This window comes from Eimeria necatrix, genomic scaffold, assembly GCF_000499385.1.
Source record: "Eimeria necatrix Houghton genomic scaffold, Enh_scaff114, whole genome shotgun sequence".
Taxonomy (NCBI): Eukaryota; Apicomplexa; class Conoidasida; order Eucoccidiorida; family Eimeriidae; genus Eimeria; species Eimeria necatrix.
In genome coordinates, this window is record NW_013651926.1 from 19,419 (window position 1) to 89,383 (window position 69,965).

General features: G+C 50.5%; 10 protein-coding genes across 10 annotated transcripts in view; 5 read left to right on the forward strand and 5 right to left on the reverse strand.

Moving 5' to 3' along the window:
• Window positions 1–4,809: 4,809 nt before the first annotated feature.
• On the reverse strand, window positions 4,810–6,339 carry ENH_00005170 (peroxisome biogenesis factor 7, putative; the record flags this gene model as incomplete). The annotated part of the gene is made up of 1 exon (XM_013578439.1): window positions 4,810–6,339. One exon carries the CDS (start codon window positions 6,337–6,339, stop codon window positions 4,810–4,812), a length of 1,530 nt encoding a protein of 509 aa, XP_013433893.1.
• A 3,662-nt stretch (window positions 6,340–10,001) lies between these two features.
• Window positions 10,002–12,970, forward strand: ENH_00005180 (hypothetical protein, conserved; the record flags this gene model as incomplete). The annotated part of the gene is made up of 2 exons (XM_013578440.1): window positions 10,002–12,191; window positions 12,515–12,970. 2 exons carry the CDS (start codon window positions 10,002–10,004, stop codon window positions 12,968–12,970), a joined length of 2,646 nt encoding a protein of 881 aa, XP_013433894.1.
• Window positions 12,971–13,414: 444 nt separating this feature from the next.
• On the forward strand, window positions 13,415–16,702 carry ENH_00005190 (hypothetical protein, conserved; the record flags this gene model as incomplete). The annotated part of the gene is made up of 6 exons (XM_013578441.1): window positions 13,415–14,029; window positions 14,283–14,552; window positions 14,692–14,840; window positions 15,125–15,190; window positions 15,557–16,251; window positions 16,371–16,702. 6 exons carry the CDS (start codon window positions 13,415–13,417, stop codon window positions 16,700–16,702), a joined length of 2,127 nt encoding a protein of 708 aa, XP_013433895.1.
• Window positions 16,703–17,564: 862 nt separating this feature from the next.
• Window positions 17,565–21,077, reverse strand: ENH_00005200 (hypothetical protein, conserved; the record flags this gene model as incomplete). The annotated part of the gene is made up of 1 exon (XM_013578442.1): window positions 17,565–21,077. The coding sequence occupies one exon, from the start codon at window positions 21,075–21,077 to the stop codon at window positions 17,565–17,567; it is 3,513 nt and encodes a 1,170-aa protein (XP_013433896.1).
• A 3,712-nt stretch (window positions 21,078–24,789) lies between these two features.
• ENH_00005210 (hypothetical protein, conserved) lies at window positions 24,790–25,616 on the forward strand (the record flags this gene model as incomplete). Its single annotated transcript, XM_013578443.1, has 2 exons — window positions 24,790–24,853; window positions 25,162–25,616. The coding sequence occupies 2 exons, from the start codon at window positions 24,790–24,792 to the stop codon at window positions 25,614–25,616; spliced, it is 519 nt and encodes a 172-aa protein (XP_013433897.1).
• Window positions 25,617–27,416: 1,800 nt separating this feature from the next.
• Window positions 27,417–30,713, forward strand: ENH_00005220 (hypothetical protein, conserved; the record flags this gene model as incomplete). The annotated part of the gene is made up of 1 exon (XM_013578444.1): window positions 27,417–30,713. The coding sequence occupies one exon, from the start codon at window positions 27,417–27,419 to the stop codon at window positions 30,711–30,713; it is 3,297 nt and encodes a 1,098-aa protein (XP_013433898.1).
• Window positions 30,714–31,644: 931 nt separating this feature from the next.
• Window positions 31,645–34,746, reverse strand: ENH_00005230 (vacuolar protein sorting 26, putative; the record flags this gene model as incomplete). Its single annotated transcript, XM_013578445.1, has 8 exons — window positions 31,645–31,823; window positions 32,082–32,150; window positions 32,421–32,577; window positions 32,916–32,994; window positions 33,329–33,524; window positions 34,112–34,208; window positions 34,421–34,534; window positions 34,744–34,746. The coding sequence occupies 8 exons, from the start codon at window positions 34,744–34,746 to the stop codon at window positions 31,645–31,647; spliced, it is 894 nt and encodes a 297-aa protein (XP_013433899.1).
• A 5,625-nt stretch (window positions 34,747–40,371) lies between these two features.
• Window positions 40,372–48,454, reverse strand: ENH_00005240 (hypothetical protein, conserved; the record flags this gene model as incomplete). The annotated part of the gene is made up of 6 exons (XM_013578446.1): window positions 40,372–41,555; window positions 41,730–41,960; window positions 42,882–44,676; window positions 44,863–45,854; window positions 46,486–46,728; window positions 47,149–48,454. The coding sequence occupies 6 exons, from the start codon at window positions 48,452–48,454 to the stop codon at window positions 40,372–40,374; spliced, it is 5,751 nt and encodes a 1,916-aa protein (XP_013433900.1).
• A 14,668-nt stretch (window positions 48,455–63,122) lies between these two features.
• On the reverse strand, window positions 63,123–64,907 carry ENH_00005250 (SAG family member; the record flags this gene model as incomplete). Its single annotated transcript, XM_013578447.1, has 5 exons — window positions 63,123–63,249; window positions 63,503–63,670; window positions 63,777–63,865; window positions 64,240–64,394; window positions 64,634–64,907. The coding sequence occupies 5 exons, from the start codon at window positions 64,905–64,907 to the stop codon at window positions 63,123–63,125; spliced, it is 813 nt and encodes a 270-aa protein (XP_013433901.1).
• Window positions 64,908–68,835: 3,928 nt separating this feature from the next.
• ENH_00005260 (tRNA 2' phosphotransferase, putative) overlaps window positions 68,836–69,965 on the forward strand; it is a gene marked incomplete at both ends in the record, with an annotated part of 3,636 nt that continues 2,506 nt past the window's right edge. The window contains one exon of the mRNA XM_013578448.1: window positions 68,836–69,965. This exon is cut by the window's right edge and continues 1,264 nt beyond it. Within this exon, the coding sequence (XP_013433902.1) occupies window positions 68,836–69,965 (1,130 nt within the window).

The following is a 69,965-nucleotide window of genomic DNA, read 5'->3' on the forward strand; positions in this document are numbered from 1 at the left end:
GGTGAAACTAGTCAAATCGTGCTGTTTGCTCTATGTGGGTATGCAGGATTCACTATTGTCAATCGCTTCTGGCAACGTTCCTGTAGCTGCTAACAATGCAGGGCCGTCTCTTTGGCTGTGTTGCAGCTTAACTCAGAGAAAGCGCAGCTAGCTCCCGACTCTACAACTCTTCTATTTTGCTTATTTATCACGCAATCATCGCCTGCAGCCTTTTTGGCCCGACCTGCTACTTCCTACTGGCAGCAAATACTCCCTGAACACACACGTGAAAATTCTGAAAGTTGCACTGCCTGGAAAACTCTCAACTACCGATACGAAAAGATATCCACGAGCTTCGGATGCTCGCAGCAGCACACTGGCGACAGGCACTCGGTGTGTCATTCTGGAACGAACATACATGCACACAAATGCGCAAGAAGAAATGCAGATGATTACACTACATAGTCTGAAATGAGGGGAATTTCCGCTTCTGTTGCTCGCAACACAGCTTCAATGAAATATGAGCTGTCGCGAGAGCGGCGAAGAACAAAAAAGAGATGCATAAATTTGCAGTTATCAACAGCTAAATCGCAGCGGCAGCAATTGTGGCCTTCGGGCGATGCAGCTGTTGTGGATCGGTAAAGTTTGACTGCAATTCGATCGATTTTAGATTCCCTTTCGAGGGAACGCATGTAACATCGCATATCTGCCAGGCGTGAACTGGATGTTGCAACTTCTGTTTGAGTGAAATCTACTTGTTTGCAACTTGATTGATGGCTCTCCAGCACCAAGTTAATGTTGTTCAGTAAGCATGGGAAATGCAGATGTTTTGATGTGTTATGAGGAAAACTGCAATGCTTCTTAACTGCTGTTAGCTGACACCAGTCAATGGACTGGGACTCAGTGTGCAAGTGACCTTTCAAGAGCAAAATTAGTGGAGGTCCGGATTGCTGAAGAACTGTATGCGCTACAGGACGCGGGTCTATTTTTTGAGACCCTACATAAAGGATCGTATGGTTAAATCTATACTTTATAACCTCTGCTTCAAGTGGAATGCAGAGGAAGATGCTTTGCCATAAATAGCACCAATGTGGCAAGCAGCCAGGGAAAACCTCTAACTTTTTGTTTCCCTCTTCCTGGGCTGAAGTTCGTTACCTGCATGCAACTCCTCAGTGCTGACAACCTGTGTATGAACTAAGTGAAAAAGACAGCGACTTAAAGGCACAGAAAGGCTGATTTGCTTCTCGCAAAAAGTAGGTTTGTACTAGCCAAGGATTTAAAGATATGCTGAAAGGCAGAGGAGAGCTTCCGAAACCAAAGGAGTGGCAATTTGCGCCTTTCATTTCGCTTTTATGCTGGTGAATGTTTTGTAAGCTTCTACTGTTAACATTTAGGAAGTGTATACTAGAGAGGCCCTAGGCTTACTTTGGCTAGCTGCAAATAGCTACAGATGGCTGTTATGAAGCTAGTTGTGTAGAGTTTACAATTAGGGTTCCTAGTCTAATGCTCGCGGAATACTGGCAAATCGCAAGCACATTGGGAAGACCGAAAAGGGAGAAAATATATGACTGCGAAGGCTGGTGTTGTTCTGTCAGTTAACTGGGTGGAGGCTTTTGCATATATGTGATGTATTTCGAGTAAGGCATTTATAACCGAACATAGACTCTTGGAAGTAGAAGAATCCACATATTAGTCCAATAACCGCACCAAGAGACACATGCAAACTCACTCGAGTTCTGTAAAAGCAAAGCGTAGCTTTTTATATTGAGATATTCTTCAAATTGACTGTACTGAAGTGAGTAACGGAAATCTACTAGGTTCAGCTATCCATGGTGATAAGATTCGAAAAGTACGAAAGGACTGCGGCATAAAAATATTATCTAATACAATATTATTGTCTACATTAACTAAATAGCGAAGATCTAGGGGAAGCGTTCGGCCTGAAAAGAAACATACCAGGCCAACTGGACTAACTTATGTTTATTATGTCTCAAGTGAGATCTCACGTACGATCAGATCCATATCCACCAAAATCAACATGGTGCTCTAACCTCAGAAAAGTGCTATTAATTTCAGTATCCAAAGAGGTTTTCTTGCTCGAGTTATTACTGCTCTATAAGAAGAGGAATAGACCTCCAATTTTGCTTGGAATAATTCTTAATAGAATTATTGCAGGAATACAGGAAACCATACTCTTAGGTATGGAAGATCTGATGCAATACTTTTTATAAAATATAGGGAGGACGGAATGGAAAACGTATTGATAGCATAACCATAGGTTATTACTGCAGAAAGAAATTATCTATACGAGGATGCTCTAGACCCCAAAATCTATGCACGCATCCTTACTTGCCTTGGGCATGTGATTCAAAGAATCTTTTCAAGGTAAAATTCATATAAACTGTCTAGCAGCCTAGTTACAAGGTACGGACTTGATGGTAATACGTTGCAAATTACAGTAGCATCTCGCCAAAACTTAATTGTCAAATATTTAATTTAGGTGGTATTATTGAAATACAAACTTTGGTGCCTAATGGAATTGCAGTCTTCATGGTAATAGCTACGAAGTATGCTCTAGTATCTGTTTCTCTTCTTCTGGGATGTAGATTCCAGCACTTCATCACCTAGTTATGTTACACAACTCTATTGCCCAGTATTACATCAACATCTATTCTGATTCTTCGGACATCCAGAAGTACACGTAATTATTTTACCTGCCTTTGATGTTGTTTCAAAAAACATTATTACAATAAATATCCTTTGTAACTTATAAGTACTGGGCAGGTGTTAGACCCCTTATACCATAATTAACCAGTTAGTTCTGGACGTTGAATCCATGGGCATGTCACGTTTCAAATATATTTTTTTAAACAAATAAAATAATGATGGAAAAAATTAATGAAACTTAAATTGAATACTCAATTTTAAATAAGTGAAGTCTGCAATAAAAAATAAGCTGTCTGACGACGCCCTGTCAAGCTTGCGCTCATTGCAGGAAGTATTCACAAACATGGATACTAGTGAAGCATAGAAAAATAATAACTAAAGCAGGAAAACCCCTTCGTTTGATTTCTTTTCACAATAAACAGAAGACAAAATATGATTTTAATCTAGGCATACTGACTTCTTTGACGAAAAAGAACCTTTCAAAGGAAGACGAAATTCTAAGGACATGCAGTAACCTTTGCGGTTGTTTCCATCTCAGCTTGCACTTTATCACCTAGCTATGCTAAAGACGCAACAGATACATGCTCACGCACGCATGCAGTGGCCTTAAGCAAAACCATTCAAAAGGCACTTTTTCACAATATCTCTTACCTCACCAGCAACCACAAAGAAAGAAAAAAATGTGGTAATCTGTTTCCATCATCGGCGAGCAGGCGGATACTTTGCACTTGCCGCCATATTAATTTTTGTTTCTCACCGTCCCAATTCATTCCCCTCTGCAGAACTCAATGCAGCGCCTTAAGAGCACCGTTTTAACGTAATCTAGAGCAATTTCCGCTATTGCTATCGGCTTTATTCGCATTGAATTTTTTTAGAATTAACTAGAATCAGTTAAGAACAGTTTGGCTGCCTACTCAAAATGCAACGGGAATCAAGGCCGCTCTGAACTCCGAAAACCTACACCATTTTCATTTTTTTGCTGTTCCTTTCCTCGCAACAAACTCAGTAATTATGGCGCCGAAGAATTTGCATAGGATTAAATAGTCGTGTAGTATTGCTTCCCCTTAAAGCTCTCACATACCAACAAGTCAATCAGACAGAGTACTAACATGAGCAAAAGCAAATTAAATTAATAACAAGGAAGACTGAACGAAAAAACTCAAATCTCCACAATACAGCAGGATACTGTTGGGCCCCCTTAACGTGTGGAAGCTCGGTATTAACTACTACTTTTATGTTTTGTGCCTAAGCTACTTACGAGCCGAGATATCTTGTAAGTTGTCTGCTGCTGATTCCATTATCATGGGGTTATCAGATTCCATTACAATATTCGTATTTCTTTAGAGCTCTCTATTTTCTCCCCAGTCCCTAGTGCTGCACTTTTTCTCATTCAGGTTGGCCCGCATTTTTTACAATGTGTCTGACAGCTTGTCCTTGAAGCTTCAAGCTGAAAACTTTGAGACCAGCATGCTGCATTTTTTCTTCCTGAATGTGTGATTTGCCTTGAACTAGGATTTGCTTCTTTTCTGATGTTCATATACTGAGGCACCTTCCAAAAAGTGGCTCATCTGCACCCGGATTGCAGCAGATTCAGCTTAAGCATGAGTTAAATGGGCTCCCTTCTAATCACACGCGTTCATCAGTCGGGCTAATTCCTTTGTAGATTGTACCTCTGCAATTTTAAGCCATGTTAAATGCCGCTTCTGCATGCAGTTGATGGCGCCTCCCTAAAAGGCTATTCGTCCCCATGGACGAAGCTCAGCCCCAATTATCCTAGACTATTCGTCAAAGAGACTTCTTTTTGCCTTTAAGGTTTACCAGCTGGCGATCTGCCTACTATTTCAACTCATATTTTCAGTGAGCCCGCGAGTTGCAGAGTCGCAGCGACGGGCCCAGCTCATGGCCCGCTAGGTAGGAGCACTTTGCGTCCGTCTGCTCTTGCCTGCATGTTTTCCCCCTCACAGCAACTTCCGCTTGGTCTAATAACTCGACTGTGTTGCGCATGCACCTAGACTGCCACTGCCGCGGTTTCCGCCTTCAGCGTGCAGCGTTTCGGGTGTCAGTGACTCAAGTAGCCAGCGCGCATGTCTGCCTTTCTTGGCTGAAGTGCGTATCTCGTGCAAAACTACAAAGACTCGGCTTTAAATGGCTTCTAGTGAAACTTCAAGTGGAACTTTTCATTTTGAGGAAGAGCGGCCGTTTCGGCACCGGCGGCGGCGCAGGGCCGGAGTCTGCGTTCCAGACACAGACACTGCGGTCCCAGCTGGTGGAAACAATAAGGCCGGACTTGAAGACTGACCAGTCGAGGCCTAAAATGAACTCCCGGTGGTGGTCGAAGCAAGAGAGCAGCCGCACCCAGCCGCTGCCGGGCACCAGCGGCGAAGGCAGCGCCGCGCTGCTGCTGCTGCTGCTGCTGCTGGTCTGTCCGTCGGCCTTGCAAGCTGGGGAAATTGAAATTGTGGTGCCCTCATCTGCGTCCCAAATCTTGACTTGCATGTCATATGAACAAGTGGCGAACCTTCGGGCTTCAAATGGGTGAGACGCCACGCGCCGTACGGCGAGCTGGTGCGCCTGGGTGCTGGACACCCGGCAAGCAGCAGCAGCAGCAGCAGCAGCAGCAGCAGCTGGCGGCCCCGACGACGCTGCAGCGCCTGCAGCCCCCGCGCTTTTCCGCAAGTCCCACAGGGCCACAGTGCCGTCTGCAGCCCCCGTGAGGATCTGCCAGGGCCGGTGCTTCATCCAGTCCACAGCCAGGGCTTCGCAGGGGTGTGCAGGAACACTCCAGGCGGCAGCTGTGGGGGCCCCCTGGGGGCCCCCCGCCCCCTGCGGGCTGCGCAAGTCGTGGACAGCCAGCCGGCAGTCTGCGCCCACGGAGGCCACCAGCGCAGCCTCCCCAGGGGAGGAGCAGCAGAAGCAGGAGCCTGCTGCTGCGCTGTGCTGCAGCACGCGGATGGCGGGGCTGCTGCTGTGCTGCATGTCCCACACCCGCAGCTGCCCGTCCAGCGCAGAAGAAATCAGCAGCCGCTTATCTACGCAGCTCCAACTCAGGCTGGTCACGTCGCGGGTGTGGCCCTTCAGATCCTGCACAGCCACGCCTCCAAAGGTTCCTGCTGCAGGCAGCGTGGGGGGCCCCTGCTGCTGCCCGGGGGGCCCCTGCTGCTGCCCGGGGGTCCCTTGCTGCTGCCCGGGGGGCCCCTGCTGCTGCCCCGGGGGCCCTTGCTGCTGCCCCAGCCGCCACACAGTAATGGCCCCGCCGCCGCCCCCCGCTGCCAGTGTCTGCGCACTCAACTCCGACCAGGCCACGTCGTTCACTGCCTCCTTGTGGTTCAAAATGGCAGCTCGCTGCGGCTGAAGCACATCTCTGGGGTTTGCGGGGATGTCTGCAGTGTGTCGGACTCCAGGGGGCAGCTCCGGGGCTTCTGGGAGAGACTGAGGCTGCTGCAGTACAAAGACTTCTACAGAGCCAGGGCCTGCCATGCCGAACAGCTGCGAAGAACCCACGGCCACAAGACCTTCGGAAAAGGGGGAAAAGCGACAGGCCTGGCCGCAGCGGTTCAGCCGCCCCATGAACACGGGATTCACTCTCCCTTTCATGTCGCGGCGAAAATTTGCTGCAGCTGGACCCATTTCTGCCTGCTGCCGCACCCCCGGCTGCAGCAACCCGACAGGATTCGCCGTCTGGCCCCTCTCCATACCGGCAAAAGGGCCAAACAACGCACTCAGGAGCACACACAGATGACCAAAAGAACCAATACGGACTTAAAATGCTAGTTAAGCCTCACAGACGCTGCACATTATGCGTAGTGAGCTGAACAGTCGCTGCAGCCTACAGATGACTGGAGCGCCGACTCTACTGGAAGTGCAGAGTCTAACTTGAGCTGAAGTCTCGCCCAAGTACGCTTTAAGTTCAAAACATATTGGACAAAAGAGCCCGGGACTCCAATTAAAAATGGGACTGAATATCTCTCCGCAACCTATCTCTGCCCTGTGCAGGCACTCCAGACAGCCCCAACCTGTGCCATTGCTACCTTGCCAGCCGTGAGCGCCAGACTAATCTGAACCCACAAAATTTAATTATGCATTGAATTCATGGTATTTACTACGTAATCTGCATTATGCGTAACTCTCGCTTCGTACGACTTCTTGTCAAAACACCCTTCGTATTGTGGTGGGCATGCCGACTGCTCTTCGATGGTTTCCACCTTCCAGAGCCTCCACCTGTCTCTCAGAGCTTACTCAGTAAGCGAAAGTGTTGCGTGTCGTGCTGGCTTCGGTGTCGAAGTTGTTTTCTTTAAATTGGTTACGCAGCCATAAGGAGCCTCAAAACGGGACTTCAGGTTTGTGCTAGGACTTTGAAGCGGCCCCGGTGAGGCAGTCGCAATGCCACTTTCGTGTCATCTCGACGTAGCGGATCTGTGTGGCTTTCTGCTCTAAATGATGATCTTTTTTGCGGAAAATCATTCATCGAAGGCTCAACTCTGTGTGCAAAAAGCAATACTTGGTACAGCGGCGCCAGGAAGGAAAAATGAAACTGTCTGAAGTCTGACTGTTCCCAAATCCCCATTGCTGCTCGAATCGGCAAAAAGCCCAGTGTATGGCTTTACGCAGCACAGATAAGAACTTGCAGTAGTGTATGGCAGGCTTTGTGGCCTAGAGCACCTCCGGGGGTTAGGACAAGCTGCTGACTAAATTAGTGGCGACAAGTGGCACACTGAGTGCTACGCCTGAGTGTAAGGAGTTCGCCGCAGCGACCCCATGAGCTCCACACTTGAGCGTCGGTAGTATTTCCATGAGCTGCGATCCCCTTACAAACGAAAATTTCCATTCCCTTGTTACTTTTTTGAGCTTGGGGGAGGGAACATCACTACTGCCCATAGTACGACAGCCAGTAGAACTTTATTGAGTGCCGCAGAAACTTTTGCATTTCAGAACTACTGGAAGCGGTATTCAACAAAGCAGCCCACAACCAGCGGCCAATCCTCCCCCAGTGGGCAGTTCTTGCTATCTTATATGAAGGCTTTGAAGGGTCCAGGGAATTACTCAATACAGCAGAAGAGGGTTTTGGGACAAAAAGAAGTAAATATCATCGGGATATTCGACAATCGAGTCAAATATCATCGGGATGCTGGATAATCGAGTCACTTCCAATAGTGCACCATTAGGAAACGGCAGGGGGAGGGATAAGAGTCTCAAGAGGCAGATGACGAGGCAAGGGACCTTTTTCGTCCCGCTGCTGTTCCAATCACCACACACCGCTGAGCACTTCTCAAAAACTTCCCGGGAATGTCTTCAGTGAAGCCCAAAAGAGTTTTCGTGTTAAGACCGGGAAGGAGCGGCTACAGTGATGTGCACGGCCATTGCCCAACTGCCGAACGCTTCACGAGTTTCGCATGAGGTGCAAATTCGTTTGTACAAGACATTGCCTTATTGAGTCGTTTATTTAAGCAGTATCCTAACGGCGACAGACCCCTAGCGCGATGCTCTATTTGGCAAACTAGGTGGACATGTTCAAAACTCCTCAAGTGCAGTAAATGACACACTACATGAATTGTGTGGCCTTATCACGCCTAAACAGAGGCAACAAAGGGGCTCTAATAGCCCCTTTTCTAAATGCCGGAAGTACCACTTTTCAGTGACTACAGTCTACTCAGACACGCCAAAGTCACGTACACTAATTTAATGGCAGAAGGCAGTAATGGCACTAGGCCAGCCAGCACCAGTAACAGGCGCCGAAGGCCTTTACTTCCTACTAGCGCGGTTTTGCAGACATGAGTGAAAACGTCTCAACTATTCAATCTGTAAGTAAGGACATCACACCAAGCTATACGGCTAAAGCGACTGATCTCGGCGGCTGGCTCGGGGGAGGCCTGAAACTGAGTCCGTAGACTTTCATGTACAAGAATGATCGTGAAGTTGAGGATACGCACGGACAGGATGAATAACTGGAAGCGCTGTGGGAAGAGAGAAAGCACGCTCTAGCTAGGGAGGTACAGCAGCCTGCAGATAAGAAAACACTCCTCGTTCCGGGCCCTTCCCGAAGTTAGGCGCTACCGAGCAAGCAATGAGAAGTCGCACACTTAAGTTATAGGTGATTTCTATAGGCTACAGGTGTGATCTATAGAGTAGAAGAAAGATCTATAGGCTACAAGAGAGATCTACGGGCGAAATGTGAGGTATATGGGCTACGTGGGGTGAACTATGTCCACAAGAGCCGAATGCTTCGGCTGGATGCCTGAAGAGAAAACTTGGAGAAGGAAGTGCATGCGTAGTTGTTTTGGCTAAGCCCGGAATTCACAGTGTGCAAGGGACAATGACAGCTGGAACCTTGGAAGGCAAACTAGCAGCGCAAAAGGATTAGTGCTCTTGCAGACCTAATTTAAGGATCTGCGGCTAAATGGAATCCGCTAAGAAGAGGCTGCATTGAGTGCAAATCAGCGCTATGGAAAGGTCTACGGGTAGTGCAGAGCAGCTGCACTAACCACTGCAAGTGCTTGGCCCTACGGGTATTTCGGTTCAAACAGATGCAATTTGATCAAATATAAACTCATCTGAGTGCTGTGTCAACTAATCAGAGGGCTATGCAAACCATCCAGTGCACATAGCCGATGCAGATAGAGTAAGCTCAAGCACTGCAGAGGGGTGCAGCAACTGAAGGACACAGTGAGAGCATCTACACTGCCTGACTTAGATCATGCCTTTTAGAACTGAAAAGAGAAAATACATTTAAATGAATGGGTTCCTGCTCTGCTGAAGCACTTGTAGAGGGGCTGCAGACCTGAGGAGTCACAGTGCCAGATGCTAGTGGCGAGATCACCGCTCGGTCCTGCTTTAGGTAGCCTTGATTTTGGAATTTGAACAGATATTTACGTAAGTTTCAACAAAAATAAATACAAGGGAACGTGATGTACACTCCTGCAAGAACGCGCCACAGATCTCAGACGCAGCCCAAGCCCGGCTGTCCTTGTGACAAAAGGGCGGCTGAAAGTCCGCAATCTCACGCGGAATGATAAATGCATCTCTTCTTAGTTTTAGTCAAATTCATTTATGTTGTTTATATGCTCATCAGTAGATCCTGATATATCTGCAAAAAGTGGTAACGGCCAAGCCGCCGAACTGTGAGAAGGTCCAGCCAAACGCAGCCGACAGCTTGCTGCTCTCTTCCGGTGCAGTAGAGATTTCAGCCTGTTTATTTGGGGCCCCTGACTCAGTTTCTTTATGAAAAAGCGTATAACTTGATGTTCCAAGGGTACGGGGGCCCCACCCGCAGCCTCCGCCATCAGCAGAGGAACAATCGATTCTCGCTGCGGCAGCAGAATAACCACTACGGGCCCCTATGAAGCCCTCGAGCCTGGAAAATGGCCCAAAGAGCTCATCTTTCGGGACACATTGAGGCCCACTTGGTGTCCCAGGGCTCCTCTGGCCTTGACGCCCTCGAAAGCGAAACTTTCGCAGCCGTCGGCAGCGGGCTCACGGGCGTCCTGGCAGCAGTGGGGCCTAGAGACCCAGACGAAAATCTACATGTATCATGGATTTCACGGAGAGAAGGAAGCAGCTACAGAAGTAGAAGCACTAATGCCGGCGGCAGCAGCAATACTAGCGGCAGCAGCCCTTGCGCCGTGCATCAAGTTCCTTCAAGGCACTGCAGGACTGCTGAAACGCTTATTCTCTTCGATCCTCCCGTTTTGAGCACACAAGAGAAGCAAAAACGCATTCACCAGGAACACACTCCTCAGCAGCAGGAACAAGCCATTGGGAATGGGGTGGGGTCAAACGCCTTGCTGAGGCTACCTACTGCAGCGGCATCAGCAGCAGCAACAGCAGCGGCAGCAAGAACAGAAACACGATTAGGAGAAACAGACACAGCAGCGGCAGCCGCAGTAGCAGCAACAACAGCAACTTCAGCAGCAACAGCAACAGCAGCAGCAACAGCAATTGATGCAGATGCAGCACCCAGATGGCCGAGCGACAGCTCAGGTTGCTTCCCAAGTCGCCGTTGCTGCGTTAACAGCATAACTCAAAGTCCTTCGAGCTGCAGTTCTTGGGTCAGCTCTTCACGAATCCCCACAGGTTATTCTGAGTGCTGTCATAGAGTGGCACCACCAGCTGCCACTCATAGCCCCTGCAGCACAAGCAGCACCAGCAGCACCAGCAGCAGCAGCAGCACCAGCAGCAGCACCAGAACCAGGAGCAAGTTGAAGTGTCGGAGGATCTCGCCTGCTTCCGCAGCTGCTGCTTCGGAACACAGCTGGCCGGTGATGGCGACTCAGCAGCAAACGCAGCCCCTTCGCCTCACAGCAGCATCAGCAGCGGAGGGCGCACAGCCTGCGGCTGCTATTTCGGAGCCGCGTAGTGACCACGAAGGGAGAACAGCATGTGCAGCAGCAGCAGCAGCAGCAGCGTCAACAGTGGCAGCTGCTGAGGGCGCACCACACAGCAGAGAAGCGAGCCCTTTGCGCTTTGTACGTACACCTGGATTGGCAGCAGATGGGCCATGCGAGAGACATGTAATCCCTTCAAGGCCGAGGACCCTTCCTGCTTCGTCCTTTGGGTCTGCAGCAGCAGCAGCAGCAACAGCAACGGCAGAAACAGCAGCACCCGCTGTTGCTGCTGTTGGCGGGAGGTCCCCAGCGACCCGCAGGGAACGCGGAATGGCTGGAGGCCAGTCTTTGATCTCAGTCAGCAGTTCAGCTTTTGACGGACTGTCTTCACTGTTGCAGCGAGCTAGCACCAAAGCCCCTCTGCTTCTCGAGACCAGCAAGACTGCAGCAGCTGCAGCAAGTGCAGCAGCTGCAGCATCAAGGAATGCGGTTGCTGTAGCAGCAGCGGCTGCTGCGGCGGCGTCCGCTGCTGTTGCAGAGACACTTGCAGTTGAGAGGTGCGCCGGAGAACAGCGAATAGGGCAGCGGAGGCGCAGCAATAGGAGCAGCAGCGCGAGCAGCGGTAGAAGCAGCAGCAGGTGCAGCGACAGCAGCACCAGCGATAGTGAGGCATATGATTGCACTGCGCTACGTGCAGCAGCTGGCGGGTTTGGTGGCACTTGTATTTCGTGTATCTCGTCTGTGTATCCATCATCCCAGGCAGCAGCAGCAACCGCAGCTGCAGCTGCTGCTTCGCTTCAGTTCGAGCCCGTTGCTGCCCACGGCGCTGTGCGGCCTATCTTCACTTCCTCTGTTGCTGCTGGGGCTCGAGCTCGCCTAGACTCTGTGGATGAGTCTGAGCCAGATGATCTGGGGCTGCAGCTTCCACCTTCTCCGAGGACTCTGCGGAGCATCGAGCTAGCGAAGCAGCCAGCGAATCCAGCACATCATGTAGATAGGGAGAGGCCAGGTGTTCCTGGAGGCGGCACGGTTTTTGTTTCTTCTCGAAGGGGCTCTCTCGGTGAAAGCATGCTGCAAGTCATGCAGCCGCAGCAGCAGAAGCAGCAGCAAACGCGGACGCTGGCTGAAATGCTGCCCGCCATTTCATCTCCATCTTACGCGTTTCTCGAAGCGCGAAACCTCGGAGATCTTCTCGCTCTCCCATCTCCCAGCCAAACAACTCTTAAGGTCTGTCAGCTCAACCACTCAGCACAAGGCTTCTTACGCTTCTGCTGGTGTAGATCTGCTCGCGCTGCTGCTACTGCTGCTGCACCCGCCTTTTGCGCGCCTTTAGTTGCACTGTCTGTTCACGCTTGCAGATTGTGGAACACAACTGCGTCGAAAACAAACGCAGCAGCCTCACGCCTTGTATTCCTAAAGCAGCACTAGCGACGGCAGGAGGAACATCGACACCACTTGCAACATGAGCAGCAGCAGCAGGAACGAGACTAGAAGCAAAAGCATGATCGTGCTCATCTTGTGACTTCCTGTGCACCTTGTGTGTTCCACAGGCGCATGTGTGGAGGTTTAGGGGTCTCCTGCCGCCGCGCTGGCTTGAGGAAGATCTGCTGCTGCATCAGAACCTCCTGCTCTTTTGCAGCAGCACAGAGCCGCTTGAGGTGTCTCTGTTGATACCCCTCGCATCCATCGCGTCGGCGTGGGCTGTGGATGGGAGAGGGAAGGTGTCTGCTGCGGCAGCAGCAAAAGGAAAAGCCCCCTACCGCATGAAGATTGTGGCGTCAGCAGCAGCAGCGGCAGCAGTAAACAGGCAGCAGGAGCAGGGGGCAGCGAGAAAACATAAGGCGGCAAAGACCATCCTGTTTGGCATGCAGAGCCCGACTGAGCGCGACGCCCTCCTTAAGCACATATTGTACCTAGCGGACAAATGGAGGCAAGATATTTCCCCCAGCTGCAGCTGCTACTGTGTTAACACATGCTTGCTGCAGCAGCACCAGTTGACTACGTAGCATCGTGTGCAGCTCCACTACAGACATAGTAGCAAGAGCATCAAATGCAGTTGCAAAAGCAAGGAATTCTGCTTATGTGGTGGCACAGACGACTTTGATTTCGCCCAGAGTTTCGCCTGCTTCGAGCTTTGTTCGTGCTTTTACGAATCCAAAGTAGTGAACAAAGGTAATATGACCTTGTTGTTGTTCAGGTCACGCCCTTCAGTTCCGGATTTTCTTTACCGTCCCCCTTGCCAGCAGCAGCTACTGCTGCTGCAAAAGCAGCTGCACGCAGCAACCCGCGGGCTGTTGCTAGCGCAGCTAGCAGCACTCGTGAAGGAGGCCTCGCGTCGCTGGGCTCGCGAATTCCTTGGGCGATTGCGGGCACTAGCAGCAGCAAGCGCTGCAGCAGCACAGCTCCGGGCCACGCAGGTATCGCGAGGAGTACTGCTCTTGCAGCAGTGGATGCGACTACGCAGCAGGCAAGAAGAGGCGTGGGCAGTGCAGGGTCTGAGGCTGCATGCACTCTTGCGACAGCAGCAGCAGCAGGCGGCGGCTTTCGTTGCCACCATGGCGTCAGGCCACCTCCAGCTAGCCACGCAGCGATTGCAAGTGGCGCATCAACAGCTTAAGTACGCCTTACAACGACCTGTGGAAAAACGGCTTCATGCAGCTTTTACAAAGCTTCGCCTCCTTAGCACGCTTACGGCAGCAGAGCAACAGACGCAGAAGGGACGGGCTGTGAGGCTTTGTTGCACCATTCAGAGGCTGCAGCACAGGCTGCTTGGTGAAGCTTTCAGCAAAATGCGGGGGGCAAGGCTGATGCGTCAACAGCAGCAAGATGCACTGCAGCAGCTTATGCAGCAGATGCGCTTAAGGCGGCTCAGGTGGAGCTGGCAACGGCTGATGTGGAACATGTTAGTTCAAAGGCAAGCTTGCGTAGCTGGGAGCCAAAGAGCTCTTTTTCTTGTCTTCATTTGTATAAAGGCTCGCATGCGCAGTGTGCTGCGGCTGTTGCAACGCAACGCCGCAGCAGCAAATATGGAGGAGAAACTGAGAATTTGCAGCAACATTCAGCAAGTGAGCAATTGCCTCATCTAGCGTCCAACACATATCCCGCGGCATTATGGGGGACAAGGAGCACAGATTGAGGAGCAGGATGACCAGCTAGCTAGCTCATGCGCAAAGTCACACTAACCAAAGGCCAGCTTCGCTGGCAGCTGGTGGCCCAGCCCCTCAGGCACACATGCTACATGCGGGGTTCCTTCAGCTAGTGAGACCCGTAGCTGTTTAAGTTTATCCTTGGTTGGCTCGCGCCTTTCCCTGTCTGCAGGTGAACGAGAGGCTTCTGGTTTCCATGCGCCAAGTGCCTCGGCAGCGTTCCGTCATGCTTCTTGTGGCTTCACTGCAGCAGTCACTGCAGCAGCGACTCTTGTGGGCTTTCCGTAGCTGGAGGAAGGCGATTAAGGACGGAAAGCAACGAGTTCGCGCCGTGGTCTTGCTGATGATTCTACTGGAGATGAAGCGGCAAAAGTTACTCCAGGCGGCACTAAGCAGCCTCAAAAATCACGTCCACGACCATCGCGAGATGTGCAGACAGAAGGTTAGCGCTTAGGTTTTGTGGCAGAGAGTTGCACAGTAATTCACCAATACTTATGTGTCTTGATTTAGCATGCATGTGCCTGAGTTCCCCAAGCTGGTGCTGCTGCCTCAGCTGCTGCTGTGCGCTGTGTATGTTGCAGATGAGAGCGGCGTGGCTACTGGGCCTGCTGCTGAAGGAACAGCAGCTGCAGCGACTGCGCTGTGGGTGGCTCTGTTTACAGCGCCCACCTCCGCAGGACTTACGGCAAACGGCTTTGCGGAGAGTAGCGTTTGTGTTTGAGAGGGTCCAGTATGTCACCAGTGTTGCGTCCTGTCATGAATGGTATTAGCTAGCTTAGCAGAGGCGGCATGCCTGTAGTCGGAACTTAGTTGGGTCATAATAGTTAGCATCCCTCTGACGACAGCAGCCATTGCTTACATGTGCTCGTGCCTTTGCACGGCTGACTTCTCCCACTTCATGGGCAGGCGCCCCCAGGGGGTCTGAGTGCAAATAAGGGAAGAGAGAAAGCAGCTTTCAGCTGGTTAGTGGTTTTTCCTTATATTGCAATTATACTGCTGCTGCTCTTGCTGTAGGTTTCGACAGCTCCGTGGCGCATTTCTAAAATTCCAGCAGATGCAGGTAACAGGGCGGACGATGCGGTAAGGAATATTCTGTATGTAGAAAGCATTGACGTTTTGCTAGATTGATACGTTAAGCTCTCTAAGAATGGGCAGCCAACACACCGGACATCGCAATTGCAAATAGTGTCGTTACAGGCTCAACACTCAGCCAGGAGCTAAAGAAACGCTGGTTTCGGCTTTGTTTTGTGTTCTTTTCTGTCCTTGGAAGTTCGCCACTTTTTATGTTGTGAGCCGAGTGTGCCTTTTCTGTTTCTGATGCAGATCCTTCTTAAGAGTGCAGATGCTGCTGCAGCTAGGCACGTGGCTGCAAGTGCACCTGCTGAAGTGCCAAGCATTGGGCTTTTCCGCTCTGCGTTCACACGCTGCTGCACTTGCTGCATGCAGCGCAGCAGCGGCAGCATCAACAACAGAACGTTCGGCTGTCAGCAGCAGCAACGCCTTCGACGTGGACGCGCCTAGCCGCGTATCAGCAGTAGCAGCCGCAGCAGCATCCGCGAGGCTCCAGCAGCTGCTGGACGTGTCTTCGGATTTGATTGGCAGTCAGCAGGGACGGTCGTTAAGTGCTGACACGGCTGCCTTTGGCAAACCTTATATATATTTGCCGCCAGCATTTGGGCCTGGCAGCGCAACAGCAGCAGCAGCATCAGCAGCTGCTGCTGCTAGCTCCGTGGTAGCGGAGAACTATGGGTTTCTTGAGACGCTTCGTCCACAGGAGGGTCAGGAGAATAGCGAAGAGGGGGAAAGCTTGCTGGTGTCCTCCGCTGAGCCTCATCCAACGCTGCTTCATCTCAGCCCGTACAGACCCCGCCTTGGCTACGGGCTTGTGACTGAGGCGTGCCTCCAATCTGCCGACCCGTATGATTTGGGTATGCATTTTGGTTCCTCTGGCGATTTGCCCCCCAGTGTCAGTCGCAGTAGCGCAGATAGCAGCCCCAAGGCGTTTCCGAAGACGAGACTCGTTCAACCTTCCGTAATTTTAAGTCACAACGGGTATCGCAACAGCACCGATCGAAACAGCAACAATTTTCCCATGAGCTCAAAGGTTTCAGACTTAACGGACTACGCTGCGCAGGAGGCAGGTGAGTGATTTCTCAGCTTCGCTGCTTCTGCGTATCTGGATTCCAGTGGTGCTGGACCCTGACACATATCGGCGTTCAAGGCCTTCGAGCTGGTGCTGCTGGTTCCGCTGTTGCTGCAGAACTGGTTGCGCTAGTTCAGGGACTGCAGCAAGCAGAGACCCGATCAGCATTTCTCTCTGGCTCTGCAGTAACTGAGCCCCCTGTCACTTCGGTGGCGCAAGGACTGCAACAGCAGCATCCAGCCTCCACGCGGGTTGCTCCGATTGAACAACTGTCATCGACGGCAGTTCTTGAGACACCGCAGCGAGAGTTTCTTTATGGGTTGTCACGTGATGCGCCCACAGCGCAGGTGCCCACTTATAGCTCTTGCCCGACTGCAGTCGAGGAGCCCCTTACCCCGTGCCCCTCTCCGTTCCGTGCCTGCTGCACGACGGCGGTGCCGCCGCAGTGAGGCGTTTTGGCGGCTTATTTCGCTGCCAGCCTTACGAGACGCATCCACACTAAAATAAGTTGTTCAGTTGTGTTGAGACCCAAAAACAGCGCATTGGAGCCCAAAAGACAGTCCCAGCTACCAGTACAACAAGCTTTGTGTGCTGCAAAGAACCGGCAGCCTCCGCTATCAGCATCCTCGCACCCTTTTGTATGCGCACGTTAGCAGCGATTGTCGGATGTCATCTAGTTCGGGCTTGTCTGCTACTATCTCAGAATACACTTGGTTTGGGCCTACAAACAGAAAGTTGAGACTATTCGTTTAGATTTGTTTTGCAGATGCACATTACGTAGATTACTGCAGGACCAATAGAGGACAGGAAGAAGAGCTGGTTCAAAATACAGCTGGGCAACGGAAAACTAGGAAAGCCTTTGTAGTCGATATGAAGGTTGCTTCACATCTACTTAGAAGTAGTGGATTCCCAAGCACGATGCTTCTGTTCTCCCAAGCTGTGGCTATAGTGCGCAAGACCTCCACAATGAAGGTAAGCCTTTGGCGAACAATCTAGGGGGCTCAAAGCATTGTGAGAAAAATGCCGAGTGTCCGTACATTCCAATGTACAGCCTCTCGGGAAGCAGCAGCGCAAACCCAAGCAAGAAACTGCCTGGGAATTTCAATGCAGCGCATCTGCCGCGCCTGAACCCTTCATAACAGGAGTTGTGCCTATTCGGGAGCACGCGCAACCCCCGTTTCCTCTATATAGTGTTTCTCCAAAGTTCTACACGCTGCGTTCTGGGGAATCCAAAAGAGCCCTCGGATTCGGGATTGTCCACGTGACATCCCTCCATCTGAGTAAGAGCCAAAGTAGCAATGAGGGCGCCCGCTATGACGTCATTTCTGTGAGCGCAAACACTGTATTGCTTCCATTGCCTTTTCTGCAGCTCTCTGGCCTTGCAGAAAGTGGTCGCTGTTCTGCCTTTATGTTCCCCTGCCAGTGGTGGCTGCCTCTTAGTGGGAGTCTCGAGGTGATAAGGCCTGTCCCTACAATCCACACAGCTCTGCTGTACGACCTGTTGCAGAAGAAAACATTTAGCTTTTGCCTTACTGGGCCCATTCGCGTCGGAGCAAAGATAACCTGTACCTGTACTTGCTGCTGGGGTGGCACCTTTCCCTGGGAGGGCATACAACGGAAGGGGTGGCGAGCGTCAAAGCAGAAGTCCAAGCTAAGTTCGGCGCTGCAGTTGTACAAATACAGCGCCTGCTGCTGGCACTCCCCCACAGGGCAGCCAGCAAAGTGTAGCTCAGTAGGCGACAATTCCAGACGTGGCAAGCTCAACACGCAGCAACCCTGAAAAAACTGGTGAGTGACTCTCTGCCTCTCTTGTAAAGAAATCCCCTCGCTAGAAACACAGTACGAGTCTCCTGAGCCACTGCAGCACGACTGCTTATATTTGCTGCCTGCAGAATTTCTCACAACGTCTAGTGGTGGCAAGCATGGCGAGGCCTGCGTCGACGGCACTGCCACATCTTGCAACGTTGTACAGCATGAACTTTTAGCGGAGGTGCGTGGTACGGGTACTGGACAATGATGGGGCAATGAGAGCAGCCTTTGGTCACTCTGCTGTTCCCCTTTCTCTGCAATAAATGCTTGAAGCATATCGTACAAAAGGACACATAAAGATTTTTCTCGCGGGTCCGAAGAATCGCTCTGGTCCCCTCCCCTGATCCCACCTCTGCAGGATTTGTCGCTAGTGAGGTGTGTCCCAGCTGTCTCTGGGCGCAGGCGCGCCACGATGGGCCTTCCTTTTGGAGCTGGAAGAGACATGCAGGAATTTACTTGGCTGGTGGGCTCGCTGACAGCTCCCCTCGCTCCCGGGAATGCCGTACGCGTAGACTTTAAATGTGAGGAGAGCCAGCTATTGTTGCATCTGCTAGTAGTTCGAAGATGCCGTGTCGCTGTCATTGGAGTCCCGGTGCAGACGAGCTCTTCCTCGCCGCTCCGCGTGGGGCATTGGCCAGCAACGGCCACCATCACGTGTAGCTGGAAGGCCAAGGGCACCTGCAAGTTGCGCCAATTTTGCATGTGCTGAAACCCGCGACGAATCTCACAGGGCTGAGTCCGTAGTGTCAGGCGTATTGCTGCGGAGGACCGAGGAGGCAGCAGCAGCATGGATGGGGTTACCTCGATGTCGTACAGGTGCAACAAGTCATCCAGCAGCACAAGACTTTGGAGTAAAGTCGTGGGCTCGTAAGAGTATCGGCGCTGTATAGCCATTTGAGAGGAACACTGTGAAAGGGATCCTTGTGTGGGCTGTTCCTGTTCATTATTTGCTTGAGGCAGGGGCTCTCTTACAGGTCCGTGGCCTCCTTCCTTAGCGATTGCTGCCGCCATAGCTGGCTCACCTCTTGGGCTGGAAACAATGGGCGGAGAAATCCAGCGCCGCCGCTTGAGCTGGGGCCCTTTCGGTGGGAGGCATGGGAATTGCTCCGCGTCACCAGGATTTGGATCTTCCTTTTGAACTGAAGGATAAGACGTATCTTCTCTTGGGCGTTCATGAGGCTCTTTTTTGGTCCCGTTGGGTACTTGCTGTTGCTGTCTTTGGCGAGGCCGCCCCACTCTTCGATGCGTTGCACCTCGAGGTGCTGTCGGGTCGTCTAGTGGCTTCGGGAGGTCCTCGACATTAGCTTTTTCGAGACTACTCTGCACCTCAGTTTTCGGCGAAGCAAACGTTTCGATAAGGGCAGCCCATGGGGTATCTCTGCATTCTGTGCTCCTTGAAGATTCGGATAAGTCGGAATCGTCCGAGAGGGGTCCAGCTGTACGAGGACTTGCAATGGCTCCACCATCATGGGAGCCCTCTGCCAGCTCCGACCTGTCAGCCACTTTAACGACTGTGTATATGCCTGCTTGCGAAGACTGCTGCTGGGGAGCCATGTTGCAGCTGATTGTTGCGGATTTGGCATAGATGCTGCTACTGGGTGAGTTCCCCACAGTGCGACGCAGACGTGGAGTGGCAGATGCGTCAGGGAAGCGTCTCAGAGCTTCTGCAGGACTGCAGCTTGTGCTGCGCTCTACAAAGCGCTGCTCTGCGACAATCTGGTAAGAAAGGGGGCTTGCAGTTTCTGAGTTTGCCTCCTTGGGCAATTGAGCTTCTAGTCTCTCCTGAGAAGGCACACCATCAGATCCCTGAACGCCCTGTTCTTTTTGCTGGAATGCTTCATTGTTCCTAGGCTCCGCTTTAATTTTCTCCGTGGGAAATTTGAATGTTGACTGCGGGGCGGCAAAACACATTGCCAGAGGAAGGGCTGAAAGATTGTCTGCGTGCAAAGTGACACAGCGCTCTTGACCCTGGAAGAGCGCCCCTAAGTCCAGAATCTTCAGCTCTCGACCGTCAATTGAGAACGACCAGCGCGGTGCGACGCACGAGGCGTGCAGCTGGAGGTGACCCTCGACACAAGGCTCGGTACCCGACCATTGCACCGTACCCGCCAAAGCTGGCGGCCGCCTTGAGCCCTGGACGACGCGTGTCGGAGGCTGGCTGTCGGCCAAGCCTGTCGTTGCCACAAGACTGCATCGGGGAGATACAGGTGTCTTTAACGACTTTTTACAAACTACTGTGAGGGGTAAGGTCACCTCTGCTGGGCAGTCCAAGCGCAGCTCAGCCGTGAAAATGCCAACAGATTCCGGCTCTATTTTCAGCTTCTGAGGATAAATACTGAGGCACACGAGTTGCTGCTCAAGCAAATTTCTAAGGGGAGCACTGACGTCTCGGCCTATGCTGACTTGCGCTTTTATGGCATACGCGCTCGTGTTTGCTACGGGGAATAGCTGTTGCTGCAGCTGCCCTGGTAAACAAACTGGGAACCGCAATTGGGGAGGGCACCTGAACCGAACCACAGGAGCTCGAGCCTCCACTGGAACCTCCACCTGCTGACCAGCCCCAAGAACCCTTAGTGAAGTTCTGCTAAAAGGTCCCACAACAGGCGGAGCCTCTACATGCACACGAAGGGACAGTCCTGGAGCTAGCAAAGGACACAAAACAGGATCAGGCCTGAGCTCAGTGCCTGTGCCTATGCATAGACCCCCGTCCTCTTTATTCAGTACTCGAACTGGATGAGGCCTTTTTCCTTTGTTGAGAATCAGTAAGGGGGCACATCGGCGGGAGAAAGGAATCACCTCCTTGAACACAAGCTGAGGGGGCGACAACTCTAGATCCCAAGGCTCTCTGGGGACCTGGCCACTAAGCACAGAGGACGAGTCCCTGGCTGCCCTCGCGGAAATACGGGCAGGGACTTTGCCTGCTTGCGTGGAACCCTTCTTTGAACTATGGCTTTCTGGGCGTGCCAAGCGTGTCAGAGCGGCAGGGTCGCCTCTATGGTTTAATGCTGCTTTCATGCTGCTAGGGGTTGTGGGCCTCCACAACCCCACATCAAAAAATAGGGCCGGTTTAGAGCTGCGGCCCTGGCCATCACTACTGTGTTCCTTCCATGTGAATCAGTAGGAACACAGGAAGTGGACAGGCAGTGAGCCCACCTCGTCACAGCATTCACCATGCTCTACCTTAATTGGTTTTACAGATAATGTCTATGTTTCGAGCTGCGTTCCCAATTGGGAGATAAGGGAGCTGCGTTAATGGTGCCGCTGCAGCGAGCACGCCAAAGAAACTGACCCCAAGTGACCTCAACGATCAGTAGCCCACCCACAGCTATACTTTCCGCTGTTCAAAACGGCTTCAACTACAAACATTTCGAGGCTATACAAAAGCTTATCGTGAACACGAGATGATAGCACATAAGCACAATCGAAAACGTGGTAGACAAGTCACGAGTAAAGGCACTTCGCGTCGCTCTTAATGCTTGAAAGCTGACCTGACCTGCGTCAACTTTCCCGAATTCAGGAAGTACATATACAGGCTTTTTTTATAATTCAGTGTTTGCTTGTAGTTGTAGAATTTAGAATTGCTTTAGCGGAGGCCTTCACTGCTTCTATGGGCTTGCAGCCCCATCTGAGTATCTGACTTGTAAGAAAGTCGCAGCGGACGCCATCTTAGTCTACAGACACTAGTTTAGGACGATTCAGAAAGCATGATGAGGATGAGCATCAAGTCGGGCCAGAGAGTAAAAAAACGGACCGTAGAGTGGAGCGGTCCTAGACAGCTTATGGTTGCATCTAGAACGAGCGCAAAAGCAGTTGGCTTATTCCACGCGGAAGGCAGGCGGCATGCAAAAGGAGTGACTGACAGTGGGACTGCAGGGACGGGAGGAAACCATGGTGCTGTATTCCAGCGTTGGCTGGGTTTAGGCTGCCCTTTTGGCTGTCTTGCAAAAGCCGCAGCTTCAGCTGATCCCGACGTCTGGTGCTGACAACCTCAAAGGAACTAAGCCAAGTTGTTACGTTTCCGAGGGCGCCAAAGGGAACAAAAGTGACCACGGTCAGAACAGAACTTCACTAGCAACGGAAATAGTGGAGACAGGTCATCACCAGGGTTGCCCCTTCGTTAAGACGTGAGTTTGGGAGGCCACTGAAGTCCTGCACTACGCATTGAATGCCTACCACAGTGAACTTGCAAGACTATCTTTTTATCTTTCACTGTTGCACGGTCCACACGTACTGCAGGCCGCAAGAATGAGCCCCCCGCAGTGCACAACATCACGTTGGGGATATTGCGCCCTCCAGCAAAATAATTGTGAACGGTAGGCCCTCGCAGGCGTAATACCCTAGCCCTAGAAGGGCGTAATATCAAAGATGCGGCCGGGCCCTTCTTGCACACGTTCCACGTCTTCTGCCCAGAACTGAGACCTTCGCTGCATAAAGAATTCAGAGCGACATTGCCTTGAGTTACTATTCAATGCATGTGAATTGTAGCTGTCATCCAGCATCTCCATGCAATAGATTACCTCCAAGTGGCAGTTGATGTGAGCAGAAAACTCGGAAAACCGGAATGGAACGGCTGAATAAAATAGATGGAGCCCGTACAATGGCATCTTCTGGCAGTGGAGCTGAACACTGAACCTCTCTCGTAATGGAAACCGTACCACACCTAGTGATGCACCAGCAGGCGTGAATCCTCCAGTTGGTAGTTGAACCTTTTTGCGCGTATTTCGCGCAACAACCCAGAAGTGCACCTTGGCCCGTGGCCATTACTGGTACGCATTGTGCACATGCTTTATCGCCAGCTCCCTGCTCACTGGAAGGCCACCATTCCAAAGGAATGATACCCCACTTGTCCTAAGGGGGAACGTCAAGGTCTTAAAAAATTAACTGTGCATGCAAGAAACTCAAGGGTACGCACTGCGGGGTCTCGACTCACGCCAGTTCAATGATATATATACACTAATAAGCATAAGCCTGTCTCACCTCCGACTTCTCCATATATTTCTGGTAAGTAAAGCAGCATGCACTTATTGTGTGTAAGAGAATCTCTAAATGCCATTGGCCTTGAACACTATCAATCCCTCACCTGCGCCAAGAGGCCGAATTCATGGGCTAAAAAGGCCTAGATGCCTTAATACCACCCGCCGTGGATTGATCCGTAGATCTAAAAATGCTCCATGAAACGTAGCGGTTGTTCGGGAGTCGTGAATGCCAGAAAAAGCACTACAGACCTCTACTGATTCCACTGCTGCTCTGGAGCTGCAGAAGGATTAGGTAGGACGATGACAACGTTTGGGAACTCGGTGCAGTTTCAGCATGGAGCATTCGAAAGACAAGGGGTCCTCTATAGAAGAAGAATGGCCTCAACTGGTTGTACTGAAACGCTGCTACATTCGGAACAATTACTAAAGCACGTGCGAAATTTTCCGAAGTCCAGCTCCGTAAAAATTGCCGCACTCACAACACGCCCCACAGAATGACGCGTTGACACCCACCCTTGTCTACGCCGTCTACAAGACAAGTACTACAGGTCGTGGTACGCACTTAGTCTCCCCTGTAGCCATAATGTGACAGAGTCACGTACCGCGGTGCTCCGTTTCCGAATTGCAACATGGGCTGATCGATTCAATTGTAGTAAGCTTCTCGTGGCTGTTTGCTTATCCACGCCCACACATATACTGGGATAGCGTAGCCAAATGAGTATTATTAAAGGGTATATCAGAGCCAGCCGCTTGGGGGCTTGTACACACCTCAACTGTTCCACGCTGACGACCTGGAGCCCAGTGGGGGAGCCTCAGGGGACACAAAAAGGTACGGCTCCGCCAGGGTAGACGCAGAGAAAAAGCCCACTTCGATGGTAGTGGCGTCTGTGGGAAGAACTGCACTACAGATTAGTGCCTGCCTTCACATTTGGCAATGCGCAGGCTCCGCCGCATCGGCGCTGCGTAGCATGCTGAGATGCTCCCTTGCAACACACGTCGCTTAGAGACACTCACTGGAGAGCTAGCCTGCCTCTCCTTTAAAAAATTCGCAGTAGATTGATTCTAAATACACCTTTGGGAGGGGCCGCTGGCTTGCAGGGGTGCGCAGATAGACGTTCTTGAGGCTGCTGCGACGTAGCTCTGGCGCATGCTCCCAACGGCGGCTTTGGGCTCCTTGAGGGGTTCAATTTGTTCAATCGAACAAAAATAAATGGGATCGTTCGTTTGATTTTCGTTTTCGGAACATTACGGTTGAATTCCCCCTGTCAAACCCTGTCGTCTGTGGCGACCGCCTCCTGTTTCCCCTGTTTTCATAAGGGCATCAGCTCCCAGCCCGCTTGTGCTCTGTTTCTCTACAAGACATGCGCCTCTTCTGAAGCTAGAGTGCTTGTTAGTTAAATTGAGCCGAGCTGTGCCCCGACTTCTCTTTGTAGGCTCTGGCGGCGGTGCTGCAGCGGCCTGTCAGCATTGTGGGCTTGAACGGCCCTGCGTCTCTCGTTCTTAGCTGCGGAGCGAGGGACTCAACGCCTGGGCAACTGTTGCTGCAAGTGCCAAAACAAGCGAGCCCTACACGACCTTTCGACCCCGGGAGTGCTTTCCGAAAAGACTAGCCGGACGCCACTTGTTTGCGGGGCGCAGCGGCGGACAGGCCTTGGCTGCAAACTGCTGCTGCCGCCGCTGCAGTAAAAGTCTAGTTCGGAGGGCCTCAGGATATCCACAACAGGACTGAACAGCGCACTCACGTTTTGAAGATGTCCACGAAAACACGTCCAGGAATCCCTGCAGCCAAGGATGCAGAGGAGCAAGTTGACAGCGGTAAGTTCTGTTTAGCAATCTCATAGCCGACAGGGCTCTTAATACTGGTGTCAAATCCAGGGGAAGGTGGAGAAATTGCATTTCAGTATACTTAGCCCTGCTGGAAGAGACTGTTCTAACTCGGCTGTTGCCTTGACGTCTTGACGCCTTGACCACCCCGTTCCCTCCGTTGATAGGTTGCGGTTGACGCAGTTGGCGCATTTGGCGTCCACTTTCTTTGTTCTGCTTCTAGAAGATGAGCAATTAATGATTTTCTGCCGCATCGGGGGCCAGTTGTGTCGCGACACGTGCTTGATTGCTGTTCGCAGCAAGCGAAGTGTACGATGAGGAGGGGGAGGAAGAGGGTTCTGAAGAAGAGCAAGAAACCGGGCCGGTTGAACAGTTGCCACCTCAGGCTGAAGAGGGCGTAGAGGAGGAAGATGAAGACGAGGATGAAGAGGTGTTGAGTGATGATGAGGATGAGAGCCTCGACGACGGCGATGTCGCCTCTGTAGAGGAGGAGGAGCCGCAACAGCTTGGGCAGAAACGAGCTCGCCAGCAGCAGCAGGGAGAAGGAGAAGCAGACAATCTTGAACAGGAAGAGTCAGAAGAAGGCACTGACCCGGATGATGAAGTGGAGGAGGTTGACCCGGATGAGGACGAGGAGGTAGAGGACGATGTCGAGGCTCAGGGCACTGAAGATGTCGACGATGATGAATTAGAGAACGCTGAGGATGAGGAGGCGGAAGAGGGGGAGCCGGATCCGAAAAGAGCTCGCGTTTGAGTTCTTTGCCCACAGGGACCTCAGCCAATCATCCCGAAGTATCGGATGGCGCAAGATATCTGTGCATACGAAACCCAATTTTGCAGCAGCAGGGATGTCGTAAGTACACCTGTGCGGTCCACAGTGCTGCACGGAAGTTTGCCGTAAAGAAATTCAGTTTGGAGCTGAGAAGATAGGGAGCTGCAACGGAAAAGAGGGACATGAGGGGTGTCATGCAACTTGCGGTGCTGACCCACCCAAGAGTAGCACTTAGGCTTGCAGGTTCGGCTTGCGTGCAACGCGACGGATGCGAAGTTGCTGGGTTAGGCCTCCTAGCTCGAAGTAGTTGCCTGTTAAACTGCGCTAGCCGCAGATGCGTAGTATCGTTTGTCAGGCGCCGGCTTTACTGCCATTTCTAGGGCTACAGACCAAGCTTGCTACATCCGCTTCGTTGGCACACTTCCCGGGAACTGCTCGGGGTGGGCTTTTCGTTTAGCACGATACCTCCGTGGCTGTGTGGCTGCGTACTTGATTGCCCTTTGACGCGCAACGGACTTAAGGCTGTCGACCAGTAGTTTGACGTTAGGTGAAGTGAGAAGGGCCTGCATTTTGTATTCACGCCTCTAATAAAGCAACGAAGTGCACGCCTAGCAGTGAATTCAGTATTTGCCGGGTGGGACTGCTCCCTTCACGAGGCTTAGCTAGGGATCAACAGGCTTTACACTGTAGCTGTGGAGCAGTGGGCCCTTGGGGGGTCGGATTCGGTTGATCGTGAGCAGCTACGTAAGATGCCAAGACCGCTACGTTCTTCGGTTGGCAATGAATCGCGGGAGAGTGGCGAGACTCCCTACCCCATTGTGGGCACGATCCCCACGGAGAGGAGAATGGTTGAAGTTGCTTTAGAGCTTATCTGTCTCACGAGCTTAATGAGCAAGCCGAAACTGAATAAGGTAGAGCAGCATCGGCCAGCAGTTGCGCGCCGTCTAGTCTATGTGGGTCACCAGGAGACTCATCAGCTTGCTCACGGAATCCCGTGAAACTCGCCCCGCTACTGGTAAATACGTGACAGTAAGAATACTATTGGTTGCTAAAATGTACAATTGGAAGGCAATTGTACTAGAGATGACTGCAGGTTTGTTTCTTGGAGCCTTTTGAGGAGCTAGCCAGTGAGTGGAGGTGCAGACATGAGCAGCGGGTCTCTTCAGTGAGAAAGCAATGGCGTAGAATGAACTTCAGTGAAGAACCGCAAAAAATGTTGTGCAAGAAAGTGTAAGATCGTTATTTTAACAGTAAAAATAGATATTTCATCAAACAGACGGCTGGGACAAGCCATGCCGGCACGCGTCACAGAGAGATCTTACCGACACGCCGCGTTGGCGGGTAAGCCTTGCCCGGCGAGCAAGCCCTAGCGGGCTTCGTTTTTCTGTCTCACAGTATGACAGATATCCATTCTCCTAATAGTGTTTCGAAATAAAGTTTGCTTGTTTTGCTAGAAGACGGTGATGGCCAGCTGCTTCACTTTAATTTATGGCACCTATGCGATTGTGGGTGAGCAACCGTTAGCTTGTTTTTCTCTCACCAGTCTCACAGGGCCAGGCTCCGCCAAATCGTTTATTAGATGTCTAAGCTGTATTTCAGTAAGCAAAAGTGTTTTGACATAAACGTGATCACTGTTTCTCCAGCGGCTGTTGCCCCTGGCTTGACCGACCTTACACATTACAACTACTTCGAAGGTCCACTTGTTTTGGGACGCTTACAGCCTGTAATTGTAGGAGCCGTCAGAAAGCCACATTCTCTTCGCCACCTTCGAATTTTCCAAAGATGGCGCGACGTGTGATAAGGATATCTTGCTGCTGCCGGAGCGTGAAGCTCAGAGTTCTTCCAGCTCTCTTTTTTGTACTCGGCGGAGTGCTCTGCCAAGTGCAAGTCAGCTTCAGCGCGCTTGCTCCCTCACAGACCAGCAGACGCTCCCAGGATTTCCAGTATCACTCCACGTCGAGCTCCTTTGAAGGAGGAACAACCGGAAGAGGACGAAGCGAATACCGGACATCGCCCAACACGTACATCATCTCTTCACAAGACAGGACAGAGGAACAAGATATGCTTCGAAAGGCACTACTGCAAGAGCAATTAGCCCAGCACTTGCGATCTATCGAGCTACCAAGGAGCCATGCTTCTTCTTTGTCTCACAGTGCGGCAGCAACGACGATATCAAGCCGCAATCAGCAGAGGCCAGCAGCGATAGACAATGCAGTCCCTGGAAGGTCCACAGCTCCAGACAGCTACGAGCAAAACTACGTCGAGCGTGAGCCACAGTCCACACCGATATCACAAGCAGACTTGGAAGCACTGCAAGAAGCTTTAGAGGCACACTTAGAGGAGCAGCTGGCAAGAGCAAGACTAGAAGGCGCAAGGATGGAGAGGGAGCGGCTCGAGAAGGAAGCAAACCGTGAAAGATTACAAGCGTCTCAACGAGAACGACAAGATGTGAAGCCGGCATCGCGAGAGACATTGCAGCGAGGGCGCGTCGAAAGGCAAATCCGAGGCTCAAATTTGGCCGCTCATCTGCCGCAAGACGCCAGACCTCGTTCAACAGATGAACAAGATCAACTTAGGCGATCAAGAGGTCAACTAGAAGAAACGATAGATACAGCTAGGATAGACAGACAAAGGCCCACTACCCAACAGACCCGGCAAACTTTACCGTCCACAGATAGACAACGCTTGGAGAGTACAAGACTTGATGAAGAGGCACAGGAACGCGCAAGGAGAGAGAGAGATCAAGAAGCCCGTGAAAGGGAAGTAATGCTTCAGCAGAATCGCGAGGCAGCCCGGATAAGCAGGCTGCGCTCAGTTGGTGACAGGGCCAGGAGAGAAGAACACGAAAACGCAACGCGAGACAGGCAACGCCTGGAATCAGAGCATCGAGAACGCGAACGGATGGATGGCCGATTAAGCATGGAACAGCAGATTTCTAGGGAAGTAGAACGTGCCGAACAGGCCCGCCAGAGTCGTCTGGATCGTGACGTGGAGAATCAAGCTCAGCACGCTCTTGATCGTGTTCAAGACTACGCTAGCAGACAGCAGACCAGCGGACGTCTCGACAGTGCGTTGTTAGACGATATCGTAACACGAATAGCTCGGCTGAGGAGCTACACGCAGCAGCGGGACCAGTTGCAGCAAGGACCCGGCAGACAAGATCGAGACAGAGGACACACGCAGCAAGCAGTAAGTAATGTTCGTGAAGATAACATTGTAGAAGACATTGAAAGCTTGTGGGAATCAGTCCATACAATTCTGCCTAGCATACGCAACAGAAGCAACCTGCAGGGAGGAGTAGCCCAGCAGCCTGCTAGCGGAACAAGAATCAATGGCGGAGTAACTACTCTCCAGGAGATGACAGCAAATGCAGGAGCAAGGCAGCCAATTTACACAGACCACAGAGAGCCGTCACCGCGCCTGCAGGATGCACCGACGATTCATTTGGGGCCCGTACCCAGCACTGCACGGCCGCAACCGATACCTCCGCCGCTCGCAGCAATAGCTTCGAATGGCGGCATAATTCCCTCCATTCCAGCTCCAGCTCCTATGAATAGTGGACTCCGCACTGAACCAGGAAGCCCGTCTGGCGGAGGATTCAATTTGCGCAACTACAGAAATAACAACCTTACGATTTCCACGCCCAGCGAAGCCTCAGCCCGTCTTCTTTCTCTTGCTGAGAGCATGGGATCAGAACCAAGAGATGCGGGCAAAGACACTGACTCAACTAACCTGAAGAGCGATGAAAACCAAGGCGCGTCCATCAGTGATGGTATCAACGGTGACTCTGTTTCGGAACCCAACGATGGTCACACACCTCCTTCATTTGATGTCTCTCACACACAGTCTCCTTCACTTCGATCTCAGTCAGACGCACAAGAGGCTCCAGAAAACAATATTCAAAGCGATGTAAGCAGTGAACGCCATCAGGAGATCACAGTGAATTCTGGGGAACCTGATGAACCATCAGCCACAGGGCGCCAGGAAATGCAACAGCCTTCCAACCCTCAAAAAACACAGCTTGTCGCCATGGAAAACGAACTGTCTAAGGCAGGAGCGCTGCCCGAATGGGCGAAGCTGGCAACACTTGAGGAGAGTCAAGAAGAGATCAATAACTGGATGAAGAAGGTGCTTCAGAATATCAACAGAAATGACAGCATCGAATCTCTTGCTCCTCTGGTTGGGCATATGAATGAACAGGCTGCCCTGATGCAGGATGCCAACCTTACCAAACAACAAAGTATGCCCGTAGCAGAATCCGCTAGAAACGCAGATACCGCAGCAGGAACAGGTCAGGAATCGTCTGAAGCAACAGCGACTGTCCAAGAAGATGACACAATGTCGGTCGGTATTGATGTCGGCAAGAGCAGTGCTTTGCGCTCACTGGCTGGCATAAGGAAAAGAACAAGGTATCATAGTCAAGATAGCAATGAGTCTTTTGTGGATAAAGAAGAGGAGTCAACTAATGAATTTCCTGTTGTTCAGCTCAGCACTTCGTCATCACGCGCACCTCCCCCCGGACCACAGGTGCCGTGGCCAGGGGCTTTGAGACCTAGCGCGACAAGCGGCGATTCAGCTGGCCGCCATCGGGCTACTGATGGTGCAGACTATCCAAACACGCCCTACAGGACCTACATGTACTACCCCGACCCTTTTAGCAGTCCTTATAGCACCCATTCCTACAGGGAGGATTATGGGACGACGTACAATAATTTGTACTATCACGACGTTTCTCCAAAGAAAGTTTTGAGCTGGCGGGAGTATATGAGGCGGAAAGAGGAAAAGAGAGCACAGGAACAGCGGCAGGCAGAAGAACGGAGGGAGCCTACTGTTGGTGTCATAGACACAGCGAGTACCCAGGAACTCGGGATTATCCCACCCGTAGGCCGCAGAAGTGGCATACGCTCATCTTATAGCACGTCGTCCTCTCAGCGCCAGCGCAGCTCCACGTCGCAAGCGACCAGTTTGGCTACACCCACGGCATCTCAGAGCTCGTTGAGTCGAACCCGGGTTTCCTTTACCCCGTACAGTTCGATTAGTGCCTCACAGAGCGCCTCTACGCCACCACGCCGCTACTGAGTTACAGGCAGAAGCTGCAATCATCTGTGTCATGTTGGGAGCTATAACTTGCACCAGTCCGTTCGAAGCTGCCAAGAGCCTAGGGAGACTGACCCAAGTGTTACTTACTCTTCAGCAGAGAGCTGAGAGCTATCGGCAACAAGGACCTCGTTTGCAGTGCCTTCTGCTCGCTTGGCAGCGTCACTTAACTTGTCAAATCTTTCTCATGACGCTGCGCCTTTCAAAGCTACTGAAAGCGTTTCTTAATAGAAAGGGGACGATAAGTGCGCTTCTCTATTCCCTTCAGTCCCCCAGCGTTGCCTACTGACTCTCAATGCCAACTTTTGCGCTGCTGTGCACGCTAGGCTCAAGGATTTCCACTCTGCAACTGAAACGCTAATGGCTTTTCAGCCGTTGCATATCCTACATCAGCTTTAAACGCCGCGATATAAAACACTGGCCACTCTGAGCAACTAACTAAAGGCGTCCTCTGAGTTCAATCGCGTGGTTTCACAGTCTGCAGCGCAGAGGACGCCAAGTGCTAGACTAAAGAGCAAGCGAACCGATTGCGGTAGGAAGAAAACAGCCTTGCATAATGGGTTAAAGATCGCTGTCAAACGCATGCAAATTTCAAGCAAAGCTAGATACATCTAGGATGTGGCATTTTCACAGGCGCTCCTGTAACTGACAGAGCAGCAGACAGCTCTTTGCACTGCATTGCCTTGAGCGTCGCGTTGGCTGACTGAAACGCCACGTAAACGAATACATTTCGCTCACACTGCTGAGAAAGCTGCCTGTAAGTACGTTGCGCTCCCTTAGCCTATCTTCTTCCGCCACAGGATGATCTCCTGCTTTTTGAAATACCTACAAGCAAATGAACCACACTGTACAAGAACCACCCTGAAAAGGAGCCAACAGGGGAAGGAAGCCCTGTTGATGCGTTCCAGACAGACTACAAGGCCACAGGCAGGCCTAAGAGACCATGTTTCACGTCTATGGCTTGCCTTCGGTCTTCTTCGTCTACAAGAACCAGGTTCAAGAAGTACCGAACTGAAAATTTGTTTTGGACATTCTTGTATGTTGGGGTGAGATCTAATCCACTTAGATAGAGCCTCACAGGTATGCACTCCGCTGCAACCACAGAAAATATACAACGCTACGGCGATGTCATTTCTCCTTTCGGCAAGAAATGCGATACAAAATAGGAACCTTTGTCCTGGAATTGGGTATGAAAAGCAAATTGCGTCAGCTCATAAACAAACCCAAAATTCTATCCATAGAGCCAGCAGGACCCCAGTTCTCGCGTAGATAGCCAAAGACAAGCACGCATAGTTCGGCAACCTGTGCAGCAATTGCCGAAAGGCAAATCGTCATATGCTGTAGACGCACATCGTATAGGGGCACCGTCCATTATTTCGAATTTGGAAAGAGTCTCTGAGTCTGTCACAGCCGCGGCTCCTGCACAAACAGAAGTAAAGCAACTTATACACGATTAGGCGTCACTGCACTCGATCAGGTACAATGGAAAGTTACAAGCGCAGACAAACCGCGCAAAGGCCAGTTAGGAGAAGAGGCGAAGACGACACCACTGGAAAGCACTGACGCGACACAATATACGTCACTACTGTGGCGTCCATATGCCTCAGCAAATTCCCTGCACTTTTCCCCTTTTAAAACCTGCAACAGCTGGCGATGCTTCTGGCATTGTCAAGATTTGTGCGAACGCACCATTCCCTGCAGTTTCTGTCTTGATTATATCGAGTTGCATGTCTTTAATCTTAATCCGCACAAGGACAAAATAAACCTTGCCAATGACAACATCTTTTAGGTGATATCGGCTCTTGTCAAATTCAAATTCTATATGCAGGCAGTCCTCAATGCCGACCTAATTTAAACAGAGAGGGGCACGCACACAAGACTGAATCAGATGTGGTATAGAAGCTAACCACTGTGTCTGTGCCACATGCCCAAACACAGCAAAGCAACCGAATGCACAAAAGCACACTCCACAATTTCTGGTTCAAGTACCCCATACCAAACCGAATTGATTTTAGTCCGAACGCACGCCTGCCTTGCATTTTCTTTTCATTCTGGACAGCTTTATAGGAATTCTTCCGTGTATCATCCATACCCACTCCTCACTCACTTATTTCTAGGCGAAAGAACTCACATTTACCATGACTAAATTTAATGTGCACTCATGCAAATGTATGCCGGGCTGACCTCCATCTTGATTGAATTCTTTATCTCAGGAGGCGGTCCAACATTTTGCACGACAAAGTCATGCTCCTTGACAATGCTGCTGTGACAGACGCAAGGTAAACGTTTGATGAAAGAAAACTCAGTGACTAGAAAAAATAATAAGCACAAGACAAAACGCACCGCAAAGTGATTAAGAAAAGGACGCCTCAGCAAGATACCAGGGACATTAAGAACACCCAAAACGGGTAAATGCTAACGAACTAACTCACCCAAGCATGCAAATGTTTCACTGAGTTAATTAAGGGCTCAGTCAAGCATGGCCTCAAACGAACATATGGAAGTATCAAATGAAGGTCATGTGCCACACGCATACGTAAGCGGAATCATGTGTACATGTTGTGAGTGAATGTCGCAGACACGGAAAGGAGGCCCACCTTGCGTAATTTCGGTGTATGGTGAGCCGGACGAAGTATCTAAGACGGACGTTAATTCCAGAGTACGTCTCGTGGGCTTTGTCAACAGCGTTGAATTTGAATTTATATTTTTTACTTTCAAGTAACAGGCCAGGAGGCTCTAAGTCTTTTGATATTGAAAAAAAGTCATACGTGCTGCTCCTGTCGTACAGCATGTCTGCAGCAAATGTCGCAATCAAAGAACTAAACGCGCAGTTAACGTGTCTGACTCTCTGGGTAGAAGACTTGATCTTGAATTTTAGGGCCAACCATAGATGCATATATATGCAACAAAGCTTCCTGTATACAAGTGACTTGTTGAACTAAACAAGTCGTGTGTGTTCACATATTTACATGCGGTTGCTGCTTATGCGCCGGAGACAATATGCTTCATACAATCCCATAAGCAATAAAATGACACATCAATTTGCCGGCTCAGGTACATGTGCATGTCATGCCCAACTGTGCATAAAAACGTGACCACACAGGAATCCATCTTCACACGAGCACTTGCCCCAATGTGGAGATAAGGGCAGTCTATTCTTGAGGGTGACAAACTGCGTCGCCCACCTGCAGAAGCGAATGAAACAACTCATTATGCTAGATCGCTTGGCTTGTTCATCAGATGAATGTATACGCTATTCTACGCAGGTATCCGTGTTGGCACTGGTTACGTAGACAACCGTAGTGGGCGGAAAGTGGGAAGACAAGGAAACCTAAGCATTATAAATATTTGGATTATAGCTTTCTCTAGTTGAAACTCACCAACTTGGCCCACTAGTTCCACTTTAATGCCATTATGCTCTAGTTTTTTTCCCGTCTTTAAGTTCAACAGTGCAACGCCGCTGACGTCTTCCACATCCTGAAGCAATTTCCCGCAATACAGAGTGGACAGATTTTAGCATAGGGTGCGCCTTTTCGAGTACCAGCACAAAGACATGAGGAAATACAGCCGCCCATACTGAGCACCCTTTGTGCCATGTGAAGGAGCGTGGCGAATTAAGCGTAGCATAAAATAAAAAGCGGGGAACTACGGTAAGTTGAACCAGCCGTAGTGCGCTTTGCTCAATTTACACTGTAAATTGGCAGCTTCTCTCCCTTTTTCTCCTTCGATAACCAAGTGCATTTCCGTCCCTCTCTGTCCAGCGAAATGTCCACTGAACAAGAAGAACCGAAGAATGTTGACAGCTGCATGCAGCATACAACAGGAAAACAGATAAAAACTTGTGGAGGCACCAAGCAATATTAGCAACCAAAACACGCTCGCGCTATAAATACGGCAACTGAGACGGTCAGCCTGCACACCAGGCCTTCTTAGCAGTACGTTCCTTGCTTTCACTGTGGTCGAGACAGACGTGTCTGATGATAAGGATGATAAATTACCGCATGAATCCTACCATTTTCTCCTTCGTGTCCTCTGTTCATCCAAAGACCCTAATCGTTCAAGGGATCTTCGAGAGCCTCAGTGAAAGGTAATCTTCTTGTTAAGCTCTGTGCTGGGGATTCCTCAGACATAAGAAGCAATTACATGTGGCGTGGAACTCTACATGCAACTCAGAGGCCTCGCCTCAGGCCTCGCCTCTGTTGGCGTGCTCAGTTACTGTTGATGCGTGTATGCACACCCTGTAATGGACCCCGTGTGAATCCAGCTAAGAACAGCGCCGCTGCTGGTATATTTTGGAGGAACAGATAGAGGCGAGTACTTCATGAGACCTCAACTGTCACCTTGGCAGAAGCTGACTTCATGGGACACCCTCGTTTCCGAAGCATGTGTCGCAGTTGGACTATTTTACTTCAAATAAACACTCAAGATAATGAGAGGGCTTGAAAGATGTGTGAAAGATTGATGAACTTGCGTGTGTTTTCTACGGCTGAGCTGACCATCCGCCGCCGCGATCCGCCCGTGCCGCTGCAATTATTGTTTGCTCGAGTTCCCTCTCCTAGTTGCAATCCATCAAAAGTAGACTTCGATAGAGTAAAACAATACACTGATATAATGCCAATAGAGATAAACTCTGCCCGGATTGTTTCAGTTCCTGCGCTGTCGGCCTTCCCTCAACAGCCTGCCGCGCAGCTGCTCGCGGGGCCCCCCCGCCTTCATCTGGTAATACAGAGAGTACATCACGTGTTAATACGTCGTAGCACATTTATTTTCTTGATATAACCTATGCCAACAAGGCCTGTCTCACGGATTACCTAGGCTCCTCGGACAGCCCCCGCTCCCGACCAGCATTTTCAGCCCAAGCAAAAGCCGTTGTGCCCATTTCAAAATAGTGAATAAATCCAAAAATAAGCGATACAGTATTCACTGCCACTGCCATTCATATTTTATGTTTGTACTAAACAATTGGCTCCCATATGTGAGAGTTTTGCGGGAAGCTCAACAGCAGCTGATGCCTCTAGCAACCAACAAGAAACTCGTTTCTTTCGGAATAATTGGGAACCACGCTGCACTAAAAACAAAGTGCACAGACCGAAGTTACGAGATAGGTATGCGGGGCTATAGGCCCTTGAAAATGCAAGAAAAGAAGGACATATCTGGCTGCACAGGCACAGGCACGCGAGAACTAAATTCGACGAATACCATTCACCATCAGCAGCAACAAATCTATGGTTTTCAAGCGTAACAATTTTGGGTAAAAAAACATTGCTTCAATAACAACCTGCGTGCACGTGAATTCGTTTACACAGAAGGCCAAGCCCGTGCTCTGCTTGGAGCTTTGCATTCCGCTTCTTTTCTGCGAAAGCCACTTCACTGAGAACTTCACACTGCATTTCTATGTTCTTAACGTTTTAATGACAAAAAAGAGAATTAACCAATAAACTATGTGTGTGTCGATGTGCCAGGAACCCTGCGAACGAACAAAATGGATTTGACTTTGTGAATGACAGTGATAACAAGTATAGTGTGTAAACTACAAGTACACCACCCCTACGCTAAGTAACTAGCGGACACACTCATAGCGAGGCACACCGAAGGCGTCAGAGAGGCTGGGAGAAAGATATATTTGATTCCTTTGCATTTTAAGGGTCCACGTGGGCTCCTTGAAGGTATACGGGTCTGAAAGTACTTCAGTAGCGCGACGGGTAATCATGTAGGAGTGAGGCCAGGACGTGCACAAAACTTGTTAGCTAGAGGCATACTACCTTCAAATCTAATGGCTTGTCCGAGATTTTGGTTTTGGTGCGCTCTTGTTCTATAAACGTGAGCTTGCGATGCTTGCGGCAGAATTCTCATTTGAGGAAGGGGCTGGGCACCTCCTTCAGAGATTTGACTTTTGTGGACAGAGCTGAGCTACGTAGCAATGCATTGCCAAAGTAGGCAATGACAACCTGGCCTAGAAAATGTTGTAGATAAGTCAGAATAGTAGCTTGAAAGATAGCCGGGGACCCTTGAGGCCAAGGGACACAATCGTACACTTGGATAGTCCTAGGAGTGAGCGAATTTCATTCATTTATGAGTCTTCTATGCACATTTGACAGCAACCCACTTTAAAATCCAACGTGAAGAAATGCTTGACTTTTATCAGAATTTCTTGAATAGCTAGATTAGAGGGCAGAGGAAAGTCAGGAATGATTCTAAGCGTTTGATGCCTGACAGTAGATAATCATAGGAATTTTTCCGAGTACTGAACCATCTTTTGGTTTGTCGGTCATGCTAGTTGGGAAGCAGCTAAAGGAATATGCTGTTGCTATCCATAAATGCGCTCAGAACCCCGTTTTCACTTGCTAGTGGAATACGAAATAATCCACTTGCATCCTGTGCGTCGGCGCCTTGGCCGGGTGTTTGCATGGCACAAGTGGGATTTGGTGGTCATCTGAACGATTTGGTGACAGCCCTGCGGCTAAAGTGTGAGGCAAGGCTGCTTGACATTCTTTTTGCATCTTGAGTATCCACGCTTCATCTGACAATATCAATCCGTGTAGTCGAGTGTGGAGGTGGACCATGGTGGCTCTTCCTCGTCAACAGCGCCTTGTGCGTAAACACCGGAACTAAGATACCGCAATGTCCTGTAACAGTTCGACTGCAATGCATCCCCAAAGTATGGAGGGGAGGTGCTTGACGCTCTTGAGATGCGCGAGTGATGGTTTGCTTTCTACCGCCCGGTGGAGCCAGTGTGGTTTTGAACCCCTGTAGCGCACTTGGTAGTTTGCTTTGCTAGCGCGAGCCATGATGTGGCCTTGGCTTTGTGGTGCGCTGTGTACCTGTTGGTAGCGAGGCAAAGAAGTGGAACCGCCTCTGCCACCTATTGAGCAAACAAGCCACAGGCTTGCTTTGCTGGGGTCTGCGCTCGCACTTTCTGTGGAGGTCTGTTAGATACTTCATGTCTTATGCCCTTCTGATTGGTGGGTCGCACCATCTATACTAAGGTAGGCTGGTAGCGTATCGAACTCAAGCTATGAGTCCACCATATGTTCTGTTACCTATTCTGCTCTTTGGACAATGTCATAATGTATAATCTCCACGAGGTAGTCCCCCACTAGAAATCCACTCCCGACCTGCATAGATAGTCTCGTCACCAGGCGGTTGCTATGTTGCAGTTCTGCATCCGCGAAAGCAAAGCGGCAAACCTTGTGCAGGCGATCTACACGTAATTGTAGCCACTCCGCTGTGATCTAGCAAATGAATTTGTGCCATGCACCTGCGTCCAGAAACATTCCATACTCGTGCTGAAGTGTCTCAAAAACAAGCGTAGCTGTATTTTGCGCACAACAAAGTAGCCTCTTAACATTTATCTGTCGACTCTGAATGCAATTTGTCACGCCGCGATTGTGGTGAAGCTTTACACCACCGTCAGGAGTTTCAGCGATTTGCCTGCTTTGTCGCTCTCCTTTGCTCGCAGCAGCAAGTTCCACGTCTCGTGAACTCTCTTCCTCTCTTTCTAGGTATAGCTTAATCGCTGCCGTAGCCTCTAAGTATATGGCACCTCCTTTCACTTGCTTCGGAAGCCTGTTCTTTCAACCTGGAGAGATTTGGATGGCATTTGACACTGTGGCGACCACACACAGCAACCCTTCACCCTGTCTTTTGAGCCTAGGAAGTGCTCCTCCCGCCGTTCCTAGGTGTGCCGCTTGCATGCTACTTTTGGTATCCCTGCTCATGGAGACTAAATACAGCTATGAGCTTCATCGTACGCTTTTACTGGTCTGGTTGGAGCGGCACAATCCGTGACGTAGTGGGCCCCACTGTAGTGCACAGCATGTACTGCTGCGACTACGCTGCTACCTGCCCCCTCGAGTAGGGCCACTGCTGATCCACAGACACAAATGAGGGCACATCATCGACAGCTAGAACGGTTCGCTGCCTCACCGCCATTCAAAACGAGCGGCACAGAGCTCTCAGTTCCCTAAGAAAACACAGGTGGTGGCTTGTCTTATTGTGCTCTCGTCTGGACAACAGCTGAGATTCCCATTAGATCTCCGTACCGCTCTGCGACTCTTGTGTGCCGTTACTACCCGTCCGTACTTCATTTACGTGTAGCTTGCCAAGGAAAGCATCGCATGGTCACACCACCACCAAACTCAAACGAAATCACGGAAACTACAAGCAAACGTGCACGAATTCAAAGAACCACGTGCAATGCACATGAGTACAAAATGATTCGCCATGAATTCCAAATTGCGTGACCTCGCTCATGTGCTACAGTCCACGCCCTCCTACTGCCTAGTTCACGTGCCCATTTCTTCTGGTATCACGTTTGTTCAACGGTATTACCTAAATTTACTTTGCTAACAATTAGGGGATTGATGGGAAACAAATGAGGCGGCTGCTGCGCGTACCTGCAGAATCTGCAAACCGTAAACTATAATCCTTTGATACCCAAAACTTGACTTTTCATTTGAGGCACCAGATGGCTGCTTCAAGCGTAATATGACTCAAACTGTGGGGAATCAACGAGCAGCTACGTGGTGTGATGCACATGTAAAGTAGCCAGATACAAGATAGCTCCTGCAACAAATCAAACCCAAATGTTCACTTCTCCACAGTTCTCTCTTTTGGGTCCACTGATAAATCCACACAGGTGCCCACGTAACTCTTGATTTCTGCCCGTGGCTGGTGCCTGTACATTCTATCTATTGCTCTTCTCCCTCACATCTACTTGACCATTCCATGTGCACCTGCCTCTACATAGTGCAAACACTACACAACGTTTGTCACTCTGCACGTGAGCGAAGCGTCCGCACTCGGCAGTGGGACTGTCACAGCCACCAGCACTTCATCATGCCATCAGCCAAGAAGGAGAGCTCTTCTAAACATGAACTCCACACGGAGCCTCCCAATAAGTGCTCAACGGCTAGCCACGTAAACCGTGTGCCACCCTTGGTGCGTCCACCGCAACACATGAGAAAACTATGTGTGCGTGGGATGAGAAGACTTGTAGAGTACACATGTGGCTTGTACATAAGCTCATATGTAGTACACTCACGTCCACAAAAACGCATATGTAAATATGGCGCCTGTAGCATTCAGCAGGCCTGTAGCCCTGTCTCTGTTGGCAACTGAATGCCCTTATGTGCTGGATTCTGTCGATGCGGGCCAAACGGGCTACTACAGTGATGCAAAGTTCGCCGTGGCCTATCTACAGCAAATAAACACCGGCCACTCGCAACTCCCTCAGCTTCAGTTGCCGAAGTGAAAAAATGAGCAGGAGCTGAGGCCTCAAATTGTATGTGTATGAAGAGAATGCTGAGGCAAGGCCAGGAAAACAGGAGGCTAGCACAGTGCCACAAAAAGGCGAACGGGATAAAACGACTGAACAAAATGCAACATGAAAAACGAGTGGAATATGCGGCACACACGCGACAAAAAATACGTCAAACACACACTAAATGCACATAAAGCTATGCCAAGGTCCAAGCCACGTACCACGCCAGTCCATGCATTCACCCGAAAATTAAAATGCAGCAAATACCGTAAAGAGCAATGTAACCTTATGAACCCGGTGAATAGACAAACACAACAAACGGCGCTTTGCGTCGATGCTGTTTCTGCAGCTGCTTCCTACGCTGCAATTGCTGCTACTTCATCCACTCGGGTTCGCTTCTGAAGCCGGTGTATCTTGTGATGGCCTTGCAGGCACATCCTCACCTGCAGCACTGGCAGCTGCAGCAGGGTCTGAAGGAGGTACCCTAGAAGGAACTGGCGTGGGAGAAGAGTTCAGATTCCATCCTAAGCTCTCTACGAAATTCCCAATAGATGCAATGGCAGCTGAAAACGTGTCCTTTTCCGTCAAAAACCCTAAGCTGTTGCTCCTACCAGTGATGCCTGTTGGGTCTGACTGCTGCTGCTGGAGCTCCCCTGAACCCAGAAGCCATCCACTGCGGCTACTCAAATCCGGAATGCTGCTGCTAAAGTACCGCTGCTGCAGCTGTGGTCGTTGCTGCTGCGATGGCTGCTGTTGGCGCCGGGGAGAGCTACTGGTTCTCGCAGGACCAAGCGGAGACGAAATTGTTTCGTTCCATGGGCCAGGAACCCACCATGGAGGCTGCTGCTGCTGTTGCTGCTGCGACGGCGCCTTGCTCAGCTCATCACTAGGAGAAGTCTCCACCTGATTACCACTTTGATGTTGTTCGTCTGTTTCGCCCAGCTGCTGCTCGTGGTTTGTTTCTGTGGCTTCCGAAGACCGCACCTGCAATGCTTTCCGTGCGAGAATAGTCTGTTGTTCTTCCATGGCTATCAGCTGCTGCTGTACGCTCTGCAGGTGTTGCAGTGCCATCTGTGCATGCTGCTGGCCTTTGCACCACAAGTCTGTGGCCTCTGCATTCTCTCTGCCATTCGGGTGCTGCTGCTGCGAAGGTGCCGGGTCTGCTTCGTGCTCCTGCTGGGTCACAGACGACCTGGTCGTCGTTGACTGGCTCATGGGCTCGCCTTGAGGTGTTGCAGTAGGAGACATAGCGAATGCTGCTGCCGGATTGCCGCTGCTGCTGTTAATGCTTGGTGAGGCCGGAGCGGTAGCCCGATCACCCGGATGTTGCAGCACTTGCTGCTGAGCCAACGGCAAAGTAGCCAACTCCTCGGGATGAGCTGACCCGTGCAATGAATGCAGCTGTCCTGCTTCAGGCTGCGTTGCATTATTTTTAAGCTCTCTTCTTGGCATTCCAGCGCTGCCCGAGCTCGGTGCAGGTGTGGCAGCTGCTGCTTGCCAGTTGCTGCTACAGCTGCTCCTGGTTGTGCCCCCTACCTCTTCTGAACAGACGAATTGAGGACCTGATAGGAGGGAAACAACATACACAAGTGGACTTGAGTCGAAGTAGTTATGCCGATAGCAGCCGCAACCCTTGCTGATGCTAGGAACGACAAGAAAAATCCTACGGCTCCTGTACTCCTTTTAGAGTGAACATGGCCTCGAGGACCCAGTAATTTCTTCTTCTAACAAAATACCTTCAATATAAGGACAGTCCTGTTTCTCTTGCTGCTGCGCGCCGCAAGTCCCCACCACACTGGCAGAGGAGCCATCGCAGAACCTTACAGCCAGGCGCCGTTGGCCTTCTTTCTCTGCAGCACCAGAATCGAGCTGTTTCATATCCCGCTCCACACAAGCGCTACTGCTGCTGTTACCTCCTTCATTGCCGCTCTTCTTGCAGGCCTGCTGATCCGAGTTCTTGCTCTTATCTGAGAAGAAAACCGCAACAGCGTCCAGAGAAAGTTTCGTACTCCGCCACTGAGTCCTTTCCCTCAAACATGCTGCTAAGACTCTTCTGACCGCAACTTGCCAAAAGCTAAATGATGCAACAGCAGAGGTATCCCATGACAGCAACAGCTTGTGCCTGTATGCTTCCCTCCTGAGTGCACTGCTGTGTCTGTACGAGGAGACGCTAGCGTTATGTCTGTCTCCTGCTGTCGGCAGGTTCTCCCGCAGCTGCTGCTGCAGGTGCTGCTGTGCTGCTACGTTGCAGGTCTAGTCGCACACTAACACGCTCTGCGGCGGAGGCAGCGGCTGTAACTGCAGCAGCGCCAACACGAATATAAATACACGCTGCCCCTCCAGTTCCTTGGCTCATAGCTCAATACGATGTCTCAGACTACGTTTTTGCTCCTGTTGTTGCTGCTGCTGCTGATACTACTACTACTGCAGCAGCTGCTGGCACAGTGCAGAGACCACGTATTACGACAGGGTACGCAGCAGCAAAGGCCAGTGGCTCCCGTGAGGGGCAGCAAAAAGCCGGCGTCGTCATTGCTGCTGCATCCGTACAGTAGATAGCGCCCTGCGTAAGGTGCCTTGTTGCTTCAGCAACAAACAGTGCTGGCACCGCCGCAACTACGTATTCCGTACACAGTATGCTGATGTCGCCACTGCAGCCGCTGCACTGCAGCAGCACTCAATTTCACCAAAATATCATAGGAGCATCCATGAAGGATTAACGAACCTTAAACTTGGCAGCAGCGCAGCCGCTTGCAGGACCAGAGCAGCGGCGGCTGCCCCTTACGAAGCAACTACCGCAGCTACTTCAGCGGCCACAGTAACATCACCAGAATCCACAGAACAACTTTATGGCATGCTGTTACTTGCCGTGAGTCTGCCACGTGACTTACGTCCAAAGAAGGCCTTCAGGCCAGGGAATCCGAGACCTCCAAACGGTCCTGCCGCTTCCTGCTGGGTCCCTTGCTGATCAGGCGTCACTTGCTGCTGCTGCTGCTGCTGGGCCCTTTTGGGCTGCCCGCTCCGTGCCGTCTCACTGTCTTGCTGTTGAGGCTGCCGTTGCATCGACAAGCGCTGCAAGTGCTGATGGTCTTCTTCGCTCATCTCATCTGAAGCAGGCTGTTGGCCTCTTTCAAAGAGACACCGCTGCCAGGCGAGAAACTCGGGGTGACACAAAAGCCTGTCGATTTCTCCCTGTGCCGTCAGGTGCGTCAGCGAAGCAGAAGCAGACAGACCCTTATCCAACGGCTGCGAGAACTCTAAGCCAGTACCTCCCTCCACTGTCCCCGCGCTGCCACACCGTCCGAGCCCGTGTGGCGAATTTGATCCCGCTTGCTGCTGCTGCTGTTGTTGCTCGGCCTGCTGCAAATCGGCGTCACCAGCCGTAAAACCCCAAGAGGACGATGCTGCCTTGCTCAGTTCTGCAGAGAGAGAAGAAAATGACGTTGTTTCCCGTTTCGTCTGCTGCTGCTGCGACGGAGACTCATCCAAGCCTAGGCTGCTGCTCCTGCTGCGCGGCATCAAATATGGGGCTGCCGCGTACAGCTGAGCAGTCACTGGGTTTTCTCGCTGCCACCTGCTGCGGCAGTACCGCCGCAGAAATGTATATACATCTCGCGGGTACAACCCATGGGGCTTGACATCAGCGACACCAGCAGATGGCGTCATCCCTTCTTCAGCGGGTTGGGGGCGTGCTCCCGGTGTTGCTGCTGTTGTATGCTGCTGATGCTGCTGCTGCTGCGGGCGCAATGCTGCCGCTTCGCGATCCTCTGGTGGTATCAGTACAGAAAGGGATGGCAACAGCTGCGAGACAGCAATCTGCCGGTGCTCCATCTCCCGCTGCTCTGGCAGATGTAGCCACCAGAAAGCAATGATCGCGAAATACGAAACAACAGCAGACTCGGCAGCACAAATAATGCGGCCTGTTATGTAAGTGTCAAGCAAACCCAGTACTACCCTGAATGCGCTCAGGCACACAGCCAGTACCAGCATGCACCCGCGCAAAAGTAATTGCCGCAGGCGGCTACCGAGGCTGCCACTGCCTCCTGTAGCAGGGAACAACAGCACCTCGTCACCTGCTATGTCTCCACCACTGCTGTGCCCCAGATCGGAGGCGCTTGATGCACCCCCGGCTGCTCTTGCTGACGGTACTGCTGCTGGTGCCTGATCCATCGTCTTCGTTCCAGTTGTGTTGCTGCTGCTGCTGCTGCTGCTCCGCCTCTGCCTCAGGATGCCCGCTAGCCAGAATCCTTGTTTCTGTGGATACGCGCTCCTGCAGGCGCTGGAGCGGTCTCCTGTCGAAGTATTAGCAGAATCACTATGGGCTTCTGTTCCTACTGGTTTCTGCATTGAGGGGAAAGCTGTTGCTCCGGCTGCTGCTGCTCCGGCTGCAGCAGGAGATTCTGCAGCAGCTAGCCGTTCATTCCGTCTCGCCTCCAACTTGCTCAGCTCAAAGCTGACAACAGACTTTGCTGCGGCAGTAAAATTCGTTGCCCCAAAGAGAAGGCAGCAGAATGCAAACAGCCTCCAGTAGTGAAACGGCAGAAAGGAAAGTAGCTGCAGTAGCAGTGAGAAGAGAAACCCATGCAGCAGCAGTAAAACAACAGACCCAAATGTCAACAAAGGATCTTCCCAGTTAAATGCATACTTCAGTTTGTCCAAAAATTGAGCTGTATACCCAAAGAAAAGCTGAAGACAAAACATAGTGCCGCATCACACAACTCCCCAGTGGCAGCAGCAGCCGCAGAAATTGTTGCAGAAGCAAAGCAAGGGCGAGAATTGTCGAGGGAACATGGATGCTACAAGAGTAAAACGGGTGATACAGTACATCTAACAACGGCAAACGCCTCCGCCGCAGCAGCAGTCGCTGCGTACCTGTAGTACCGTTGATAGCTCGACGAGGTAATGAAGCTGCTGCGCTAGTAGAGGCTCTGCTTCATCATCTGCAAATATGGGCCACTCCTCCCCTCCATTGGGTCTGGAGTGTACGGACACACGAATTTTGCCGAAGGGGCTATGCACAATAGAGGCTCCCTCTTTTTCAGTCTCTTCGCCAGTGCCTACTGCTCCTGGTGCTGAACACGATGCTGCTGTTCCTGTTGCTGAAGGCGTTCCTGCCGCTGCTTCCGTTGGGGCTGTCCCAGATTCTCCGTCTTCAGTACCCAGTGACAGCAGGGGCCACAGACCCTGATTAGACGAACGCTTAATGACTGGTTCTTGCGAGAACGAGTCCGCACGCTGAAGCCGCTCCAGGTGTCCTAATGAGATGCCGCTAGTGACTTCCTGTTCAGATGCAGTAGCGGAGCAGAATGCGTCCTTGCCTGCCATTTGCATTTGCTGATGCTGATGCTGTGGCACCTGCCAAACAGCGTGGCTTCTCAGGCCCGCAGGACACTCAGTACTTTTTCCTTTCGATGCCATTCCGTCTGCGTACTGGGCTGGCGCAATTGCCGAAGTAGAAAACTCTGGTGCTGCAACGTTCCCAGAAGTGGTAACTGCAGGTCCAGCAGATGCCACTGCCGTATGCGTGAAGTGGGCAGGGGATGGAAGCGATCGCGTGCTGCACTGCAGTACAGGTAAAGGTATGGCCCTCTCGTTTTTGAGCAAATGCTCATCAGAAAATCCCATGCCACCTCCCCCTTTGTTATTGCAACTACTACTTGGCAACAGAGAGCTGCTGTAGCATGGTGATGTGCTGTCTTTTTGCGTGTCTAAGTATTTGTAAGACAGGGAAACTACAGAAATACACAAGGCGACAGTACAAGGGATGTCTTGAGGTCTGGCAAGAACAATCGAAATGAACAAAAACAACCAAAAAAATCCAACAAATATCCAATCCGAAAGGGAGCTCCGCAGGTGTGAAGGCGCTGATTACACAGGACACACAGGACTGGAAACCAAGAAAAAAGTGGAGCCAAATGCGCCAAAAATCAAACCACTAAATACGTCAATGCCAAGTTAATGGTTCTCTAAGTGCGAACAGTTTGTATTCCTTGTCCTGCTGGTGCTGCAGCACCAGATACAGCTTGCACAAACAGCCGCAGTACCACAGAAAAATGTAACAGCAATCTTAGGGAAGTGGTGCGCGCAGCTACCAGAGCTGAAAAAACTTCCAGTGTGTACACTGGCCTTCGTTAATGCGGGCAAGGCTGCTCGATTCCCATACTAGCACATGGTGAAAACACTCAAGATGTGCGTGCACTGTCTTTCGTGCACGCGGGAAACCGTGTCATACACTGAGCATTAGGATCTTGTGCTCAGGTGCAAGCACCGATTAAAACATGCACCATAGATGCGAACTGATGCGAAGATGCTTTGATACGTCTCGGTCTTTCTCGGGCTCTTGACAGGAAAACCCTAAGATCCCAATGAAGTGCGCCAAGCAACGAAACAAATTTCCCTTGAACGATATACGCTTCAAGACCTGAACTCCCTTATCTCCACATGTTTCGTTAAGCGTGTATCCTTATGTTTTACGACTCTACATACAGGACTTACACCCAAGCTTGATGAACTTGGTGATCCATCTAGGCTCTGAGATGCTCCAATTTCTACATCGGATACCGAATGTTTGGACATAATGCGGCTCTGGAGAAGACGGCACAACCCAGATAGAAGAGGGTGGTAAACAAATTGACAGAAGAGAAGCTGCATAAGGAGGCCGAAGCCATTCGAAACGAATTTGCATGCGCAAAAAACCCAGAGAGGAGACCGGATTCTTCATGCCGTAGTCTTCGAAACCTAGGCAGATGAACACAATCATGCAAGTGGACGCTCTGAGGACAGAACCCTAGACAGCATAGTCTCCATCCAAAAACTGAGCTCGATCGCCTTTGCGTTTTTGCTTTGCCATTCTATCTCGTTATGTTTCATTTCCTCTCTGCTCTGCTGCTACTTGTCAGCTCCTCAAATTCAAATCCTATAACCGTAATCCTAGCCTTTTCCAAACTTTTAACTGACAAAAATAAACTGAAGAAGCTTTCACGCTATTCTGAGCCGTTCCAAACGTCTGACATGAATGTGACATGAGTGAATACTTTCCCCCACTCTGCATCTCACGCTACCCTGCTTTCCAGATTCCCCCCTGCTTCCCATGTCAATTCACATGTGCAAATAATGCACGGTAAGCCAGCTGGCATTGTGACCTAATATTTACTTTACCTCGAACTGGCCTCAGATACTTTCTCTCTTGCTGCTTCTTGTTGTCGGGATATAGGTGAGCCCAAAACTCCCCCTCACTAACCCATCCAGAACCTGTCGCCCAGCACCGCCTCTGTTGCTGTCGCTCTCCTTGTTTCTGCACTGGAGCTACAGCGCGAAGAAAAGAGGACAAGGGTATAATGACGCGGCCATACAGTTGCCTCTCATCCAAACTTGGGAATGCGTCGGAAGGTGCAAGATCCGTTGAAGCTACAGACAACCCCTGCTGTTGCTGTTGCTCTTGTTGGCGTATGGGCCCAAAGTTGGAGTCGTCAGCCTGACTGTTAACGTGTTGCTGCAGTTGCTGCAGCAGCATTTCTTGCTGTTGCGGGGGCAGTCGGCCTGCTGCAGCAGCCGCAGACAGCCCTGAAACGTCTTCAAGTGGCGCATTCGCGCTGCTGCTGTTGCCACTGCTGTTTGCAGGGGTGGCAGCAACACCAGCTTCTCTGTGTGCCTTCAGTATGATTTGTCTGCAAGGTCGAATGCAAATGACTTCAAGTGAAATGTCGGTCCACAGATCCCTAACGGGAAACTCGAAGGAAGCGTCAAACGGTAATTCATTTACACAGTCGCTGCTGTTGTTGCTGCTGCTGCTAAGACGTACTGTACGACTCTGTTGCTGCTGGTTCTCCACCAGCGCACGCAACATCCAGGTTAGCTGCTGCTGGTGCTTCTCCCGTTGCAGCAGCAACGGGCTGCTTCGAACTCCCTCTGCACTGAAGAGCAGCAAACAGGCACCCGGAACTCGGATGAAGAGCCTGCCGACTCCATCGCGAGGAATGAAGGGTGGCAGCAGTGAGCCCTGACGCTGCTGCTGCTGCGGATGGGGATGGCCGGCCTGTGATGGCAATCCTTGAACGACGATGTTCTCCTCAGTGTTGCAGCCGCTGGGAACCTTGCTACTACCGCCTCTGCTGCTGGAGCTTATGGCTCTCGGCGTATTTTGCAGTTTGTTGCCTGGCGCAGGGCGTCTCTGCATGTCCCTGTCGGCAGCAGCGGCAGCTGCTGCGACAGCTGCAGCAGCAGCAGCAGAGAGCGGTGGTGGCGGCGGAAATATCTCGTCGAAGGCCAAACAAGGAGCCACATTGGCCTGTCTGTAAAAGTACTTCGCATTGACCACTCGATTAACAAGACGGGAGACAGACCATTGTTGCATGTGCTGTAGATTTCTGAAGTGAACTTCCTGATTGTTCGTCACCGCATCCAACACTGAATCCATCACCTTCTCTCCCAACGCATTTATCTTCGCACTCAACCACCCCGACATTTTCGCAATTAGATCTGAAAGAGGAGGGCTTGCAGCACGCTGTTGTGCAATAGCTGGGGCTCTGGTGCGAACAACCCAACAGTGGACAGTGACAAAGGAACAAAACCTTGCTCGCGATGGGCTTTAAAGACGATATACGATGCTCCCGATATGCAGATGCTGACGTTACCTCCGATAGTGTTAACGCTGCTACCACCATTTGTGCAGGGGAAGCTGATGTGCTGGCCGATACAACCGATGCCCTTGCAAGCTCTGGGAAACTGGTGCTGATCCCCCCGCAGAAACTGCTGCTGCTGCTCGTTCTGCTGCCTTTATGTTGCTGGTGTTGCTGCCTCCTGCCTCCGCACTTGCGTAGGAGAAGCAGGCAGCCGTGCTGCTGCTTCGGGGCTGCTTTACCCAGGTTCGCACAGGTTAATTTTCAGCTCCCCAAGTGGTTAGTGACGCCGCATGCAAACACTGCAGCAACAGAGCAGCAGTTTGTGCAGCAGCAGCTGCGTCGAAGGGAGGAACGTCCTACACACCGCATCCGCACACGGAAGACGAAACAGCCCCGGGTTCTGCGACTTGGGTTCTGCGACTTAACGAAACGCTACCTGTAGCGCCGCAGCTCACAGTGGCCCTTAAGAAAGCGCCCCCTGTCTCGTCATAGAAGCATCATGCTACTACAGCAGCTGTATTTGCTTGTGTAGGTGTCGCTGGTGATGATGTTGAGCGCGCCGTAGCAGTTGCTGCTGTGGCCTGTTTGCATGAAGGCCAATAACTCTCACGATTCACCTCTGTTCCATATGCTGCGAAGAAAAGCAAAACAAATTAATAAATATGCTGAAGGCATCAGGGCTCATTAGCCAGCACAGGCAGCAGCTCGAGGAGCAATAGCAGCCCCGCCACCGCTGCCGTCGCGCAACGGGGCCAACAAAATGTTAACGTTCTAACCGTTTCTAATCAAAAAAATCAATTCAAAAAACGCCCCAGCAGTTCATTCGATTAACAGAGTCAGAAAGAGGCAGAGAAGACGTCCGCATAAGGACGAGACCCACTCTGCCCTGTACTGGACCACCAGTGGTGCACAAATCGGCAGTACATGCCTGCTTTTTAGCGATAAAATGCTAGTTCCAGCGATGGAATCAACGCAAATTTGAAAGGGGGACCATAGACAAGCTGGATATGTTCCATTCGTTCATCCTCTATATTCGTTTTTCCCTGCCTGCGCAGGCACTGGGTGACCTTCAGGCATACACGGCTCGAACTGTTCTATTTACGCCAAACAATGTACTATTAGCGACACAAGAATAATTTAGAGATGAACTGACGGGGATGCCTTATCTAGAGTGCAGCGACAGGCTGCTATGGCGTTGGTTGCATCTCCACTTCTCGTCGGCAGAAAAACAGTGCCCCAGACATTCAGACCATAAAGTTACGTATCGCCTGGCAGGAGCAGCAGAATCAGCAGGAAAGACTGTGATACCTGCTGCTACTGTGCCTTGCATGCTCCTCTATTACAAGCCCTTACTACTTCAGCTGACCGCATAAACTCATGTTGCTGCAAAAGGAAACGCCTCTGGCAAAAGAATTTGTTTACACATTAAGCTCAGTGCATTGTATATGCCTTATAGTACACTGAACATCCACTTGAAGCACGCTGATTCGATACTGCTGTGAGACGTCACGCTTTCAGGAGTTAAAATCAACTCAGGCCGAGAGACGCAGAATTTACCAAAGCATAATATACGTATTGCTTGCTTGAAAATCTCCTCCGCCACAACTCTAGGCCGCAGCGGGCACCCTGTGCTACTCCCAGGTCCTTTGATATCCTTGCATAGGCCCATCGGCGGGGCATTAATACAACCACTAATGAAGAGAAAAACCTTCCCTTTCATCCCCTCCGTATCGGCCATAACGAGTTCTCCACGTTTTAAACAAGTTGCTAGTTGGATGGGCATCCAGATTTACCGATCATGCAGGGACCCAGCCTTCCAAAGTGGCAGGCACCAGGAAACTATGGAGTATCCACCGCGCAATTCCTCTAGCATGATGCGCAGCACGTCAAACTCCTCCTCTGCATCGCTGGCTGCTTCTGTTTCACCCATTACATACTCCTTCCCGTTTTATCCCACACTTAGGAGCATAGTCGGTCTTCTGACGGCAGCGAGAAGGTTGCGCTGCCGAAGTTGGCTTCGCTTCGCCTCTTGTAAGATCCTCCTGGAGTCAAATCATTTGATGATGTCCTCACCCGAAGCACAGGGTATTTGGTTCGACTATGTTTCGGTCTTACGACGTCCTAACAGTACGCCTTGTATAGGGTGCTGTTCCCTTACAATAGCAATTTTTCGCCTTTACGGTTGCCTGAACAGTTACTTTCGTCCGTCTACGATGTGCTGCACCTCGTGCTTTTACTATACGATGTCATATTCCTCACTTAAACACTTTATGGGCCGCCAACAGAGAAGGCTAACAGCTTTTCACAGCAACCTGGAACTACTCTAACAGCCACAGTTTTCCTAATGCGAAGGCCTTGCTTGTAGCTCTACACTGAGAACACTGAGGAACGTCTACTAGTATTTTTGAAGAATGCCATGAGTGCTTCGCGTTTTTGTTGCTGCCTTGTTGGTGACTTTCTGTATCGAACTAACGTAATTCTTTGGTTTATATTTTTCTAATAAAGTACAGGCCTTTACAGGAACAACTTCCGCGACATGGATAAGTAGTAGTAGTGAGCATGCGCAGCAACCACTGCTGTAATTGATACAGCTAATTCTGTTTGCCTATCAAGCACTCCGACAATCATGCCGCATGGCCTTTATTCGTTTCTCACCATTATGCTGCGCCTCGAGATCTATATTGGAACTGCTAACTGCATAGCTTTAACCCTAAAAGGTCGAAGGGCCGCTTCCGCTGGCTCCAACGAGCATTTTTCTCCTTGCCTATGCAGGAGTGCTCATTGGAGCCACACTGTGAATCCTTACCCCTCCCTATGACCCCAAAAGTTGCTTACCGGCACCAAAACTGACTCTCTAGAAATGCAATGACTCTACTTCCTTCCACGTTTTTGTTTCACAAAGCAGTTTTCTTACTGGCTCAGTCTGCTTACCTTATAGCAATCCCTGAAATGTAAAACTAAGTAAATACTTACACACTAATTCTTACTGTCGAAACCATGCCGATGCTTCCTTCCAGTTTCAAAAAGTAGTGCTGCTCTTGCTGTCCCTCTTGAGCTACACGTACTGAATCATTCATGTTGGGACGCCGGTGCAGGCCCGATCACAACATGTCAACTTCACTAAAATCGACAACGCTCACCTTTCGTATTACCGAAACAGCGTTACATTAGCGAATGCGCTCTAACTGGCCTCACGGCACCAACTGAGCGAAATCAAACTCCCTAACCTCATACAGTAGTGTCGAGGCGTCATAAAACTTGTCCAAGTAAGCCATCTATGATGGAATGCTTTTTCCAATGTCCACATAAACACATACACTAACCTGCGAACCTAAACACACACAGATAGTCAAGTCTTTAAAGAAAATGTATATGTAATTACAACTCAATTTCCGCCAAAATTCATAGCAAACAGTGATATATGACGGCTGCTATCGGCCCTTACAGAGCTGTCCGTCTCCGTCCACTCCAATATCCATCTTGCGCGAACAATGACGATGTGATGAGGAGCGCCCCGGCGGCCACACCGATTACACAAGTAGCAAAACGCTTATCGAAAAAATTTCCCGTTAATCAGTAATCTTCGCAATGCATTGATATCTTTGCTGTTCCACCGTGCAGTAGAGCACCAAAAACAAAAGAATTCCTCATTGCGTACCTGCTCCGCAACTGCTAAAAATACAGCTTTGCCGGACTAGTCAAATACCCTCTACCTACAACTACGCAGTGCCAACCACGCTTCCCTGATCGCCAATGCGGCGTCGCGATGCCTTTCCAACCTGGCTGCTTCCACTGGCTACATCTCTGTCTGCCTATCACCCTCTCCCGACTAAGGCTAACATTGAACTCCAGACACAGCTCTGCAGTTCCGTGAATTACCCATTCGCCATGCCGTGCAGCAGGAGGTCACGTTTCTGAATTCTACTGCGAGCGACCTCCGCGCGTCCATTCTACTGCGCACATTCAAATCTCCCTCATCGCAGCCTGGGGGCCAAAACCTGTTCTTCAACAAATTCAGAACACTAACCACCACTCCACACCCACACCAACCAACTCCTTCATTAGTCTTGAGAATCCAATGACGCCCTTGCTACGTCCCTGCCTACCCAATTAACCACAAACACTTCTTGCTCGCCTAATTCTACGCCCCTTTACGCCTCTCACACTACGCACACTCCTCTTATGCTACACACACCCTCGCCCTGTCCTGCGACATCCTCAGGCCGCGATCCTTACCCTGATCCAATTTCTGCGCAGGACCTGCACACTACAACCTACCACGACTCCCTGACTACCACCAATGTCTTTGTCCACCTACGTCTGACGCTCCACTACCAAAACCTGCAGTTTGGACGCTACACAAGAAGCGCCCCTCGGCTTGTTTACACTTTCTGCTGTTCGTCCCACTGAAAGTAGTTTCCTCGTCTGTTTTCCGGTTCGTCTTGCTCTGCGTGCTCCTTCCACTTGTGCCAGTTCTACTTCTCAATAAATTGTCAACGCGAATCCGCCGCCAACCACTCAGTGACTCTAGTCCTCACTCACAACAAACACCAACAAAGAGCGCGACGCGAAACACTGCAGCTAACGTGCCTACGCAAGTGCTTATTCGCTTCTGGCAGGCACATTCAGGACGAAACTTTATACTTAGGCCTTGGGTGTATCCACTTGCTTCACTGTTCCATGCTTTATCCTTGTTACCCATTCCTCCGTGCAACATCACTGCATCCTCATGGTTTGTCTGACTCGTCTTCGCGTACTCCGTAGCAGCTCCGCACTCTTCATGGCAGCATTTGTTCCCCTCAAACTCTGCAATATTGCTGGGTACGTCCGTGCCCTCTAAGGATTTCCCAGCCCTTGAACCCATATCCCGAGCCCCCTATAGCAGCGATGAAGAGAACTCCCTATATGAGCTCACCGTGCGCTGTCCCCACTGAATCACAGCATCGCCTTCGCAGCATCATTGCGCTTCTTCTCCGTAAGGCCATGCTTCAGTGTCGAGCACTGGAATAACATTCACACAGCGATGTCTGTAAGCCCACAGTTTGGTTCCTGCATTACTACAATGTGTGGCTGTGACCTGCTTCAGTGTGTGTGTCCCATTACACACGAGCTGTACTATCCATCCAGAAGCTGCAAATCGACTGCCCTATCTTTGTGCAAGCTCCATATGGTACCATGTATTTTCTGTGGTATACTGTCCTGGTATCACTCAACAGTCACACTGCTTCCGTCTCCGTTTGCTCTATCACTCACACTATCTCACTCGTCCAAATGGCCATCTCGGCACTTTGCGCAGCAAGTGGTCATTTTCCGATCTACTCCGGATATCCAATTCGTCAATGCGCTATTACTGCCCTTACAGCCAAAGTCTGTGCTCCTCCTCTGTCCTTCAATCGTCTCCTACAAGCAATGAATCATGAAGTGTCGACTGTTGCGTAACAACAGCAACCGCTCCGTGAATTTATTGGAAACCAATTCGTCAGCAACTAGTAATTCCACCATCATTGTTCAGCCCTGTGCCTGTACAAGACTTCCCCGAGCAGCACAGCCATACCCATACGCCGCATAACCGCACAATAACAGGATATCCAGAATATGCAGGTCTGTACTTTGTCGCTGCACATAAGTTGCAGCTTACATCTAACTCCAGGATCAGCCGTTCAACACTCAGCGATGCAGCGTAATCTACACCGACCATATAGCTATAATTCGATGTGGGGGCATCTTCCCTTCACTTGCTTCACGCAGAAACCGCCCTTCATTCATGCACCGTAGCCTTGCACTAACGATGCAGTGCTGCGTATACCTGAATCCGAGCCCTTAGCTGGCTGAGCTGGCTCCAGAAGTTCACTGAAGAATGCTACAATTCCTACAAGAGAGTTACATGGAGCTTCAGTTGCTCTCAAGAAACGTTAATATCATTGGTACCGTCTGCCATAAGCCTGCTGGACACCAGACACCCCACACTTTGGGTCAACAATCGTGCATCACTGGCCTAACAAGTGTGCGCAACACATGCAAGAATCCACCTAGGTTACGCACTTCACCTGTGCCCCAAATCACTTTCCTGATGCCCTACTCTTGCGGGCACCTTGCGCAGCCTCAACTGACGGCACCAATGCCCAACTATCATCTACAAGGCACCAAGATTTCTCCCTAAAAGGCACCAGAGGCTTGGTTAGTTGCCCGAGAAATCTCACTGTTTGCCTCTCTTGATGCCCTGCCTCACTTTCTTCCCCGCGCTAGACTCGCTAAGTCCGACTAGCTGTGGCACTTCCCGAAACTCATTTCCTTGAGAAAACTTTGACCGACATCTGTTCGCCCAATTCCGCCTTCCCTACTGTTTCCTTCCGCGTTAGCTCTACTACATCCAAATCGCCCTGGCCTGCACCTAGTTCTGTACGAGGTACTACCAAGCATCAATAGCTCTATTCAACAACGATTTTCCATGGACACACCCTGTAGGCTCCTTACTTTGCACCTTGCCACCGTGGTTCCCAGTTTCAATACACGATTCAGAAGCTGTGCAATGGGATACTTTACCTTGAAGTGCTTCCACTTCTCCTGTTGGCTCTTGATCGACTAGTCTCCGCGAGACACGTCATGACAACTGTGCGCAACTGAACGTGACAGTTGAACAAACAGCACTGTGGAGTGCCATCTTTGCAAAGATGCATACCTCACTAGCGTAAGCAAGTATGGACTGTGAGGTATGCATCTTTGCAACAGCACCTGTGCTCCGGTGTTTCCTCTCATAAAACTGTGAAGTGCCCTGTACGATACTCACAGGGAAAGCCTATTGCTTAACCCGAATCTTCTCTTGTCGCCAGACAAAACCTTTCGTCCCCTCCGGTTGCCTATGCCCTCCTGGACTTTGAACATTGAGCCCCTACGGTTATGCATGCACTTCACCGTACCGTCCATGGCTTCGCTGAGTCACGATGCGCATTTAGTGCAAACCGTGTAAAGTCAAACTATTGCGGTATGCAAATCTTACCGCACCCTCAAAGTTGAATGCTAGACGGCTATATCCCTGGACGAAGCTCCCCATTTGCAGACAACATCTGTGCGCCATCAAACAGTAAACTCACCCTGTCCGCCCAAGCAGGTCTGAGGCCAGAACAGCTCTGATATCCTCCACTCCACTCGAAACTATCACCTCTTACTAGGAGGTATAAACTGAGCAGCATTTACCGCCTCACCTCTATAAAAACCGAACAGCCTTTATACCGGCTTTCATCTTGCCGCTGCGCAGCCTGAGCCCTAACTGACCCCTCAGCACCTGCATGGCACTGGGAGCAGCATGCTTTAATCTCATCCGGCCTGGTCCTCGAACACTACCAACTACAAATAACGTCATTCCGTGACTGATGTGTCTGCGGTGAATCTGCGGTTGAACTTCCCCCACCGCCTTACATTCTACGGATGCTACTTCATTACCACGTTATCGTTGGCATCCAGCAAGAACAAGCCAGCCTCCACGCCATTCTCTTCTGTCAATAAGCATGATTTCTACGTTCAGCACTGTGCAAACCACGCCTCGCGCCCTTCGGGGGGGACGGCTCTTCCTCTGGGTCACAAAACGGCAACTATAATTTGAAGCGAATAACCGTCCTCTAGGGCACCAAATACGTGTCTTCTTGCCTGTTTTGGGCCTTACAAATTCGCTGCACACCTCACCAGGATATGCGACGGCACGAATCTACCTCACTCTCCGTCGAAAGAGACAGATACTGCACGTTGCGCCTATCCCCCTCATCCTGCGCCGACTCCAAGTTTCAAGCACCAACTGCCGTTTCGACTGAGCATGGCTGGCTGTTCGACGGCCGCAGCTGCACCGTAACGCTAGCTACAAAGGGAACTCCCCTTATTCAGCATGACTGGCTGTTTGACGGCCGCAGATGCATCGTACGCTAGCTACAAAGGGCACTTCCCTTATTCCTTTCACTTCTCCCATTTCACAAGCACAATTTTAAAAGGAGAGCACTGCTGTACCACTCTTCCACAGAACTCTGCTTATCTTTCCCCGACAATATCTGTTCCGTCGGCCAACTCTTAGCATACGCGACTAGCCCTACCACTTCGTCAAGCGCAGTTGCATATAAACACACCTCATCTCTTCAGGATTATTAAGGCCCCTCTGTTTCCCTCAATTTCAACATCGCCTGCTATGCCTCATGCCTGAATTGTCGCACCCTGCCAGTCATGGCTTTTCAAAAAATTGTTTGCTTGTGTGCACATCTCTTCCAAGAGTCGCATTTCCTCTTCCTCTGTCTGGTCTTCCAACGCTGCCTCTAGACCTCCGGGACTGCAAACCCATGCAACCTCTGCAAACAGCCTCCAACCCTGACCTAACAAAAACAAGTACGCGCCATTTCCGTCCCTGCAAACATATGCTCTCCCCACCTCACCCTCCCTTCGTAATTTCATTGCCTTAGCCACATAACCGTGAAAATCAAGCAGCATCTCCGGCCTCAGTACACTCAAGGCATCATGACCCCTCCCCACCTCTTCCTGCCCACGCTTGCTCATCGTGTCGTTTACACCCCACTTTTTGATAAGGCGTGCATAACATGCCAGCTTTTATTCACTACACCGCTATGTCACGCTTAACAAGTACCAATCCCCAACCTTTCTGCGCCAAAACACGACCATAACCCTATTCGACTTCTACGAAGATTTCCGTTGCCCACTACCTGCATAATAAAAAACTCCAAACAACTTCCAAACGTACTAAGGGAAAGCAACTAGAAAGCTCGTCCTTGCCTTTCGCGAGACTAACTAAGACCCCAGAGCACTGCGCGCCACTTTGCATGTTGTAAAAAGTGTGAAACCACTCAGGCGTCAACAAGAACAACCCCCATCGGAAACACGCATTTGCAAGCGCTACACCTGGCAGGCATTTGCTGCTACATCAAAACGTGAGCCCCGAAAAAACCTTTTAAAGTGAGGCCTTAAATGTAGAGAGCACCCACAACACTGAGGAATATTGATGAGCGCCAAGCACATCAAAATTACTACGTGAAGACTTCTGGCGAAGTGCGTGGAAGGCAAGCCACGGCATGCCTCATCCACCACGCGCCCAGAGCCCAGATACACTTGCATGTCGAATGCTGCCCAACACCCTGTACAAGCAGAATAAACAACGTTCAACCAAAACATGGACCAAAACTGTCCCCGACATACATTAGAATCACTGTAAAATTGGATACCTGGTTTGATATAAGAAGTCAGTGCATCCTACTTTTCAAAGCAAAACCTCTTCAGTTGCACGCCGTGAAAAGCTCAGAGCACACTCAAACCGCGGATCTCTCCTCTGTTCAGCACGAAAAAAACTACCGTGTTGCCCTTCAACTTGAGATGTTACTCTCCTATATTCCTATATTCTAAAGGTCTGGGTTGCTGCGGGTAGCTAGGTACCTCAGTTCCGTCTTCCGTCCTCGCCCATCCCAACTGCTCACTGTAACGCTGAATGGCAACGAAGATGTGGCTCTAACTGTGAGATTGCATCCCACGCCCCCCAACAGTGCACAAGTTTTACGCATATGAGCACTCATTTACATTGCGTACAGTGCCACTCCCCACCCTCACGTACACGCAGATAAAGCAATGCACATATCCCTCCGACACTTCTGATCCCACTCAACCCACCTAACGTAGCCCTGCTCAATTCATAGTCTGGCACTGCATGCTACATTCGACATCTGCGCATTCCACCTGCACTAACGCCGTATACTATCGTATACTATTTTAATCCTGCAACACCCTTGTCAGGCAACCCTATGACGCTGAATACTGCCCACACTGCCGGTACTCACCGTATGCTCCAACCACCATGCTACACAGCTGAATAAAATGCACTGCACGCCTCTACACTGACTTTTCTCCACATTAATTGGGCCTCTAAACTGTTCCTATTAATGCTAATTCACGTACATAGAACAATAAACTCTACGACTGGCAAGACGTTGATGCAAGTCTGCACTGCTGCAATGCATAGCAAATTCCACGGCCTTTTCCAGCTTGTATCTGCTCCACAAGTTAATGAAATTGCAGCATATCACGCTGCAACTGACGTTACGCCGCTAAAACACCCTATGCTGCCTATTATTTCAATATACCCTAACCAATGCAAACTGTTGACCTAGTGCAGCAAAGTCTCTGCAGCTACACTTGGCATCTGTACTGTCGTACGAAAATGGCTTGACAACAGCGACGCGAATGTCCACAGAGGGGGACCACGGAAGGAGAAATTCGGGGCCGTGCTGTTGCCGGCCGCTGCTGTGGCTGCTGCCGCAGCTGCTGCCGCGGCAGCAACTGCAGCTGCCCTTCTAGCTGCCGCTACGGCTGCTGATTGGCTGCGCAGGCGTTCACGATACGGTATGTCCTCCCCAACTGTCCTACACAGCTAGCGCCCTCCACCAGCCTTCGACAGCAGGAGGAAGCCCCCCTATATTTGCAAACGCAGATATGTCACGTCACAGCAATACGCTTCATCATGCACTGCGCAAAAGCTGGCACGCACCACTACTATAGGGGAAGAGTCTACACAAGTGTCACGTGGGCAGCACGGCATACCTACCTCATACGGGCCATTGCAAGCTAGTCCCACATGCTTTCAACATGCCTGCACATTACGAAAATATCTGGTTTATACTTTACATGCAATGCAAGCAAGCTCCACGTGTAGCGCCATGTGTAACACCATCTGCATTAGTTCACCACTAGCAAACTCCAAACGAAAGACAGGCCCCACTCAAATGCTCGACAACTAGATGCATGACGAGCATCTGTTACAACTGTGCAGCGCTCATGACCAACACAATAAGCCTGAAATATCATCTCCCGCGTGTATGCCTCTGGGCATGTCAACACGTGGAGGATTCATTTCGCCAATTCGCGCCATGGACTGCCGCCAAGTTTCGGGGGAACAGCACTGGTCATCCACAAAAAATACCTACGGCCATTTCCATTAGTCTACACCACATGAGACATGAAAGGGAGACCCGGCAAGGAACCGCACGCTAGACCGCCGCTACAAAATCCTCCTCTGCTCTGCCCTGGAACGCAAACCATTGTCGGCTCTCAGTAAGCTTGCTCGTTTACTCCCTGCACTTTTTTCCTCGCGTTGCCAGGACCTATGATGTCTCAGTAAGCGAACAAATCCGGCACGTAGATGACCAACCAGTTCGTGTAACCTTCCCTCCCTTAGAGCCCAAATAAATGCGCATCGACTCGACGATTCATCGATGACCTCCCCTAAAAGACGCTCATCAGGCCGTCAATGCCCAATATCTGCGTGGAAACAGGCAGACACAAGCACAGAAAAATAACAATAACCAACGATATGGATTCAACATCAAAATGCGCGAAAATTACAAGCGGTGCACACCTTCCTGTGTTCTGCGCTACCTCAATCACGCGGTTACGCTGCCATTGAAGGAATCCACGATACGACAAATCTGAAGGGAATATACCCTTCAGAAAGCACAAACCATAGCGTTGAAAATACACCACACACTTCCTGAGTATGCAAGATTATGTGGCATACAGAGCCAGTTAGATCCAACGCGTCCCCCCAAACCCTGTTGTCTTGCTGTCAACGGAACGAAGATGCTTCGTTCATGAATTTGAGTCAATCTGATGTATCACTTCCTCTTCCGTAGGTCTTATTCATATTTGCAAGTGTGTGTGGTTGCGAAAGCGTCGAGTGTGCACCCTGCTGTCCGCGAGCGAGGCTGGGGTTGGCTCATTGCATGGCCCGGTCTTCTGGCACCGCTCAAACGCTGAGCAGATGAAGAATGCAATGAGCCAAAAGATGCTGCGGCTTATACCCACAAATTGATAATCATATTCCTTCTATTGTTATATTAAGGGGAAAGTGTGATGCAGCGATTCAACTACTAGGATCAGACGAAAAAAGCGTTCCAGCAAGCAGAGCGAAGCTTCCCAGGCACTCCTTAGCAACCAGCTCAAAAAGCTCATCGCATTGCTCATAAGCAGTCTGCGTTGCAATTAGTAATTGATAATCCCATGAACTGAAGTGAAACCGTTAAACGGCGGGCAGGCGTTTGCGTGACAATTGCCTCCCACGGTGCCGCCGAGTTCACGGAGCTTTGCTATGGGCATATTCAACGTTCGACAACTCTGTAGGTGTGTGCACTTCTATGAAGTGTATATTTTCAGTGGATGAACTGTAAACTACGATCAGGCCAATTATTCAACAAGTACAGATGCAGTGATGGCCCGTCATAGAGACACAACGCCGGCGGCCCTGCCACTGGGAACCAAGTTAAAAGGGTACATGGTGTAAAACGTCTTACTGCCGAAAAAACTTATATCAAACTTATATCAAGACCCTGGATGCAGGTGAGGGGGGCGGAGAGAGCCCCCCTCGATGCTCACGAGGCTGTGAACAAGGGAACCAGAGAGGGCCGCAGTGTGCCAGCCACAAAGTAGCACGATCAAATTGCTCTCCGCAAGCTCGTTAAATTCCTTTCAGGACCTGATGCATCTTGGTCGTAACAGGAGCCAGACTGTTGCTGCCCAACTTGTTGAAAAGGAGCACTGCTTGGAGTCTCGTGGTCGAAGTTAATCTATACAGCGCACAACTACCTACTATGAGTGCACTTGAAATTCCCTCTTTCTCGGGAACATGTGAAGAAAATTGCGTCAGTGGAGACAGTCTGCAGGGTATTCACATCGATTTGCAGAGAATGGAGCTTTGCTGCGGAGCAAACTCTCGTAAATTGCTCGTGGGAGGGAGGCCCCCCAGTGTGCACAGGGAGGCCCCCCAGTGTGCACAGCTGGAGACAGGGCTAGTTGCGTCCTGTTAGAATGTTCGCCCCTTCCAGGCCTGGTGTTGACGTGCAAATCTTTCGTCCATAGTAGCAAAGATGCTACAGACACAGCTAAAGCTTTCGGCAGAGCAACTTACCTAGACTCTGCAGAGGACAATGGATGCCTGACGGGTGGAATGAATGAACAAAAGTGACTGGAATCTAAGTTATACCACTCTAAATCACTCTGAATTCTACCAGTCCACGGGGTTCTACCGCATTAAATCTCATAAGCACGTCCTGTTCGTTCACTTCGATCAATACACAATACAGTGCTCCGGAGCACCAGTCCGCTAATAACTATCTGCACTAAAGTAATAGCATTGAACCGCAGAAAACTCACCAAAATAGATAAGCAGCCACCCGTACCCAGGAAAACTTCTGGTTCACTACTGTTCCACTAGGGAACTCTACAACCATGCTTCGTGCTGTGAATGTGCAGTTGCAGCAGTACGGTGGCACAGTGGAGCATGAAGCCAACTGCAGCCCATGCGAAAAGACCTCTGCGACTGGACGTCCTTTAATTAAAGTGATAGTGCACGCTGAAATACCATCCATACTCAAGCAGTAATGGAAGATCGAAATCATACGCCTACATTGCCCCAATGGTGGTGCACCAAGGGCTTGGCGCAGCAGTAGCATCAGAGCCCGCTTCAAAAATAAAAATACTTGCGTGTATGCACATGCTTTTATTCAGCGAAATACAGCAATACAGTCGTTCAGAACAAATGGGAACTAAAACAAAGAGACAAAGCAAGTAAGCGAAATACTGCTGCTGCCGACGTTGAGAAAAAGAGCAGGTCGTAGTTTGTCAAACTGAATTATGTTAGTTAAAGCTATTCCCAAGGGAGATCGGCATATGTACACATATATATATGTGCGTATATAGGTAGCAAACGCGCTATAGAACAAATTTGCTTCTGCATGGACTGCGAACCGATAATACAAATGACTGCACTACGTTCACACACATGATACGTTTCGTACAGCTAGCCCAAGAAGCCAAGTTTCCACACGAACAACTACTGAGCCACAAATCTACAAGCAATGTCCGGTCAGTTGATGAGCTGATGGCAAACACATTATTCGAGTTCACGATTAAATCGTACATTTTCAGCAGCAACTTGAACGCTGCTTGCAACGCCACTGCCATTTTGTCCGCTCAGAAGCATTCGCATTATTCCTGGCAGCTGAAAAATTCATCTTAGAATGCCTATACAGTGTGCTACTGATTGCTATTCCCAATAAAGCCTGTGTAAAGCTTGGACTAAAAGCAACGATGCATCTTCCGCCGTAAAGTCCTGATTGCTCACTGTAGCGTTCAGGCCGCAGTGAAGCAAAGCCTTGCTATTACTACCTGTGCTTTAAATCAAAAGCAGCCAACATGGCACCAACGAGGCAGACAAGAAAAAAGGGTTTACATTGCCGTTGATTTGATGCTTTGTTAGCCGTTCCTCGCATCTTAAAGCACGAGTTTAAAGGACGGCAATTAAACGCTTAATTTTACGTCTCTTTTCCGCATTCTCGAGGCAAACATTGCGCCCTACAGGTGGTGGAATTGACAGCCAGCGCACCCGACGCAACACAGCGCACACTGTGTTAATTTAGTGGTATTTGAAAACATTCACACACCAGCCACAATTAGAAGGATAACAATGAGTTCAGTAACAGTTTAGTACGCTACTGCGGAGCCTGTGCTGGTAATGTACCCCACAAAGATAACAGCAACCGCCACAAAAGGCGACAAGGACACTGCAGGTGCACTAGAAGCGCTCATTATGCTGTTCCACACCTCTTCCCTGACGGACAGTAATACACACAAGTTCAAAATATGTAGGCCTCAGATGAAGCAACCAAATGGAGGAAAAAATGATAAGGACACAAAAGGTCATGCCCACGTAACGAGAACAAACCAATTACATGTGAGCCGAAAACGCTCTTAATATATGATTACTCATCTTCCTGGACAATTCCTTCACTTTGGAATACGTAATTCTAGAAAATGAATGGCACAAATCATAAACTACAATCCGTACTACATACAGTACTCACGAGAAAGGAGGCTCTCCGGACCAGTTGCCAGGGGGCTTGTAGTTGCAAATCAGGATCGAGCTCCCGCATCCCACAGTGCGGGCGCAGCCGAGTTCGGTACTTCCACTCCACATGACTTGAGTGAAGTGGCCAGTCTTGAGCGTCCAGCTGCCACCTGGATACTTCCCGCTGAGGTGAGTACAACGAATGGAACATAAAGCGGCCGTGGCACATCATTACTTGAATTTTGTGTGTCCTCGTTATCCCTGCCTGGTTTGTCTGGTTCACAGCTTACTTGAAATATTTTATCTCGTTGTACCAGGCCCCCACAGCATCTGAACACATCGCCTTTGGGCCGGAAGTCGCGTAGATGTTCTCACCGAACTAAAAAGGAAAAACCAAGGAGGTAAGACTCACAAGTTAACAACGTTATTCATAGCACCCCAGAAAACGCACATGCCGCAGGAAATAAACAAAGAAATGATATGTGTGGGACCACCCCAAGAGGGGTTCAGACAAACACACAAACGCAACTAGCAAGAACCAATTTATAATATCATTTTGTGATCAGGAACTTCATTTCCCGGAAGTACGGAGACGCGCCGGAATAAAGAAAGAGCGAAGAGTCACGCAACTAGGAGCGCCCGTTGACAACGGTATTATAAACGCAACCCAGCTACACGCAGACGGCAGCGTGAACACCATTCAGTGGATATAACGACATGTAATGAAGCCTCGAACAGATCAGAACAGCTTACCCCATTGGCTCCAGAGTGTTTAAACGGGCAACCATTTTCCATTACATATTTGGCGAAACTCAGCGCTTGATAAACAGCATCGGAGTTCCGCTCCATCGGCATGAGAGGCTTTTTGAGTTTTCCAACCCTTTTTTTGTTGTGCTCGATCACGCAGTCTGTAGGCACGGATATGCGAACGCTCATATCGGCTCAAGGAATAGACTGCACGCCACTTTAAACATAGTGGGAAATGATGCACAGGCTAATGTCTTCAGAAGCAGCAGCACAAGCACTGCGTGATGTGGATGGCCAGCCAGAACCCGCAGGCGGGATGGGAGGATATGCAGGCAGAGGAATAGCTGCACACTGGTTTATTTCATTTGATTCAGCTATTGCATGTTTGGTTCCGACTCACCATCTGTTACGTCTTCGGGCTGGGCTGATCTGGCATGAGCGGCAGTATTGCTGGTTTGCAGGAGAGCTTGACCATTCTCTGAGGCGTTTTGGTGTTTGTGAATTTCTGCAGCGTTCACTGAGCTCTTAGGCTCATGAGTGGACGCGCTTTCATCCGCAGCCTCTAACTTATTTTCTTTAGTCACACTTGACGAGTGAGAACACGCAGCACTTGAAAAAAGTCCCAGAAGTAGGGCCACGAAGGCAGCTCCTACCCACGAGGACCGCCCCCTCATTTTTCCCGCGTTAGATCTAGTTTCTGGTTGGCAGGACGTGAATTGATATACAACTTTGACTCTCAGGGGAGAAACAAATTACGACACTGAGAGGAGCCTTCACCAGGGAAGCGAAATGGTGCCGCGGCAGCAGAGACCAGTGATTTGGGGCCAGCACAGGGACTTTGAAGAAAATATTGGCTTGAAATTGTTCAGGAAAAAGTTTAAAAAAACTCAAAACGCGCTTCTGCTGTGCGTCTTGGGGTTTTCACGACTGGGCACTAGATGATCTCCATAGAGACCCTGCTGGTCGATGAGGCATCGGACAGCAGCCACAGACAACCTTAAACTTCAGAATACCTTTAATGAAATATTGTTGGTGGATTAACAGCAAAAAAAGGGAACAAAATTTAGGGCATTCCTCTGTGTGCTCATGGATCAAAGCAGCCAGCTCAGCACGGTGACCAGCGGTGCCTCACACGTGGCAGCAGTACGCGCACACTTATAGTAAAGCAGGCTAAGCAATCCTTACAATTCTTCTTCTGCTTATCTCTTTTTAAAAGACAAACAGAATTTCAACCTTGTGCCATAACTCTCCCCCATGAGGCGGTATGTGTAGCTCCCACCTACCAAGCAGCCACACGGGTTTACGCAAGCTGAACCGTGGGCTAAGGGCTTTAAATCACATCTATTGGCGAACGTGGCACTTCAAATATTAATTCGCTGCATGTGATAGAGTGAAATTGCGCCTTTAACCCACAGTTCGACTGTCTTTCGCTCGAAGGGTGTGTCCAAACCCCTGAAGCCTAACTACGGCTGAACCACGCGGCTTCGAGCGAGGCAAGCAAAGAGACAATTACTTTGCATCATTCACTTTCCCTATCTTCACCAGTTGTGTTTTCCAAAGACATGAATTTGCTCCGCGGAAGCATTCGATTGCTTCGTGCAGATTCAAAAGTGTGTGGAGCGAATGGAAGGTCAGGAAAGCAACCGAAAAATACGGCAATGAGCTTAAGGCTAACCTCTACCCTTGTACGAAGAAATCAGAGAAATGATTGGAGTGTTAGGCTCTACGTGAATGGTATATGGGGTCACAGACACCATTATATACCGCTTGGCCCACGAAGAAGCTTGAATGGTTTCATTGCTAAAAGGCGCCTCCCGGAGCAAGTGCCCAGGGAGGGTTAGCGGTGCAGTGCTGAGAATGGCATTTACAAGTTCCACTAAACCCTGAAATCCACAAAGAAATGGGGGGAATTAGCTCAGAAACATATTCGTCTGAGCAGTATATGGGGCCCCGGAAGGGAACGAAAGCAGAAGAATTAAAAAAAGCCTCAGAGAAGCAATCCAACAAAGAAATCCATGAACTCTGAACTGTCAACAGAAATCAAGATCACAAGGCTGTGTTCTGTAGAGTGCTACGGGCACCTTTAGTGTAGACGTTATGCGGTGTTCGCAGCCAGATCGACAGGCAGCGCAGGAGCCTTTCCCCAGCTCCAAATGAGTTGCTTCTTTCTGAGGCGGGGAGTTCTGCTTCTGAGATTCCTTTATCGCACTGCCTGGACAATAACAATGACCACTAATACTGACAAATGTTCATACCGTAATGGTTCCTCTTGAATGGAATAGCTACGCTCTTCCCGTGAGGCCGTGCACGCAATGATATGTCAATAAGGACCGGGCCTCTCATATACTCTGGTGAAAATTGAAGGCTTGGCTTTTCAGTATATTGCATTAATGGTTCTGTCCTTGTACAATGCGCTGGCATGGGTAGCTGAGAAGCCAGACTAGAGCTGAGACAGCAGGCCGAGCCCCCTGACCCTCTGGGTCGCAAATTGTTACATTAGGGTGACTAAGCTGTGATATGACCAAGGGCGATCTAAATATTTCTTTGATTATTCAGAATAACAGATATGGAGTCAACGAAGCGGCGTAACAAGTGGCTTTGGAAACCCCGCTGTATCTTGGAGTATGAACTGCTACAGAGCACTTAATCCAAATATTTCAAATCAGTAAGTCCATTTTGAGGAGTCCTCAGACCTACATTCGGGGCTTCTTCTAGCGATGAGAACACTCTTGAAAAGTGGGAAGTGTTACCACTTTACCCTCTGGCTTCGTTTGGAACTACTCTATGCGTCACTTTCCCAGTAGCATTGCGTGGCCAACACTGGCCAGTAAAAAAGACCTATTCTGGCTTCCTCAGTATATGCTTCATGCTACGAAAATTAGCACTCCTTGGCTTCGCCGTGACATGGTCCCAGAGCAAAGGACCCCCAACATTCCTCCGTCGTAGAGAATAAGCTCGGCCTATTTGTCGACTATAGCCCTTTAAGGCACTTCCAGCCTTACTCCACCGGCTTTGGCAACTATCCTTGTTTCCTTAACCCGTACCCACAGTATGCGCCTACATATTCAGCCCCGTTGGCCACACTACGCACTAACTGGGCTTGGAAAAACGAAACAATCGCTACTCAACTACGGAAAGTAACCCTGCGTTCCGCTGCAAATGAGTTCTGAAAATGTCAAGACTGTGGTAAAATAATCTAAATTTCGCTTCAATTTCATTTATATTGAACTTCCTGTCACTTCAGTCCAACAGATAGAATAAACCAATTCCTACGCCATACGGGGTGTTGCGCCCTGCAGTTAGCACTTCATAGGCTACGAAACCATCTCTTTCGTTGTAATTCAGGTACAAATATTTGCTTCACGACATTTATATAATACATATTTATACAGACTCAGCGAACATTAGTGACTGTTGCACTTTGGCACTTTGTCAGCAACTAATCCCTTTTCTCTTCCCGAAAAGTTCAGACAATGGATAAGAAGAAGTACACAGAGGACATGGTAATAAATGCTGTTTCTTATTGTCGCCTACACAGGTACACTAACGAGAGGCCTTGCTGGTTCATAAGCATTGATGTTGCCCAAGATAGCCCTTACTGGGAAGTCTGAACGCAGAGATACAAACAACGAGCTCAAGTCTATTAACTTGGCAATAAAAATCCGAACTAAAGTGTCAGAACTGTCAGAACTCTACATTACTACACCATTCCCACCGTGGAGAAGCAGCAGGTGCTTTCAACACTACGCTGACCGCGAGCTCTTGCCTGTTCTAGGAATATTCTTCTCTTTCGATTCATAGTTACTTATCTCTGTACATCTTTTGTGGTGAGTGAGCGAAAATCAATGTAGTACACGTCGACACCTCGTGATCCTGGTGGATGCCAGCGGCTACTACCCCAAGTGCCTCTCTGTTGCGTAAGGAACACGCTTACTCCATGACTATTCATCTAAACAGATGTAACTTAACGCGGGAAAAAGAGAGAAAACTCATGAAATATCCTCTTCGGGGCCTGAGGCTGGGCTGTACACTCAGTGGACACGAAGCAACAGCCGCATGAGCCGGTGGGGGAAATCACAATTGGCACAAGACTCCTCAACTCGTCGCAATGCCTTTCAAAAATAACGAGCTTCTTTACATGACGTCGAATAAATAAGAGTGCCACGATCGGGGAATACACCAATTTGTTCCAGTGCAGTTGCCTCAGCCACGTGCTGTCCACTCAAACCAGGCGAGCGACTCTGCTTGGGTCTCATCCTTCTGCATTCTCTTAAGTGAGAGCTTCTCGCAGTTCATTTGCTTTTTTAAAAGAGTGCGAGAAGGGGAGGCCGAAGAGTCCGCAGAGCCTTTCGGGTGCGTCTCCAATGGACGAGCTGCAGAGCCGGGGCTGCTGCTGATGGACAGGCAGATCTGACCAGCATGCTTACGACATTGTTGGGGTTTTTTTTTGCGGTTTTGCTTTTTATAGTGACGAAAGCTGAAGTGTACAGACAGTTCGACGTATGCAGAAGGAACTGTAGTGGCCGGGATCACTTGCGACGCGGACCCGCTCGTGTCTTCGTTGCTAATGTTAGCAGCAGCAGTCGCTCTCACAGAACGTAGATGGAGGACCTCAGGACTCTCAGGTGTTCTTGCAGTTCTTTATCGGGGAGCCCTTCTGCGCAGCCGCGGCTTCAGCAGCAGCAGCAGCAGCGGCGGGCGCCCCAGCAACCATTCAAAGGGCTGCAGCAGCAGCAGCAACAACAACACAAGTGCCAGCACGGCATGCTCTGCACGCAGTTCCCAGCTCTTAGGACCAAATGTGAAGGAGCTGCTGCTGCAGCATCAGGGCCTCTTGATTTGCAAACAGATGAGGCTGTGGCACAAAGCGAGCCCAGCGCTTGCTGCAGCAGCAGCTGCTGCAGCAGAAGCCAGAGCGTCCGCCTTGAAGTTCCACAGGGGGGCGCGCTTGTAGGCAGCTGCAGCAGCAGCTGCAGCAGCAACAGCGGAGACAGCTTCGGTAGCGGCGGTGGCAGTGGCAGGTGCAGCGACAGCAGCAGCAGCAGCAGCAGCAGCCTTCTGCGTATTGGCAGCAAAGGCAGCAGCCCCAGCAGCAGCACAAACAGCTGCGCACACACAGATAGCAGCTCCGAGCTGCTCTCCTGTGCTGCAGTGCCCCAGGTGGCTACGGGGCCTGCTGCCGCACACTTGCTGCTGTCAGAGGCCAACGCAGCGCCCACAGCGCAGCAGCAACAGCAGCAGCAGCAGCAGCAGGAGCAGCAGGATCAGCAGGAAGAGGAGCATCAACACACTGGACAAGACCAGGAACGAGCACAGCAGAAGCAGCAGCAAGAGCTGAGGCAGCAGGAACCGCAAAGGGAATTGCGACTATCGCACGCACAGCAGCAGCAGCAGCAGCAGCAGCAGGAGCAGCGAGAGGACCGAAACAACCAGCAGAAGCAGCAACCCCATCAGCAGCAGCAGCAGCAGCAACAGAAGGAGCGTCCTCGCTGGATGCTGCGTCCCCCACCAAAGCACCTTCTTAACCTCTTGGAGAGGGAGGCGTTCCGCTGCTGCTGCAGCAGCTGCTGCTCGTCAGCAGCGCAGCAGCGGCAGCAGCTTCCCTCAACCGCCCACCTCTCTGCTGTGCTTAAGGGAGATACTGCTGTTTGTGCACACGGCGCAGCAGCAGCACCTCTTTGCAGCAGCAGCAGCAGCAGCAGCGGCAGCAGCCACGGCGAGCCTCCCGCTTC